Raw genomic sequence first — 60,948 nt, forward strand, 5'->3', positions numbered from 1 at the left:
TTTCAGTAAATCGACGAAAATGAAATAGACGTGAGTGATCTCACGAACTAGCTTTTAAGAACCCTTTTTAATTGCCGTGGCACTAGAAGTTTCCACTAGACATTAATTAAGTTGATTACTTTTACGCACAAGAGAAAGAGAGACTCGTTGGGGTATTTTTATTCAGAAAGTTTCGTTTCTTTCTAAAATGGCTCTAATATAGGAAATTTCTCCTCAGCAGGGCTGGGATGTGGTGATTTTCTTAGTGTGGTTTGAATTTATTGCTTATGTGTCCGCCTACTACAACGTGTGGCTACTACTACACCAACACTCACAATTACACTATCTGATGCGCGTTTCAATAACCAAGTTATCGTCTTCAGAGCCTGAAGGTAAACTATTCACCTGCAGTCTCTATAATACCAGCCCCAAAGTTCAGTTTTTGGTGTTTTAGGTGAAGTTATGTTATTACGGGCAACCTCGACTTAAGTTGGTCGTGGTTCATACGAAGGTCTACTACGATGTGGTGGTGATACTTTTAATATCCCACAATACAGGAACTCGATTTACCAGCTTTTTTCCTTTTATAGATTATTTTTCCGTTGATGCTGGGCAATGGCAGGCAGATGCTGATTCATCTCCTCTTCTCCGTTATCATCTTTGTTTCCAAGTCTTATTTTTCAATAAAAATGACTATATGTGTGTCACCACAGTCTATCGACTTCACTATTTGAAAATGAGATGTATTTAATTGAAATATCTGTTGTTTCACATATTAGCATTAACCTTATTAGTTAAAGGTCGTGATAATCATTCCATAAAGATGGAATTTGTTGAAAATTCCTAGTAAACCAGCCAATATCCTTTTCCTTACGGTACCGCGTATTTAGTTTAATAACACATTGCATGGTGATATCTAGTGATATATTTATCTATTCTGGCATTAGAAGCTGTTAAAATGTGTCAATTTATAAATGGATTGATAAAAATTATGGGATGTCCCAATACGATTCGTATTTAACCCCGTTAGAAAAACGCGCTCGTGCAGTTTTTGTGGAAACCACCTGTTAACAACGATTACACAGATCCATTATAATAACGATTATCAGAGCGCATCAATAAATTTTTTTGATAGCAATTACCTGTGTTTATTTAGAATCTTGAGTATATAAAACAAAAAATATATAGTCACGTAAATAATTCTCTTTAATTCCTTGGATAGATTCGCATTGAGCTTATCTTTATATCGATTTCCACTAAATCTACCAATAAAAGATGAATTAGATAACACATAAATTTAAAAACAATCCCACGTCAATAATGAGTCAGCTGGACAACCACACCTCAGGCTGAGCCCCCTTGCTGGAACAATCATGTTTCTATGATGAATTACGAGAAGGGATAAGAAATGACACGCCACCTGGGGCGCCGCAACGCCAGACATACAAAGGACGGCGTCGAAAACGGTGCCAACGACGATGTTTGTTGCCGCACCGTTGTCGACGCGCGTTGTCTACTAACTAAAGCTATAGCTGAGGTCGCTCATACGGATTATGCTGTCTCGCTTGTACTTCTTTGGTCATGACGGGGTATGTGAATGACGCTTTTACAAAGTTAACGAGTTTTTTTTTTTAGGTTTTAATTGATACAAAAGGAATTTTTTCATGTTGACAACTTTTCAAAGCGTGCCTTCGTATGTGTTTATGTACTAAAAACAGTAATGGAAAGTTACTGTATGAATAATTACGAACTTTTAGATCACAAAACAAAAATTGTGCGGTAAATGAATATTCAGCAGGTACAGAAGAATGTATATTCTGCAAACAATAAACAAATTGAAATAATTCACGTATGAGTAAAATTCATTAAAGTATGTTTACATTTTGAATGGTTCTGTGTAGTCGAGAAAAAAAATGGTGACTTTTGATATCCTTTCAACGTATACTCTTATGTAAAATGTACAAAAATACGATACATAAAAAGAAATAGCGTAAGAAATAGAAAAAATAATATAAAAATTACAATTTTTCAAATTATTTAGAAAGAGTTGCTAAAAAAAGAATTTACTGCCGTTGATGATCATCTAAATGCCATCACAATGTCAGGCGAGATTAAGTAAGGTAGAGTGAAAAAATATATACTTAGCAGAACAAAGTAATGTTTCAAGGACAAACTCAACTGCAAAAACCAATAAAAAAGTCCCTTCGGCTGCCGGGATGTTAAATTATTTGCTTACGGACTGCGCTGGAGCTCAAGGTGTTTGTTCGCCCTTCTATTATAATCTGCTTTCAAAATCCTCATTTGCGTATTAGTTGTTTCAGAACGAATAAATTTGAGCAGTGTATATCTATTTAACCTCGGAACATCTGTTCAAATATAATTAAGAACACCCCTAACGAGGGGTATTTAGAGAGGGGTTTCCTCGCGTCGTACGTAAATAAAAATGTTGTGACAATATGATTTGATTGGTTGCGTAATTGGCGTTGTTAAATATTCATAATATATAAGCCGTGGGGTTTATATTGTGCGCCATAAAAAGGGTGAAATAGGGTTGCCTGTTGTTCTCCGAATATTTTCGAACAAAAGAGAAGGTAACAGAGTTTGATAGTGGTCAAAGAATAAGGATAATAACAGCAACAGGTACGTGAAGATACGAAGTTTATGGGATCATTATCCTTTGAGAGGATAATATTTTTTATTAACATATTTATTCAGATTTTTCAATATATATTAAGAGAAGTATTTATTTGAAAGTTTTAAATACGTATCCAGTGTTGCTTGTTTATTTTACAGCTACTAATGACTTTTTTATTGCCACAATGGAGAAGTATCTAACGAAACTATTATTGATAAAATCTCTAAATGGAATTTCACATAGGAAAGATTATAATAAGGGTTGTCTGAGAAGTTTCCAACCTCAACCTGAAGAGGTTAGCGCAATACTGCCAATATACTCGTAGTTGCGACATATATTTACTCATTTAATCATTTTGGACACTCAGTTTCTGTTTGGCAATCATATAAGTGAGTCGTTTAGAAGATTCCACCATATTCAAAAGAATTGTCACCCGGTGACTTTTTTGTTACTCAACCTGCAAATTTATCTTACAGGAGAAAGATTTTCATCCGACAAAAACGTTATCGCACGCATAAAAGTTAATACAGATGAAGGAGAGACTAAAAGGTATAAAAGACTAGAAAAAAATGAAAGGTTAACAGTGGGAATAAATTGGAAATAAATGAAGAGAAAAGGTTTGAAAAGTGTTAAGTTGAGAGTTTGCTTACCTTAAATGGTAGGAGATAAACACTAACACAGACTTTTCGCTAAAAGTAATAGATTATTTCATAAGAACGAAAACACTATTTGAGTCTCAACATATTCTTATTAGTCAATAAATACATTAACGTCGAAAAGCTAATTAAATGATTTCCGAGCACAAGTCTATCAATCAAGAATATGAAATTTCGTTAATATATCTAATAAATCTAAATAAAAAGGAATTTAGATAAGCGAGATCAACCCCGGAAACTATGTTAGAATACTACTAGTTGGGAAGCCCTACCGACAAGTTCCTATCTATTATTTTCACATTAAACAATTAATAAACAAGTTTAATAATGAAAATTTTTTGCACGTGTTCGTTGGTTTGTCAAAGTCCTATCTTTGACAAAGAGAATCAAATTATTGTAATTTTATACGAATATGCGAGGCCAACCAATTCGTTTAGGCATTAGCTAGGAAAGTAGTTGTTTTCTCCTTTGAAGAACGACAAAATATGAATTTTGAATTCTATGAATTTTTATAAGCATTAACAATATCAAAAATCACCGGAAATCTTAATTAATTGTTTCCCAGACGATGAATACTTAAGTATTCGAAAGCTCGGAAAATATATTAAAGTTAGTTCATTTTGGAGCTTATATATATTTAGTTCCGCAGCTCGAGAAAGATTGAATTTTGTTAGGCAGTATATTGCGAATTCACCCTTTGTCTTTTCCCTTCTAGTAATAAATTAATGTTACATTCTAGTGGCGTATGGGAACGGATATGTTCTCACACAAATATACCAATTTAGCAGTATTTTGCATTAAGTCTTTGACAAAAGCGAACGTAAATCAGATTAGAAGGATTACAGCTGATGTTTTCTCAAGTATATTTAGAGAACTGTATAGGAAGTTTCTAATGATCGTAGTTGCATTATTCCCTGAGCAATTGCAATGTATAATTTCAAGTTTCTCAATTCTAATTGGCATATTTTCATACTTTCTTTCTTATATCTATCTCACTATCGCTTCCTTGGATATTTGTTTCCGATCCTTTCTCTTGTTCTTCTCAAACCATTTAAACATTGGATTTTAAATTGTCCAGACAATTTCTCCAAATTTGCGTGTAACATTCTAATAGGTCTATTTACTAATATACAATTACTTCCGCAAAGACTGTGACTGTAGGGATAATAGTAAACAATACGAGTACTCTTTTCTATGTGGTCAATTATTGTGGCTCAGTATTTCTTCTATTAAATAGTCATTGTCAAAGGAAACACAATTTTTTCCATCCACTACTTAAATTGTAGTACATTTAGGTCGCGAAATTGGGTTTAGCAGTCCAAATGAGAATAATTTCCAACACTTAAAAACACCAAGCAAATAAAGGGAAGCAACTGGAAGCATGAATAGCTGCCACATACAGTAATCCAAAGAAAGACTGTCTAAAAGATACGCCCCTCATATAGAATTGCATCAACTGAAGCAATGCTAGTAATTGCTGCTTACAGCTACCAATAGACCTACAAATAGCAGTGAGAAAGAAGCTGCATACTGCCACAATGCTAGACAAAAACAATCGAACGCAAATGGGTGGACAAGAACAATAATATCAGATATGGACAGATGGACCAGCAGGAAACCTGGAGAGTTCAAACGAATGATGATGAGTGATGTATACATAGATTGTATCGAATTGAAAGAATATACAATTATTATTAAGTACTTCGGTCTTCGTATACAAAATGATAAAACATAACAGCAACAATAATAAAGTAGGTTAAAACTAATTAAATACATATACCTAATTTAAGAAAATAGTGGAAACAGAATAAGCATCAAAGAACCTCAGCTTCAAAATATAGGGAAGATAATTCACAACTTTAGTTAATTTGATGAAGTCGTTGATGTTGAGAATACTTATTAATTGGTCAAATATGCAAGTTACATAGGTAACAAGTTGCAGTCATATCTACTGTGTTTTCATACTTCGATAATATATTTTTAGAGTTTTTGAACTGCACAGTCTAATTTGAGATACCATTCTAATTATATATATATTAGGCAAGATCTGTTCAAATAACTACTCAGACAAATATAAATATTTATGTAACAAAGGATACGAGCAGTTTATTATTTTTTGCTCGTCATCGGCGATCAATTTATTTTTATAAAATTCTAATATGTTATTTAAAAGGTACTTGGAGTCGTTGTGCATAAATTATATTATATAAGTGCTGGTCAACTTGACCCAGAAAATTCTACTTTACACTGTGACTGTTGAGGACTTTTAATCTCAAAAAGTATTGCTAATTAATGATATTCAATTTATTTAACCACAACAATGCTGATTTGAATATTAAAAAGTTTGAGAGTGGAAGGTAGAGACAGCAATCTTTTAAAAATGTTAAACTGAACTTTTTCAAGTAAATCAGCATATCGTAATCTCCAGATTACATTTCCACATGATAGAGAATATAAAATGATAGAATTGTTGAGCTCCATACGAGCATTCCAAAAATGAAGTTTAGACCGACTTATAATATTCATGACACCACCTGTAGATTGAAGATCCTTGGTTACCGTTCCTTCCGTCATATTTATCTAGAAAGAATGACGAAGTTGAATATGAAGCATTTTTCACTATCTCCAAAGGTTCCTTTGGAATTAAGTTTATAGTTGATGTTATATCCACCGTTACTAAATATCATTAGTTTAGTTTTTTATGTGTTTACTTTTAATCTTATCGAGTTGGAATAGAATGATAATTCCAGTAAGCCTAACAGATCTAAAGTAATCTTCAATATCTGACAGAAACAAAGAAAACAGCAAGGAACTCAATGATTCTCCCTGTAGGACTGCTTTGGTTATATCAAACTTCTTGCTGAAGCGACCATTTAGTTTAATAGACATAAATGATTGATGGAATATATTGTTTATGATACGAATTATTTTAAAGCTCACACCTGCTTGATATAAATTATGCCATAATAAATTATGGTTAATTACTATCAAATTGCGTCTACAAAAACAGCAAACACCTTTCTTTTTGGTAACCGAAGGTGAAATTGTAGGACTGAGTTTAGGATAAATATATTAACTTGACATTCCGGTAGAACTCTTGGTGGTGAAGAGCTTAGCGAAGCATTTAATTAGTAAGATAACTCTTCAATGGTTTCGGTTATCAGACTCACCTTTTTTATACAACATAGTTAAGACAGTTTCATGCCAACCAGACGGTATGTTTCTCTCTCATAGATTGTATTGTACCAATTACATATTTATAAGAACTAGTTTTGGAGTATCATGAGGAATTTCATCTTTGCCAGGGGCCTTGCCGTTCTTATACTCTTCAAGAGTTTCATCGTCCGTAAAATATGAATTTTAGATCATAAAATGTGGGGAGATGAGTTTAGTTGTTATAAATTTTCAAAAAAATTCTTCCATTGTTCTACTTCAATACGCTTTTATTCTACTACACAAACTGGGAAGAAGAGAAAGGTCGCCGAAGTGTCAATATCAAACATATGGACGAAAAAATCGTAAGATATATTACAGAAAATTCAAAAAATGTGAATAAGGCAGCAGCGACTATTATAAACATACAAAAAATAGTAAGTAACCTCCACCTGAAGTAATGAAGTGATTCTAGCTGGAATATGAGTTACAAAGAGGAGAAATGAGGGAAAGAGAAGATGAAGTTAACACGAAACACCCCTGCTACCCGAAAATCCTGCGGGGGAGTTTGGAAGCAGATTTCTTCAGCCTCTTTGTAAAAAAAAGTTAGGGGTTAAGCTTCCCGTTCTTCATACTTCATGTTTTCTTTATAACGTTATTGTGGTTATCAAATTTATTTTCATTTCAATTCAAAAATAAATAGAATGAAAAAAAAAATATTGGTAATATTCATTCTTCGATTTATTATGACTTAAAATAGGGTGATTCTACTTACATGTACCGAAAGAATGAGTTAATATATATTGAATATTATTATGATTTCGCCCTATTGATACTACCCCGGATACTTTCATTTTTCTTCACCCGGCGTGTCAAAAGTGGGCAGTGTATGTCGAATCACCGTCTAGTACCAAGCACGTGTTTACCCGCATCCATATATCCAGTTGGCGGGTTCGAGAGGAGGAAATCGGTGGCCGCGTCAGAGTGTGCCACGATGAGATAAAACAATTAAGCATCTAGTGTAGTTGCGTTTTTGTTTCGGTGTATCAACCCTGGAGGACGCGATCGCTCTTCGGAATGTGTTTCGGGATAGCGAGGATATCTCTAGGACATGAAGGTGATTTATCAATGGGGATTTTTTGGTTGTGTTCAGGGATTGTTGTAGATTGAGCGGTTTTTGTTCTTAGATCGCAGAACGTTTTCGAGGGGATTAGTGTGTTTTTTTTGTTTTATTTTCAAGTCGTTATAAGAAAAAGTGCTGTTAAAATTGCGTGTTTCATTTTTTTTTAGTTTTTCGTTATAATCCCCCATAATTTTTATGGATACCACTATTCTAATGAATTTTTATGAACATAACAGACGGTTTTGTGGAAATTCCATATAATATTTGACACAAATTCCACGTGAACTTTTAAAGATTCTCAATTATTACTCAATTCATAAAAACATGTTAACAAAGCTGTCATGTACGGGTTTTACCTTGAAATTGGAGATAATACCGCGTATGTACCTTCGTTTTAGCATTCGAAAAGTTCTTTCAAAAGTCTCATTGAATCTTTTGTCCCTATCGTAAGTCATTTGAGGTTAATGTTCTCTAAGATTTGTAATAAATGCAGTTTTCGTGATAAATGACGGAAAGAACGTAGCCCTGCAATATTTTTTGTAATATCTGTGTATAATAATCGAATTATTGAAATATTAACAATTAGTATGACACCTTCAATAACTTACGACACTGACAACGAGAACTCTTAGAATGCCAATTATATTAGTTTCTTTACTTTTTGCATTTTTCCTTTGTTTATAAGTGAATCCGCTTTATCAGGAAAGAATGTTGATTTGGATTTTGAGGTAGTCAAACAAGTTTTATCATTTGCTAACTTCAAATACTTACTCAAGATATGAATATTTTTGTTAGTGACATTTCATTTCAGCTCACTGAAGCCATAATAATTAATAGAGATGAGCAAGACTTTCACATTTGACACATCTAGAGATATATAAGTTTAGGATTATATATTTAAATACCTTTCATTTCTACTAAATTCAGTTGATTTAATTGCTTCTATTCCGACTATGAGAAAAATTTTTAGGCGATTTTTATTGTCAGAAGCAATACGAAATAGTTAGGGGAGGTTTTACCGAAACCAGATTCTTAAACCGGGAAATTCGTCTACTTTCTGGACCTCTTTCTCCTAATATTTTGCCTTGGAACAATATATACCTGAATTCGTTTCGAAATATGTGGTCGAAATACATATAAGATTCTTGTTGACAAAAATGTTGTCAGTTTTCCAATCAATTTCAGTATTCTTGTGTCGTTTTTGAATCCAAATCATCGATAACATTCAATACAATCCGGTTGTTTCTAAAAAGTTTAGTTGATCACTTATAAACGTAAAAGTGAAGTTCTCTAACTTAGTTATCATGTAGACAAATATTTACTTCATAGTATATTCAACAAGTAGATGTAAATATTCACGTAGATTAGTGAAAATTAATTAAAATCACGCGATTATTATTCGATAATTGAATTTGGATACGATTAATTCAATGAGTACTAGTAGTTGCGTTTATACTATAATTATAATTATTCAATTCAATTATACATAATCATCAATACATTTTCTTACAATTTATGAACCGAATTTGATCTATTCTACTGATGAATCAAAGGAAATAATGTTGAAAATTATTAGACATAATTAGAAACAATTATTGAAATTATATAAGGAGTTATAATTATTCTATTGTTTTTGTTCATAAATTATCTACTTCTCAATTAGATATACAAAAGATTCACACAATAGACTAACTTATATAATGATAACTTGTGTGGTAAGAGCCGGCGCTTGCTATTAATTCACAAACCTCTTACATTTAATTAATAATCAGAACTATTTCACACTCCAGAGGAAATTAATGACAACTTTACACGGAGTTCCAGTAAACCAAAATTTGATCATTGAAATAGAATTCAATTGGTTTCTTGCTTTTAATTGAATCCTTATATCTTCGGAACTGATTCTACTATGTTACAGTTAATAATAGGTTATCTAAAAATTGTTTTCAGATATTCACAGTAGATGGTGTTGAAGGTGTTATCTCAAAAGCCACTAGTCTCACAGGTGGCATTTGAGATTACACTTTTATTAAGAGAGTTTTGCTAATACTTGTTCCTATTATAAGTTATAAGCGTTCAAAAATAGTCGGAATTTACGAAGAAATACGCTTTAGAATGATTTTTCAGATATAGTATTTTGAAATATGCAGGGAAAGTGTTTACGGCGGTACCTAATTGGTTTGAACGTGTTCGTGGTGGTGGTGCTGCACTAGACATTAACATTAAGCAGTTTAAAATCATTTAAAAAGGCGGGATAATACAAAACAACTCGATATTTGAGCGTCGCATGACGAAATTAAGAACAAGTGAAATATGAGAAGGTTAAATGTTAGTAACTGTTGTTGAAATGACACAAATGAAATTCGCTACTATAGTGTCAACCGCTGAAAATGCGAAAAATGCGCTCGGACCTGTTAAATAGATCCATATATCCACTACCAATACTTGACTTAGATAGATTGGGAGGTTTTAAATCAGCAATCGTATAGTTTGGATATTACACTATCTGACTAGTTCGGTATTTGGACAACTCTGTAAAGTAAAAAATTAGATAACATAGAAGATAACGAGAATCATTTTCGGCACATAGGTACTTGAATAACTCATATTTAAGTAGAGGAAAGTTTCACTAAAAATTAAGTAAACATCGCGTCTGTTCTTGCAAAACCACTGTGTTATCTATTTAACCTCCCATTAAAATCTGGTAAATTTCCAGTGATATGGATAACTGGACGAAATGGTCCCATTATAAAAATTTTTAAAATTCTGCTATATGAAGTTGTTTTCTACCACGCGAAACAATCAATGACCCGAACAACATGGTTTTTCTCCTGGTAGAACTACGGTCTTCAATTTAATCGCTTGGATCATGGCATTTTTTTCACGAAGCTATCCAACGTTGGTTCAACCGATTCAGTCACCACCTTACGGTTACTTACCATGGTCTTAACCCCATTGATATCAACGCAACTTCTGGAGTGCCCCAGGGCTCAGTTTTGGGGCCGTTATTATTTTTAATATTCACAAACTCGAGATTAAATTATAATTTTCTCATTTATGCAGACGATTTGATATCACACACTGGTGATTGTCACTCCAATCTGATCTAGATATAATTTGTGAGTAGTACAATAAATATGCAGTTTCTCACTTTCTCTAAACATTTCAAAATGTAATACCTCATCTTTCACTAGAAAAATTAACCACATTCATTTTGATTAACGCATTTCTATTAATGTGCTTGAAAGGTCTATAACATTCAAAGATCTTGTTGTTACAGTTGAAAGTAAACTTTGTTGAGCATATTACCTTTGGTGGAGCCTTTAGAAACCTTGATTAAGTACTCAAAAAGTCTTCAGCATAAAAATCCAGCATTTGCCCTCTCTTGATATTCCGACACAAAATTGTGATGAATAAAATCGACTGTCCAGAATTGTTAGGTCTTCTAAAAATACATATTCTATTATACGACTTTACTTTGTTTTATTTTCTATAGAGGCCAAAATATCGAATGTAGTACGTTTTCAATTTGATTTTATAACGCAGTATATTCCCAAAAACTGGATTAGTCGAATCCTCTGACACAATTGATTAGTTTCTTGGGCACATTTTCAGCTTCTTTTATACATTCTCCTTTCTTTCTTTCCACTTTCTGTTCGACTTTTTCATTACTAAATTCTTTGCTCAATCCCTCCTCACATGAAGTTTTGAATTTAAGCATCTAATTATCTTTGCTTTAATCTCGGTTATGTTATATTGCCTACTTTGTATCAGTATTTCTTATTTTGTCAATTCCAATCGAATAACATTTTCCACATTTTTTCAATGGTATCTCTTAATATCATCTTTTGCTAGTTTTTTCTCTATAAAAATCCATTTTTCCCATGGTTCATAGCTTTTATCATTCTCATGTTATATTCCCTACTTCTTAGTCTTTCTTGTTATGCCTATTCCAATCGTTTATACAATTTTTGTGGGTACATTTTTCTAACAGTATCTTTTTTTGTCCTCTGTTGATAATACCGACTATAAATTTGTTATATCATATGGAGCCTCTACACAACTATCTTTACAAGACATTTTAACAACTAATTATGTTTAATAATAAAATTAGAGTTGTATAAATATAACAAAAGTTTCACCCTTGTAATCAAACCACCTTCATTCTTATTAATAACCTCTTGAATGAATACATTACAGTTGAAAGTGAGTCAATAACGATGAAACAGCATTTAATTTTCCATAATGTGCTCGAACCCTCAGAACATCGTTTCCCTCTATAATAAACGGTATTGTAAACGATGTGTGGCCCAATAAAGGCGAAATCCAGTCCATATTCTCGGCGAACAACTATTTACACACACCTACAAAATGGAACTCTGAACTGTGACGGAGCTCGTAATTCGGCCAATTTCCGATAATAATACGTTTTACTTGTGCTGTAGTGCAAATGATCAGAAACTTTTGTGATTTAACATGTTGACAGACGTGTAATAATAATATGGACAGTGAATTAAATTTGTAACTATGAGTGATCGTAAATTGACTTTACGTTTGTTCAAGCAGTTTTATGTGTTGATATTGATGTTAGGATTTGCACCAATTATGTCAGGTATGTGCTTCTTTTTCTCTTTAATAGTATGACATATCTTAGACTAGGAAAAAGAGAGAATAGGTAACCTTCAGATCTAGCTTTTCACCATTTGGAACAAACCGAATACCGCGCAGTGGCGTATCACGGCGTTACAAATAGAAATAAAAATATTACTAGTCAATTATGTTTTTGATTTTGTAGAAAATGTTTCCATTATAAGTAGGATCTGCAAATTAAGGTCATTATAGTTGAGTTACATTGAGTATTTAATTAATAATTTTATTGGGAGTAAAAAAGTGGCAAGTCATTTTATGCTGTGCATCTTGTTGTTGGGATTCAATTTTAGTTACATTTACCGCAGAACTTGCTCAGACACTTCACATATTCTGATGTAATAATGATTTTTCTGCTATTAATGGATGTAAAAATTTTTCACAATTACCTCTTGAACTATCAAGAGAGAGTTCACACTTGATTTCATACTTTTTGGCAGGGATCTTGAAACAAACTCTGATTTCTTACATCACCCCTTATGAGTCGTCTTTTATATGCCCCTATGAATTGAAGAGTAGTGGGGTTATTATTCCACCCACCTTTTGATTTGAAAGAAAATATCTATGTCTTAATTTGTATAAATTTTTTTTTTTTGGACATTTATCATACAAACATAAACTACTTTTAAGACTAGTTATTCAACAAACAATCCCAGTTCTGTTCTATAAAGGTAAAATTAGTGCCGTACTGTGAAATTTCAAAATGGATAAATTTGCCATAGTATCGTTAATAACATCAGTTATTGTTTCAATATATTTTTCAAATGCAGTCTAAAGATCTACTATCTAAATGTCATAAATTTGATTTAAACATTCAATAAAACGGACAGTTTCCTTACACTGCTTGCACTATTTTAATTTTAAAACTCTTTCATATTATTCGAGTGAATCTGCGACTTGTAATTCATTTTCTGTAACTAATTGTGTGCATCACACAATTTATTTCCAAGATGCAAACCTTTTCTGCAATTCATGTAAAGCCTCCAAATACTCCCATAGAATTTCGTAGCAATTTCAACATATGAGAGGGGTGAAAAAAATTTTTATTTCTATTGTCAGGACCATTAAATAATGTGTTTATATGAAGAAACTGAAATTCCTCACAGTTTTATTAGCTGCTTGCCCATCACAAGTGCACATGTATCCTTCATCCTAAGACAAAAACATCTTTAGGTAATTCGATTAAATCATCATTGATTTCCACTCCAAAATTGACATGCCCAAAAAACTCTTTACCATCTCATTCAAGATGTTTACGAATGAACATTTCGTTTACTACTAGGGCAAGCAAAATATCTGGAAACTTGAAAAAGTAACTGATTATTGATTAAAATAGACATGCAATTTCCAAGGCAAATATTCAAAGAGGTTCACAGAAGAATAAGAATTGAAGGCCACGGAAATGTCGATAATGGTAAATTGATCATAGGGATACTTTTTCGTTCAAATTATGTAATTAAGTAAGTGAAATATTGTATTTTTTAAAATATTCATGGCTCATTGGACTACAAATAAACTATTAAATTTTCCAATAACTATTCGCAATGACTATATGCTTTGAAGCGTGTTAGCGAATGGCGTCAAAAGTTATTAAATATGTATCGATATTAAGGTTGATGAATTTCCGCGACACGTGCATTGAATTTAAATTCCTGCTCTGTTTCATACCATTGAGCTACAAGAAAACTTTTCAGTGAACTTGTATTTAATTGACAAAAAAGGAAAACGTACAGTTAACTTTATAATTCAGCAATAGCGTATGCGATATTTGATGATATATTAATTTGATGGAAATTAATATTAAATTTAAACGCAAGTTGTTAAGGTATTTTTTATCGTGGAAAAAAGATTGTGTGTTGAAGCACTGATGATCAAATTTCTCGAGTAATGTTGAGATATTTATCGAAAAAATTTAGTATCTTATTCGTGTTATATTTATAGTGAAATTTGTGCCATTGAGGTAGAAAATTATTTATAGGGATATTTTTGTTTTCGTGCATTTGCCGTACACTATTTGCCAAATTTATAATTTCATAATTTTCATCGAATCTGTGCGTTTTAACGAAGTTTCGGTAGTAACCAAAACATTATATCTGAAAATCCAATCCTGATTAACGAACAAATACGTAAATGAAGAGGAAATATAGGGTTTATATTGCACAACGTTGTTGCAGAAATTGCAGAGTGGATTAGGTGAAAGCTACTATATTGTATGAGGTAAATGAAATTCTCATTGAAACGTCTAATGGAAATACAATTTTATAAACTGATACATAGCAATAATTCTTTTATTATCCATATTTTCTAAACAAATTAGATAGGTACAAAACTATAACGTTCAGAAAATTATTGACTTATCGGAAACAATATTTATATTATAGATGGGACGTTTTCCAATCAATTTGATAGAAATTATTATCTCACAATCTTACTGTTATTATGGTAATCAAAATAAAGTTTCAATCATTAGTTGACACTTTCTAATTTCTTTTCTCTAGACAGAAATTGAAACAGTTTTGTTCTGTAATTGAGAATCTCACTCAATAATAGCACCGTACATAGGGCAGCAACAAGCCGGTCAAATAATAAACAAATGCTTTGATGGTTCTAAACTCTTATCGATCAACTATTTACTATTTATAAGTATTTTATCGTATCCCCTCCTCAATATCTAATAATTCACTGATTGTACTAGGGTGTTGACCAGAAACTGGATATTGTTTTATATGCTGCTTAGTAGATATCAAGAAATTATATGGTACTGCGAAATCCATAGCGATTGCATTATATCGAATTTGAACCATGTCAAAGAAACTTAAGCTTAAGTTATATAGAAAAGCATCAGATTATTCTAAATTTAAAAAAGAAGCATGTGTATGTTTTTTATTATTATATTATTATACTTTTATTATTACTAACTAACTAACTAACCTGAATTAATTAACTAAACTAAGATATAATCATTAGTATACTTATGTTGCTGATGGGGTTAAACTATACTATGTTATCGTCTGCTTTCAACATTTCACTTACTCAAACGGTTTGATCTCTTAAGTGTTCTCTATATTGATGTGTTTTCTAGTTGCAGGATTACTCCGAAATTCACATGTTGATAAGGCATTATTTGGCTAATAGCTTGTTCAATAGTTTCCATCTCTATGAAAATCACTATTACCAATATACCAGAGACTATCCTTTATTTTGGAACGTTACCATTGGTGCAACCCCATATTTTTTTTACCATAAATCTTTACTGGCTTTGATATTTGCTTGTATAGCGAAAACTACAAAAACGTTTCATTACAAAACGTAAGAATTTGCTTCCAATGCGTTTCATTTCCTATTTCCAAAGGCTTAGGTACTATATGTTTATAGTTATCCTAAAAATTATATCGGGTATAAGGACTATATTGAACATTCTAATTGGCTGTACGATGCTTGACGAAGAAATTCCAAGGCGTGTTCTAACGATCGAAAATTATACTATATTAATGGAAATTTATCTGTTTAGATAATAAGTATAATCAAAATTCGAACTACGTTGAAGAACGCGCGCCTCTGTTTTTCAAACTTTCACGTTGTTGTGCTTTTCAGAACAAGACAAGCAGTCAAGGAGTGTAACCGTAACACCCTAGGGAAAACTAATTTAATGACAAAACTTTCAGCCAATTGTGACGTTTCCTTCCTCTTCGTTGTTGTCTATTCTATGCTATTCTTTCTGTGCTTCTGTTGAAATGTTTTTTTCAGCTCCTTAAGTTTCTCATCTGTCAACGACGAAAACTAATGATGCTAATTTCGAACAAATTAATTTATAATGGTATTTTTTTTCAGCGGGAGATTTATCCCTTATCTTTTATTCTGGATTGTCTGGATTGCGGAGCGTTTGAATGGGATTTTCATTAGTTTTTCCACTGCCTAATTATAAATCTCGCCACGTCTAAGGGTAAATTGCACTAAGATTTCTCCAAGCAGAATGGTATATGTACAGTACGTTCTATATAAACTCGTTCAATCACTCGGGTAGCGAAGATGAGACGCTTCACGTTACTCAATATTCTCCAATGAATAACAAACAAAAATCACACGATTAAAACAAATATAAAATAAAAGTTAACATCTTTTCATCATTAGACCTTTTTAGAAAAATGAGATTTTAGCTGAAATCACAGACAAGTAGAAGACGCTTCTCAATCACTATTTTTGTGGCTTCTTGATTCCTCTCCCTTTCACTGCAATTTTAAACCTTACGTTGTGGTGTGCTTCATAGTTATTTTTTATGTTTGAAGTGGATATGCTATTGCTCTGTCAAATATATAATCTATTATAAATTATAGACCCTTTGCAAGACTACTCCTGTAAGATTCTACCATTTTTTTAGAAACAGAGCATCAACCTTCGGTTGATATTCGTGTTTGAAAATCCGTAGACAAATTTTCAAAAACAGCTTTTAGTTATTCTCATCTCAAACCACAGTTTTTGAAAATCTACCTACTTCTAATATGGTATAATTCAGTCATTTATAGAGGCGACAACGTGAAGTGTTTATAATAGTGATTGTGGCTCTAGAACCTCACCAAAATGTTATTTTTGATACATGATCTGTGAATCACTTTGTTAGGGGTGAAGTCTTAATCGTTAGAGATTGCATTTCAATGTATGCTGATGGTACTGTTTTCATGTACTGTCTTTATAGGATAAGATGTCTCCACGGCAAAAATATAAATCTAATAATTGTCGTTATAAAAATATATAACGTACAATATGTTTCTCTCGTAGTTTATAAGACACCTTTACTCGATGGCGTGTTTGTTAATACAGAAAATGTATCTGACTAAATTCGTTTTAAATTTATTCCAATACCATAGCTAATATTATCGATGAATTTACTGAAAATGAAGTATTTTTTTGTAGCTCCCAAATACAAATAAAACGGAAAAACATAAAACGTTTCATATTGATATTTTGGTAAAAACACAGAAAGTATTCCCCTAGGCGATCGAAAGAAATTCGCAGGTTTTCAGAAGGTTTTCCAAAGTGAACCCCCGAGCTAACTTTTTCTGTTTGGTTGATTTATTACTATCATTAGATGTTCGCATTCCATTAGAATGTGGCAAGAATAAAGTTTTTCCAGAATATCGCGAATATCCAATTGATTAGACGTTTAGAATACTAGAATTTTACTTTTAGACTTTTACAATTGAAAAAGTTGGTATTAATGCTTCGGCTGCCTCTAGGCTTCATACTAGAAACAAAAATATGGATAATTGATAGCAATAAATATTCAGGGAATATACAGGGCAACTCGTGAATGAACATTTATAAATTAAAATGGATTAAGAGTAGCTTTTAGTTCAAATATAATTCAATTTTGCACTTTAGTACATATCGATAGTCATTCTCAAAATACTTAGGTACATAATCTCTTCACTCCTCTAGAGTCAGTTTGAATCCCTTGACAATCTCATTAAAAGAAATGTGACTGGGGATAGGAGAGTAGCTTAGAAAACCGTTTACCGTAATATAAAAAAAATGAAAATAAAAATGTGTCAAGCAAGGTGGACGAATGAATCAAACATCATTTGACCTCAAAAATATATGTACATGTGCCAAAGAGGACCACCTGAGAAATGAGATTATCTTATCTATCTCTAAACATGATGTTTACCAGATTTAGCACCATTGTAGGTATCTGGGAAGATACTAAAGAATTGCACTCCCTTTCCTAAATTCAAATATACTACTTAGAAAAGTATTCATTCAATATGTTTATTTTATTCGTTTTAATGGAATATTTCACTGTATTTTTTAATCGCCCACCCCGTATTAGTAAGATGAAAGTAAAGTATCCATATTTTTGACAATAGGCAATCATCTACTTATACTTTGCTAAGTTCTCTTCCCAAAAAAAATAATACCACTAGAAAAATTTCATTTAATATAGTCTTTTGTGTGTACTAGGGGTCTGGAACGATTTTTGAACGAATCACTTCGAAGATTTTAGTACACATCTTGATATTTCAATACTTACGAGGGTCTTACGATAGCGCACAAAAAAAGGATGACAGCTATCTTTTTTTCAGTACAGTTCGATAAACCTTCTTTTACCTATCTGAAAAATACTCTGCTCTTTTTTCATTTTCCTATGAAAATCCGATTCGTCTGAAAATTGTTGGCTTACGAGAATATATTTGATCTTGAGGTAGTGGCGCTAATGGACAGTGAGGATAATTGCATATCCGACAGCCCTCATAATCTAGAATATAATGAACTAATATATACTTCTTAGTGACTGTTGGGAACGCACCTCGTATATATGTATATTTCTTTCATGTTATTAATCTGTTCGCCGCATATACTGAATTTTGTTACCGTGGCAACAAGCTGTATTGTGGTTTTTATTTTTAGACCTTTTTTTGCTTGTCTAGTCGTTTAACGCTGGGCCGTAAGATAAACAGAAAAAGAAATGTAACACTTGCTTTTTGGCTTAGGTAGCGTGTGTGTGATTATTGGCGCGCTACTATCGTATAATATATTTATATATTTTGTATTTTGGTTTATGTCAATTAGCAAGAGTGGATAAATGTTTTAGTTTCAATGTACAATTTAGTTAAATAGTAAATACAGTCCACTACTTATTGGTTTATGGTTTAATGATGTAGTAAAGGTGAATAAGAAGAAAGTTTAGTGTTTTATTTGCCATTACAAATGAACTAAAAAATAACGTAATCAGGAATCTTCTGTACAGTGACATTCATTTTAATTCTGAGTCCAGCTCTGTTAACTCGATATTTTTATCCCAACAAATATTTATTTGAATATATATACACGTGTCTTTGATGATTGTATATAAAGACCTTTTAAAAAATGTATTTTCTCTCGATAATAGAAACCTGTTATAATTTTTCATAAAAAACACATTTTCACGACCTGAGGTAGATAACTGAGTTTTATGAAAATTTATAGATACTGCTTTCAATGAAGATATTTTTCAGAATATTTCTAGAACAATACAGAGATCTCCTAATTTCTTAGACTTTAGTACACCAGAGGTAAACAACCACCTGTCTAATCAGTTACCCCCTGTACTGTCTAGAACATGTACTTTTGGAGTTTTAGCTCAGACTACAGAGAGCTATGGCAATACCAATAATCAACTTTATATTAGTCCCATACTAGCCAAATTATCAGCTAATAATTTATAATCTTATGTTACCTAATTAGAATTTACTCCCAACATAACTATTGTAGAATTTAAACCGTTAACAAATGTTGAACTTTTGTGAGAAGACTTGAAATTGAAGACACATGCTACAGTTGTCTTTTAATGAATATAATTCACTTTTTCTAATTGTGCCCTAAAAAACTATTTAAAAAAACGTCTGTGGGTGTTCTTTCTCTTTTCAATTGAAAACACAAGTCGAAAGGAATTCTGTTAATTTATATACATTTAGTACTGAGTTCAGATGTAATATATATATAAATTATTTTTTTCCATTGTCTCGGGTTACAAGAATGATTGTTGTATCAGTAGTAAACTATTGAACCTATTTGATTTAATTAATAAAAAAACATGAAGATAGGGAATATTGACTTTAAGTTATGTTCTTAAAATGTTTGGCTGTCTTTTAGTTTAGACGAAAATATATTTTTTCAATGAAATTTCCAGGGCTTTTAATTGTGTTGATCATAATATTTCAATCAATAAATTGCAATACTACGGTTCTGGGGGACCACCTTTCGCATGGTTTAAGTCATACCTTACCAACAGAAATCAGCTTGTAAGGGTTGAAACAACGGTGTCTTCTTGCAAGCTAATAGAATGTGGAGTGCCCCAAGGCTCAGTACTAGGCCCCTATTTTGTTTCTGTTTATAAACGACATCATATATCTAGACACGAGTGGTAAAATATGTCTATTTGCAACCCTGATCTTACGGCACTTCATAGGACTATATGTGGTGACCTAATCACCTTTAAATTATGGTGGAATTCTAATCTTCTGTGTCTCAACTTTTCTAAAACTAAAGTCTCATCATATAAAAATGCATAACTGCCTTTTTTGTTAATTGTTGACAATTCCTTGAAATGGAAGTTATATATTGTCGTCTTATTTGGAAAATTAAGTTTCTTCTGTTTTGCGTTGAGATCAGTTTCCAAAGAACTAAACTTATCCATCGATTTAACAGTTTTTTATGCCCTTATAGAGTCGCATTTCCGATATGCCCTTCCCTTCTGGGGTGGTGCGACTCAATTTGAGGGAATCTTCGAATTACAAAAGAGAGCGACTTCTTCAAAAGATTAAAAATTCTGTCTCTTCCTTCATTATTCATATTTGAATCCGTTTTCTTAATTCGTAAGCACGCTTCTCCAATTTCAGAAATATCGTTGCACTGCTATCCAGAGCACGACCTTCACCTACGTACTCCTTGTTCAGAATTAGTTCAGTGCTCAATATTTTACTATACAAAAAATGCACAATCACTTATCAATTGGAATCAAATCGATGTCATATTTTCACGCATTCAATTCTTTCTCGCGCATATTCTTTGAAATATTTATAAAAATGATAAATTTATAAAATGAGGTATGTACGCCTAAGGTCTATGATCAAACAAAATTGTCTGCAAGATTTTTTTTAATCTATAATTGATATTGGAAGAACTATACTACTATTCACGCTAAGCGACAATATGTACAACAATTCTTCACTTACGTTTGATTTGATTATAAAATCTTCTATCAATGATTACAAGTAATTTCAGGATGATACTGTTTTCATTGTAGTAAATCCAACCACATATTTGCTAATTCATCGAATCTATTCCAATACAATGAAAATTACGTTAATATTAGATCCCTACGAATATTCTCTTGAATTTTTTTCTATCCTAAACAAACATTGAAATCTAAAAGTGTCGATGGCCGTGCCGGCCAAAGATTACATAGTTCCATCCAAATTTTAATATGCTGCAAATGGTGGCTGAATACTTTCATAGTGTTGTTTTATGAAAATTGAACATGTTTGTTTTGGAATAGAGATGTTGGAAAACAGCAGCGTAAAATAGAAAGCAAAACAAAGACTTTTATTTCAAGGGTAAACGAGAATCACTTAAGCTAATTTAGCTCAAATTTTATTTTCTAATGAACTCTGTTTTACGAAGAAAATGATATATGTCATATATATTTATGTTTCTAAATGTTCTTGATTTTAGGTCTCGTCTGTTTCAAAATTAGTCTTATTTTAAATTTTGAAAAGATAGATAAAAATTGACGTTTCGACTTTTTTTTAAGCCTTTTTCAAATATATATGAGCCAATTCCGTAAATCTTTTTTCAACCATTTAGTTGCTGGAAATTTTTATATTTTTTTATAAGTCTTATGTGATAACTTGCATTATTATTATTATTATACACATTGAGAAAGAAGATCTATCATGTTCGAGCCATTCTTTGAAGACATCAGCATTCGTTTCTTCATGATAGTCACCAGTGCGAGTAGATTCATAAGTCAATAAACCGTTGATTATTAGTAAAAAAAAAAAATAAAACGATGGTTTCAGTCACTTATGAATATTATTAAGCTGTAAAAAATTATTATACTCCATAGTTTAGAAGAGTTGTTTGCATAGAGAGGTAGTAATATTGGATATCAAATTAGTTGGTTTCACAAGAGACATTATGGAATGTATTAACTTCACAGCATCAAATCCTTTACCGATTCCATCACACCTGAATTATTATATTAGTAATTCATAAATTTTTCACAATTATAAATGTGAATTGAATCTGAAATAAAAAATTCCCATTACGAATAATTTAGCATTATTATATAATTGGATGACTTTGTACTTTTTCTAATCTAATTTTCACGATAGAATCTTTTCTATGATATCGATTTCTATGAAAAATGTCGCGTGCTTGAGTAATTCAACCAATCTATTTTTTTGTCGTTTCCATTTTTACGACCTCATCAAAGTGAGAAATAATCCAATCGTATAGCATCCGGCGTGACACGAAAAAAATCAGCCATTAAAATGAGAAAATATAGCTAATCACGAAATTTCTATGGTAAATGTGCCACTGAGTCATTGTTATTGCTACATTTAATACGAAAATAACTTCTAGAAAACAATAACTATTCTTAAATCAGTTACAAAACATGTATTTTCATTGAAAATAGATTGGACGAACTTATTTGTCACATAATCATACTTTTTATTTGGTAAAATATTATTTTTGCATTGGTACTAAAGCATATATATTTATGTTTATCTGACTGTTGTTATAAGCTGGATACATCGAATATTTTATGAGATTTGTGTTTATTTGAATGTATCATTACTACAGACATTTTAATGGATTTTATTTACAAATTTCACATATTTTTTGTTGAGAAAATATTGATAAGTAAGGACACATCTTAATCTTCTCAATTAATTAAAATTGAAAATATCTGACATTTGTTTCTTGCTGTAGTACAATTCAATCTCATTTTGAGTTTTCTACTCGCTAAAAACTGCCCTTGATATTCATCATAACATCTATTCAGAAATTTATATGAACCTGCAAGTTTTCCAAAAAGTTAGTCCTAACATCGCTGATCGAAAAAAGCCAAGACTTTCACATCGAACGAGCTGAATAAACACCATATTATTCATTTAATCTAAGTTACTCGAATTTCATGAAAATTTTAGAAAGAAAATATCTTTCACTGCGGCCACTTGTATTTCACTTCAATCTCTTATTACCAGAACAGTCAATGCACCATACGAAAAGTTAATACATGTTGACTACTATAGGCAAAGAGTCTTGAGTTACTTGAACTGAATGTTCCTGAACTTTGCATGCATCATTCATTCCGTGAACTTTTGGCAACTTTTTGTATGAGCAGTGGTAAAAGATGGTAAAAATCAACTGTAGTTGCCAAAGCATAAATAAAAGCTACAACGGGAAAGAAGATTAACAAGAATAGCTATACCATAAAAAGTATAACAACCGTAGAAAGTACTACTTATAATATGAAGAAAATACCCCTGTACCTTTTCCTAAAATCTTAAATTTGTGCGTGACAATTTGATTATAGTGGTTCAATATTTACTGAATCTTGACAAACTATATACATAAATCTTCCACATGAATTATTCTATCTTTTGTAAGATCCGCATAAATATCCAGAAGTGGTTGTTCAGTTTAACAAGGACAGACAAGGAGACATACAAACACGACGTTTTATGATATGACATATCAACTCTATATATTTTTAATATCTTTTCATAAATATAATATAAATATAAACCAAGATTTAAGAAAATTTTTTTCAGTCGGTAGTTTAATTTATTAGAAGTTGAAGAAACCGAATTTTTGGTTATTCGGAAATAATAGTTACTTGGGACTTTATTAGGAAGCGAAGAAACCCTTCCTTAGAATTTACAAAACTTTATATTTGCAGTGCTTTAAATTATAAAACGAATTATTTTTATTTGCTCCGTGCTATCAGTTTTTCTCCCCACACACAATTAAGATGGATCTTTCATTGTTAAAAACGTGACCATCTAACTATCAGCCAGTTAAGCTTAAAAAATTCTAATTAACCATAGCAATATTGATTTTTATTTTGAAAATTCTAATGCAGGGTACACACCATGCCGGGGTAGGCCGGGCGCGGCTTTGCCGGGTTAGAAAATGCCGGCCCGGGCCCGAACCCGCATAAAGTAGGTAGAGATCAATGGAAGCCGAGCCGAGCCGAACAAAAATATAGAATGGGGCCCCGAGCGGCTTCAGTTACAATTAAACCTCCGACCGAACTAGACGAATTATTTCATTTTCGACTCATTTTGTTTAAGTAGGGTTTTTTATTGTTCATTTTAAGTGATGGAGTGGAATGACGAACAAGTTTTAGTGTTAATAGACTTACGTCGTCTTCTATGGGATAGTTCAGATTCCCAACATAAATTGAAAAACCAAAGACACGACAGTCTCACATAGATTGCTGTGTCTTTTGGAGTGGATAAAAATGAAATTGAGCGCAAATGAAAAAATTTAACCATCAAATGTTGAAACTATAATGTAGGTAGAAATAACCCGGTCGGCTTCGTTTTCGGTGTGGACATCGGCCCGAACTACCGCGGTATAGTGTGGACCCTGCTTAATACATCTTTATAATTATGCCCTTGTATGTTGATGCAAACATTGGCAAACTAGAATTTTTATATTGTGCTACAATCTATTGTCGTATCGACATGACGTGAACTCCGTTAAATCAATTTAATTTGCGATAAACTATACTTGATGCTTTTTAGATAACTTGGATAACTTCATTAAACTTATTCAATTTCAACTACTACCATTTCCTAAACAGTAAAACCGATACGTATAAGTAAATACAATTATCAAGAATTAATGAGTCGTACACTTATTATTATTGCCGGGCTTCTAAACCGCTAATTGTGAAAGTTTCAGTCACTATTAACTATGTAGATATGTTTTAGATATAGTACATTTCATAAATTAGTAATGAGTCTTTATCACTTGAATGAATCGGAATATCAATCGAATGCTGTCTCTAACGGGTTGGAATATGTCGATGAATGGTGTGTTCTGTATTAATATCATTAACGCTTCCTGAAATTCCCACTTATATAAGGAGGCAGACACACAGTTTTGGTCATCGATGATTAATTATTTCTTGAAACCTAGCCTACGCTTGAAATGTATTTCATTCACAGATATTCATTGTATCGATGTAGTTTTTTATAATTTCGAGATTAGTTCTAGAAACAATAAAATGGCATGTCATGTAAAGTATATTTTAATGTAAATTTTAAATTAATTTCTAAAAACTGTGCAAATTGGAATGACCACCATTCTCCGAAGAACCTCTATAAAGTTTTTTATTCTCATCTAAAGTACATGTTATTTATTTTCATGAATTGTATTCTAATAAGCCTGGAGATGTATCCTGGATAACATTCTAGAAGAGTTTACGAAACAATCGGAACTAATGATAATAATAAATTATTCCAATCATATATTGAAGAAAAAAAATCAGGATTGTCAAGAAATTAATCAGTTTTTGTACTAATACCCCTATATAAATTTTCTAGATGGCCAGTAATAGTGATATATGTCCTCCCTAATTTCTTTTTTCTTGAAATTCGGTTTAATTAACACAAGTGATGGATGATGAAATGATAAAAGCGGTAAATAAGTTGGAGCAAAAATGGATAGTAAGGCTATTTTAGACGCGGAAAATTGATCGACACAATCAATTTCTTGATATAGACATTTGAAAAAATCGCGAAATATTAATCAAAAACCTCATAGACGAAAATGTTGGAAGAATTGTTGATTTTAATTCCAAACTATACACTAAAACCATGATCCTTAAAATGAGACATCACAAAAATTACCACAAAGATTAAACACTTGAATATTAAAACTGGTGAAGATCCAAAGAATTATGTTCATTTCTTTTCAGTGTTATTAATCATTTGAGTCACGTTTAGAAGCGGGAGTTTCAGTATATTCTCAAGGTGTGCTACGGATATGGATGATATTTGATACGAACATTAATAACTGTGACTGGAACTAAGATCAAGAAACAGTCTGCAAACCAGACCTCTGCAGCACTTATTACCTCCTCATTAGAAGAAAATTCACAACCTTGTAAACTATTTTCAGTTGAGGAAAGAGATGATAGTCGGACGGAGCCAAATCTGGTGAATAAGGGGGGTGTTCTAGTAATTCAAACCCTAAATCACGAATTTTTTGCATAGCAACTTGAGATTCGTGTGTAGGATTCGTTGTCCTGCAAAAACAAAACACCTTTGGATAGCTTTCCGCGCCTTTTCTCTTCAATTTTTCCCGTAGAGTGATCAGTAATGTCGAATAGTAATCTCCCGTTATTTTTCTACCCTTATCCAAAAAATCAATCATGATTACTCCATGGCAATCCCAAAAAACTGAAGCAAGAACTTTTCGGTTCGGTTTTTATATCAATACAAGCCACAAAAATCTTAACTTGTTTAGCGCCTCAATGAGCAAGGTCACCCTGAAAATATAGGAAATAGGGAGAAGTAATAGGGACATACGATTTTTTACTGGAAAAGTGGTTGAATTAAAGATTAGTGAGTATTAAAAAGTCGCACTGGCTTAATCGCTAGGAGCAGAATAGCTTTGTTAGAAACGATTTAGTTGTCAATTCGAGATGTTGTTGTACCAATGGTACAAAAACAATTGATTAGGTTAATCCTCGAATGGGAAACGTCCCCTTAGTTCTGTGTAAGGAAGTAGCGCTAAAAGTAAGTATGTCGATTTTATCTGTAACGTGCTAGAAGGTATATTGAAGAGGATAAGGTTAATTGCAAGTGTAAAGGTTGTGAAAAAAGCAATTTGGAGTTTTAAAAAATTCTCTCGGTTAGGCGTCGGTTAGTCGAATTGTGAAGGAATATAATTGTAGCCACATACTTGCAATGTTCACATTTGATGTACGCATACCATGGATGATCTCAAACTTTTTCTATGACTTGTTGGAGCACACTATAATCATTCATTTTCCAATGAAAATAAACATTGATTCTCAAATTTGCAACAACTATAATAATTAGAATAGTAGTATAAATTCAGTTTAGAGAAACTCTCTCCATGATGCTTCATTATTGCTTCCGATCAGTTGTTTTGCTACGACCACTAAACAAAAGGATCATACTCGTATGTTTTCAAATAAAAATTTGAATTATATCTAGGAAAACTGTATCGATTGTTATTGTATGACATTTGGTAGGTTCATTTTGGTTATTATTCGTTTCTATACAAGTAACTGAGGACAGTATCGTTACCAAAGTAATTGAAAAAAGTTAATAGAGTTGGCTCCCTTGTGATTTGGAACGTTCCCCAAATTTCTCATCAAATAATTTCAACTGTTTTTTAAATAAACTACCAAACCTTCTGATATTTCTAATAACAGCTGAAAGATTATAAATATCTTCTTCATAAGACTATCTACACTATCACGTGAATGAATTAAACAGTTAAAGTATCCCAAATTGCTTTTAAAAGTTTCTATTTCGACACTTATTTTGAAAGCTGATGTTCGTCAGTTTAATATCTCAATTGATGGCTATCTATTTCGGGATTTAAAAAGAAAGTAACACAATTCGTAACATGCCAAACAATTTCAAAATAGGTGTACCTGCATTTAAAATAGAAATACAATTTGTGACTATTTATAAAACTCATCCCATTAGAATAGTAGCCATTGTTTTCTACATCTGTTCAAACGTGTTATGTTTGCATACACCAGTGAGGGAACAAAAAGGGAAATTTGAAATTCCTCGAATAACGATATATAAATATAGGTACATGTTTTTATTACGCCTAAGTTCACAAATTGTCTTTTTCATTTCATCAGCAACAACAACAACAATATAAAGTACCAAAAGAATTTGAAAGTCGTTTCATTCACCTCATTGTAGGCAGATATAAATGGAAATACCTATCGCCACAGGGAAGCGCTGTTCTCAAGACGAAGTCCTATTACCCCTCTTGTGGTCACTGGTAGTGGACAAAATTCTAACAAGACATAGTAGCACTGGATTCGGAGCATTAGGCTACGCCGATGATATGGTACTGGTAGGAAGGGACATGCATGAAGGCATAGTTTCTGTTGGGATACAAACTGCTCCTAAATACAACCATAAAGTGGGGTCATGCAGAGAAACTCTCAATCAACCCCAAAAAACAACACTAGTCCCAATTACAAAAAGAAGAATGGGGACTATCTACCTATGATGATTCTTTTCAATTATCTAGGAGTCAACCGGGATAAAGCAATGGACCAATTATTTCGACAAATTAATCTCTAAACACATGAGGCTAAGCCTAAGATGCTATATTGAGTATATGTTTAGTCGGCGCAAACGGAACAAAATTCAAAGGCTGCTTTGTTTGGGTATCAAAGGGGTCAGGTCTAGTTGATCCACTACAATCTTAGAGGCAGTGCTAATCCTTGCTAACTGTCATCTTATACTGAAATAAAAGGCATTTAGCGGCACTCACTATATACCAGGCAACGAAGAAGCAAACAACGTAACCAACAAAAAAGCAACGGATTCATATTTGAACCAGAATTCTACTGTGGTTTCAAAAGATGTCATAGTGAAGGAACTCCAAGCTTGAAATAATAGTTAAGACTCCTAGCATTTCGGCTAAGAAATCTGAGGAACTTCTCAAGATATTAAAGTGATGGTCGGTCATCTGATAGGTCACTTTACCTTAAGACAGAAGGCATAATAGAGGACACCAACTGAAAATTTTTTGAACTAGTCAAAGAAACATTGGAGAATCTACTCTAAAAATGTCCTGCCCTTTTCGGCAAGATGCTTGAATAAGTAGTGATTAGAGAGAGATATATATTTTCAGAAAAATTTTCGTCTTCGAGGAGAGTGTACGGGCGCAAAGTTAAAATTAGTGTGGATGATAGAGGGACGTAGTTTACTTGGTTTTTTCTTTGCTTCAAGGTATATAGGTTGATTGACTGCCGTGAGGAAATTAAGCAGATAGAAGTATTCTCTGAGAAAGGTGACTTGAAATTTTCCGTCGGTAGTCGAGTGGTGAAAAAATATTTATTTATTGACATAGTTGCGTGGGGAGACAGACATGGATAAAAAATGTCGTGAATTGAAGTGTACCTCTATTATGTATATCATTTAGGTATAGATACAGAGCGGTATAGATGACTCCCCAGTCTACATTCTACCTTATAATGTGGAAGTTATATGTATTCATTAGCTCATTTACTTTCATCAAAAATTCAATGATACAACTATCATTTTATTTGGATGATGCCGGAATCAGGACTAAGGGTACATGAAATGAAATTTTTTTATTTGATCTTACTTAGTTAGGATACAGAATCGAAATTTCCTTCAGCGGTTTTCATGAAACTCCTGCATTTCATTTTATTTCCTTCAATTTCTTTATACATTCAAAAAAACTCAACGCCGGGAAAATACTTGTTGAATATATTGAGCATGCCACTGTAAATATATTATTTGATGTATTACGCGCGGCCACGTTTATCGGTTTGTTGATAGTTTGAGTTATTATTATTTCAACAAATAACGATTCGTTTATACGTTTTGTTGACATTTTAATATTTATTTACGAGACCTTAAGTTTGCCTTTTAAACAACCTCAGAAGCATAAACAAGACATGTATATATTCGTATTGTTGTTATATGTTCAATTTAAAAATAGTTTTATATGTTATTGGTAGTGTGGGTATAATAAGCACCTAACCGGAAAGTGTTTACGATTTGTTGATGTATCAGTCAGTGATTTGGAATGGCAGCCATGAAATTTTTGTTGGGTTTTTATTGTAACGCGATCGGTTTCGGTTCTAAATTTATTACGTTCGTCAGAAAAAATATTTCTTCATCTCAAAAGTTTTTGTTGGAAGGTATGTGTGGGTTGTTTGTCACACTCTTTACCGATAGATATTGGTATCTCTTTTCTATTTTATATCCTCTTTAAAAATATTAAAAAATTATTTGGTACATTTAGTAATCTCAATATTTTTCTGATAAATACTGTTAAGTGGATTGAATTGAATATTTCTTTCTCAATCAATATACCGTATATTATAGAAAGTGTGTTAACAAAGTTATCTAGCCTAACCAATATGCTTCCTTTTAAAAGGTCTGTTGTTCGGACTTTCTTCTAGTTTTATCGTAATTTAGCAAGAGACTCAATAACGATAACCTAAACTCACGATTAATTTGAAATTTTGATAAAGTCGATTCCGAATTTTGTTTTTTGTATTTTAAATTTCGTATTCTTCAATACAAAGTTTAGTTTATGAAACAAATTATACTTTATACGTAAAGAAGTTGTAATAATAAAAGAACGACTATCAAATGAACACTTTTTTTTACTCGGTTCACATCTTCATCTGGTTCACTAGCGAGAACCCAATGGGGTTCAAAGTTCTATCCAATACCGCTTCGGTTGGAAACAACTCAGACTCATATGTATCAGAAATAAGAAATGGAAGCTATCTAGAGAAACCTGGAATGGTGGCAGCCTTCAGTTGTGGTCAAGGTTTTAGTGATACTTCAGTCTGGCAGCTGTAAAACTGCGGAGAAATGAAATGAAGAAGAAAACGGCAATACGGAAACTACTAACAAGGGAAGGAGTGGGTGGAATGGATAAAAAAGGAGCTTATCCTCTAAAATTTACAAAATCGAGATACATATTTTTAAAATATAAACATACAGAAATCAGTACCATTATATTCGTATCAGAGTCTTGGGATTGAGGATGGCGAAGAGGTAAAACAATAATCAAAGTTATAGTAACCACTGATATCTCATATATTGATGAAATACAATTCGAATTTCTATAAGGAAAAGGCCACCATGAAACAAGGAAACATATCTTGACACCAGTCTGGACCTAGGGGATTCATCTATGGGAACGCTCCAGCAGAAGCAACGCCCAAATATTCCAAAATATTGTTCTAAGGAGCAACCTTGATGCACCCTGGTACCTTCGAAATCGCGATCCCCGTCTGGACCTGGAGAGAGACACTGTAAGGCAGGTAATCACTAAATTTGCCAAGAGTCACACACAACATCTCTCTAGACACGTGAACATCGATATAACCCGAGTCCTCAACAACATCAATCTAGATAAAAAACTGAAAAAGACGAAACGTTTTTAGTTAGTTACCTAAGTATTTAGTGTGGAAGCATAATAGCAAAGTGCGAAATCTTACATATTATCGTTGATGTTAATTGTTATAATTGAAATACAATTCCTTCTGAGTAAGACCCTCAGTTTCAAGACATTAATAATAATTTAGGATAGAGCAAAATCGTCCATTGATCGGCCGCGCTGATGATCGGATTAGGACAACAATCAATGTTTTTTTTTAAATAAAATATAATTTCTCCATTATGACCGATCAACCATATTATGAAAAGCAGTTTTATCTTTTCAATACTTCCAAGTTAACTTGAATATAATTGTACATTCTCTTGTCTGTCATATAATCTATTCTTATCCGAGGTTTCTACTGGCGTTATTCCATAAATGCAGGTCTAGATATGTAAATCGGTTAATAAAAATGTCCTCAAAATATTACGAGCTGAGAACAAAAGTTTTATCTAACGAGCGTAGAAGTGGCATGTGGCATTTTACTTTGCGCCGTAATACCACACATAAAATTTCTCATATTTATGATAATACTCATGTATATTGTGAGTTTAGGCATCGTAAGGATTTCGCTGTTATACAGTGACGGCTTTAACATAAATTGAAAATTTAATCGGTTATTCAGAGGCTTTATGAAAAAATTATTTCTATTTTTCATCTGGCACTAGATACATCGAATTCGTTGTAATGATCCTTTTGCTTAGTGGTCGTAGCAAAACAACTGAATGAAAACGATAATAAAGGGTCATGGAGCGGCTTTCTCTAAACTGAACATATACCACTATTTTACTAATTATATTGATGTATCGATACATCTCTTCGAGTTGTTACAAATTTTAGAATAGTGTGTTCCAACCACTCATAGAAAACGTTAGAGATCATCCAAGGTATGTGTACCTCAAATATGAACATTGCGATAAGTATGTGGCTGTACCATGTGAACTCCGCCAAAAATGATACGATATCTTCATTCATACTTACATCCCTCTTACTTTTGGTGCTGAAACGTGCTTCCTTACATAAAACTTGGGGGACGTTTTCGATCCGAGGGTTAACCTAATAAATTGTTCTTGCGACAGTGTACGACAACATCTCGAATTGACTACTAACTCGTCTCTAGCCGAACTACGCTACTTCTAGCGATTAGGCCAGTGCGACTTTTTAATACTCACTTATCTTTAATTCAACCACTTCTCCAGTAAAAAATCGTTATTTCCTATATTGTCAGGGTGACCTTGCTCATTTAAGAGCTAAACAAGTTATGATTTTTGAAAAGTTAAGACGAATGTATCATAGTTTTTTATAGTACGTAAATTATTCTCATTATCTTTTCCAAAATTCGTAGAAAATTCTGCTTATATATTCAAATGTATTATTTTTTTTTATTTGGTTATTTTCCCATAAATAGATGTACGCCATTGAACGAAAGTATCTACTAATACTTCCATATTAAATTCCTTGCTTTGTTTGAAGGATCATAATACATTTTCCTTAGCATTTCAGAATATTAAATTTTAATTCTACAGCTATAAGATGACTGCTAAAAGTCTTCTCGAGTAGGGACTAATTGGCAGAAACTCCATTTTTATGATAATCCAGCATAATTTGAAGGGATTATCCTCCTTTTTGAATTTGCAATAACACAAAAAAAATATAATTTCGTTTCAACTCTAATATCTTTGGGTACCCAATAGATGGAAAATGGAAATTTATGTTCCAATTACGAAAAATTTATTGATAGATATAATAATCTAGTTGGACCCCTCATTAATGTGTATTGAATCAAAAATTTTTTACTGCGAAGAAATTGGAGCTGTAAACTGAACGCTAAGAAAAAAAAAACAATCTACTGATTTTTTGCATAATTTCAAATCAATCTTTTGTGCTTTACTTTCATTTTCTTCGTTCCTTATCAATTTCTGATACTTTTCAGTTTTCGTTACTGAAATTCATGGATCGCTTTATAAGCTTCAGTATAGTAGCATATGTGTTAAGGAGTACTGTATATTTTTTTTAGTCTTTTGCAACCATCCCATCTTCCCTAAAGTTAACGAATAGGTAATACTTTCTGAAGGCTAAATCTGATGATGATGCGGAACAAAGTTTGAACAGTTTTTGTATCTAACAAGAAAATGTTTGAATTTTTGAAAAAACACTTTACGCCTTTCTTGGCGTATGGAATTATTTCTTAGAAATTTGCTGTACAGTTGAGTCATACCATACCTTTCTCGACCTATTTTGTTATACAAGTTATACAACAGCTTATTTATTCAAAGCATATACTTTATCAGCGCTCTAGCTATGAACAGATTCGTAAGAGATAAAATAGTCTCGTTTGTTTTATATCGACGTTTGTTTTCGATTTAAAAGAAACGTTTTTCGTAATTCTCGTGAGTACGGTAACCATATCTCATTAAATAAAAACATTAGACCGTTATATATATAATTCACGTAGAGGTTCAGTTGGTAAAACTTATTCATGTTTGTCAGTTGACTTTGGAAATATTATTTGAATTTGATAGTTTAATTAAAAAATATTCATCCTGTAAGCGGAATGTCGAGTAAAGAACTTTAGGAAGTGACATTCATTTTAAGGTTAGGTCTTTCCAAGAAAATTCTTCGCAGTAGAATTGTATGTGTTGTCCATATTTTATGACTACATTCACTTTGTCTGAAAACTCATTATAATTTATTGTAAATAATAACTCAAAATTGAAATAAGCTCACACCACCCTCACACACGATCGAATAATGCATCGTCCAGTCAGCTGTCAAAATGTTATTCAGGGACACCAACCCACTTCAGAAAATTACCAAAAATCGTTTGAGAATGGAGTCCATTTTTACAGGAAAATTGTATTTGAAACAAATGTTACCAAACTAAAGAATTGTCTCTGGTCGCGTACTACTGGCGAGCTACCAACTATTTTAATTGTGCCAGTGCGTTATTGTATAGTCGACGTTGTCCTGTTGTAACAGACGACGCGACGGTCGTCGTCACGACGTTGCTTACTGTATACCAACACTTGATTACCACTTGATTTAATAGATACGTTTGCCGTTACATGGCAGAGGAGGAGCTACCAATTTTAAATATCTGTAATTTGTAGTTGTGTCTGTAAATTCTATTTATTTTGTTGTTAAACAGAAAAGGAATGAACTATTATTATAAATTTTCAGAATAGACACAAAGTTGTATATAATTTGTTATAACTCACGATATACCTAATATGAAAAAAGTTGTTCCTCATGAAAAGTTCTGCATGGTATGAAAACTAAAAATCAACCAACATATTCTAAAACTTTTCAGTCGTATACGAGGTATGATAAAAATATGAATTTTACTCAAAATTACCTTACTTTTTATAACATCGAAAATTTATTCAAAATTGTAAACTATATGAATAAAAAAATTTTAGGAAGCGAGATTTGGTATATTCTCCTATTGTCTGTGATTACATTTTTTTTGTTGTGTTGGTTATTGTCAGAAGAAGGTTTTTATGAAAGAAAAAATTTGAAAAATGACGCGGACAATTAGAAAATTTAAGAATACTTTTTTAAGAATACTAACTTCTAATCTAACCTTAGCGCTTTGGACAATATAAACTTTTTCAATGTGATATTATGAAATTGACATAGTTTTGATAGAATATGAGCTACAAATATCATCAAACAGTTAAAAGTTCAATTTAATATGGAGTTTTGTCAACTTTGGATAGACTAACATGAACGTTATTATCATAACATAAGTGATGTACTCGGTTATAAAGACGAATACAATAGTTTTCTTCAATTTACAGTTGAATTAGACAGCAATTAGACGTACAAATTTAAGTCGTAGAACTCGCAATGCTTGGAGTTAAAGATATACAAGAGAAAGTCAAACTGAAGAGCAACGCGAAGCGCGAAATGATGTTTAACGGAATCGGCAGAATCGAAATCAACAACATAGAAATGTTGCGTTTAACCCCTATCGAGCTGTATTCAATTATAATGTAGAAATCGAGTACAGTTCGCAGAAAATCGTTGCTATTGAACCAATGAACGTTGTATACCAACATTGCAAGGCATTAAACTCATGGATTGTGTTGCGCTAGCGGTCAAGTCAAATTGACGCCATTGGTACCGCCACCAGAACCATTACATTCATTGCTTTCCGGAAATGGACCAGATTCTAAACATTTTTTTCAGCAAAACAATAATTGTTTGTTTTCAAATTTTCAAATTTAGTGCAACAAAAGTTTTTTAAGAAAATTATGTGCCAACTTTGAAAATTCATAGTCAAATAATGACTACAAATTCTTGCAAATTTATTTTATGGGCGATTCAGGAAGACAACACAATAATTCGGTAAAAATACCAATTGTGAAACAACTCCAAACGTTTGCTGATAAGACGCCAGCAGGAGAACACATTGACGAAGTCGCTATTGTCGTCGTAGGTAAAAATTTAGAAAACCGAGATGTTGTTTTACATCGGCCTAGCAATCAACTGTAGCATGTGTCCGAAACACATCGATCATATGATACGCTACAATATACTATCTTATTTTGGCGAGGTGAATATGGATATCACTTTAAATGAAGATGATAAATCCAGTTACAGGTAAACTAATAAAAAAGTTACTTAAATAAATTATTATTCATACAGACTGATTGTTCGGGAAAATGGGGACAATCATATCTTAAAATCTCGGCGTCTCGACCACCAATATGCTGTGTGATATGTACGTGAAAGTTGAAACTGTGCGATTGACATTTATCAGGTTTAACCAGACAAAACTGCGTTCTGAAGAATACATTCATCTACGGAATGCCATCAATGCTAATGGAAATGAAGAGAATGTAGGTAGAACAACTATTCTTCCAGCAACATAAGTAAGTCCGAGATATATGCATGAATACGCTCAGTTTGCTCATTATGGCACACCAAGATTTGTTTTTAATAAAAGGGCTTGACTAAAATTAGATTTTTAATATAATTTGGACCGATTCGAACCGGTAGATTTTGAGAAATTTAAAAAAAATACGAAAAAAAAATTATTTTATGTGGTATTTTTGGAATGACTTCCAAAGGGCTTTACCGATCGATTCCAAAACCAATTCGAACTCAATATTCATCTTTAAGACAGGACAACGTCTGTCGAGTCAGCTAGTAAATAATATAAATAAATGATTAAGTGCGTATTGAAACATTTTTAATCAAGCTCCCATGATAGTTGCATATCAGACATCAAGGAAACAATACAACAGTAATGAGAATTATGGAAAAATTCAAAATAAACGGAATTTTTAGAAATAAATTCGATGAGAAACGTGAAAAACTGTAACTGTGAGGGAATACGTTTCACACATATAAACTGGAATTTATTAATATATGAAAGCCTAGAGACTTTGATAAAAGATCAGAATTTTGATCTCTTATTCCAGAAAAAATTGAGGACGATCGTTTTATGGTTGGAAAAATAATGGTTTCAGACGAAGTTACATTTAAATTAAAATGAAACTGTGATTTTTCAAAATTGTCGAACTCTTAACTTCACGATTAAGACACGCGATAAATATTCATTGAAAACAAATGCTTGGTGTGGCATTTACAAAGATGAATTAATCGTGCCTTTTTTGTTCGGGAATCCATGACATGAATCTGTAAAATGCTTTTAATAGTAATATACAAATCTTCAGAGATTTTTTGGCCATTTGGGTGACCAGATTTAACCCCGTTAGATTATTTCTTTTAGTTTACTTGAAAGAGAATATATACAAACAAAGGTCGTTGTCCAACATTCGGAAATGGTTATTACGGAAATCATTCGAACTATAACTCTCAACATGGTTAGAAATGTGTTGAGAGAATTTTGTCGTAGAACGGAAACGTGTATTGAAACGGGCAATAATGGTTTAGTAGAAGAAATGCCATTATTATTTTTCTCATCATACATTGTTTACGACTTAAAAATTCTAAGGTATGTTGGTTGTATTTTAGTTTTTAAACCATGCGGAACTTCTTACGAACTTTAATTTTTAATGTTATATACATTATGTCCACTTAAGTTATATAAAACTCTTCGTCAATTTCCCAACAAAAATAAGGTTCAACATTATATAAGTATAGTTTAAAAGAAAACCAAAAACATATGCTTTTAGCAATAATCAAACTACGAAGTGAATAATAATTCTTGGCATGAGAATTAAATAAGGGATGAGGAAATCAATGTCAACATTATTATTAGTAGTGTTCACATTTGGCTCGTTCATATAGTCTTTATAATAATATTCATATTTCAATTGTAATCTTGCATGCGGATGAAGAAATTTCTCCATTCATTTCCTACATTTGGGTTGTTTGAATCCTAACCATTTGGATTGAGATTCACAATCATCACATAATGCATTTAAGTAACAGCTCTTAACAAATCAATATCTGCTATTAGAACATCAATATATAATGTGGATTCCACTTTCCTAAATGTAATATAAGCAATCGAGCACTAGTACCACCTTGTTTCAGGATATACGCTTTTGTTGGGATCCTATATGAGAAAAATAGTTATAAATGTATTAACGCTGAATGAAAATCCGCAAAATTCGACTCGAAATGTTGTAAATCAGTTAATGTCAGATAAAGAAACCGAATACCTCCTTTTGAAGTCAGTATTTATAAATCTTCAAAAACTTCAAGCCCAACATCAACCACTTATTTTAACAGTGTCAATTAGTCAGGATCCCTTTTAAAAAGGCCGCCAAGTTTAAAAATAGTGTAAAAAATATAAAACATTTACAAGCGCCGCGCTATTCTGCGGCATCTAACTTAAAAATAGAAAAACAAAAGGATACTACTAGGGAACTTGGTTTTTCAAATATTTAGACATTGTTGTCGTTTTCCTCTTTTGTATGTTATTTCTACTCGTCTTTATTTTTTTTTTTGTCTATTATTTAAAATATGTGAGTGTCTTTTACTGTGTTCTGCAACGTGAAATTTATTTGTTCCATTTGTTGTGTTAACATCCGTCTGAGAAAGTGGTAAGTAAAAAGTAACTTGATGGAGTAGAGCGTAGAATGCTTATTCCAAAAGTACAGGGTGTCGAACATAAGGTGACCCATATACTTTTCTCAAAACCTGTAAGACTTATCAAAAAACTCCAATTACAAAGTTTCTTTGTAATTAGAGAAATTTCTAGATTATTGACTTTTGGATTATACAGGGTGTCCCAATTCTTCACTATGGACATCGACTAAACGGAACACCTTATATTTTATCGCGTTTTTTGATTTAGTGGTAAAAACAAAGGTAACTTTCATAAGACCGACCGACCGAAAGATTCAAATACACTTTGGTGGTGTTCTATGAATACTATTGCTTTTTCCCTATCAGTTTTTGCACAGACCCTATCTTTAATTTTAATGGGATGATCCGTTTTAAATTTTTTGTTGCTTTTCACAGTGATTAGTCAATTGTTTCGGTCAGTATTAACTGTTCTAAATAGTTTTGAACTTGGTCCTGATTTTTTTTTAACCACAAATAACGATCGTACTTTAGATGTACTTAACCTTATTAGAATCATACCATCTAATATCAATGTAGAATCATTTGTTTTCGAGCCAATTTTTTCCACACAGACGCGTATGCAACAAACAATTTGTTAAATGTCTGTTACGTTTTTTCGTTAAATCTCTGTTCTGTTTAATTAATTATTATGTCTCCATAGTGATTCCTAAAGTCACTTTTAACACTAAAAGAAATTAATTCATCCATTTTCCACTTCGAATCGAATCTATTTAGGCTGCGAAATTTTCTTTTTCTCTACCACCTCCTAGAGATAGATTGGTGTAATAAATTGTTCTGCGTAATTTTTCCTCATACTTGTTGGTGAGTTAATTTTACCAATAAGTACTTTTGCAGCTTTTTAAGAGTGATATTTACACACCTACTGTTTGTAGAATATGATAATGACTTTTAAAAATATTTATTTTGAAATAAAAAATCCAGATTTTTATGTGTTACAGCATAGAATCCTTCAACTAGTTTGATTCTTAACTTTTTTCGTTAATCTCGTTTAACTCAATTCGATGGATTTTGATTTTTTCAGCAATATAATATATAAATTATAGGGTTGTAATGAAGTTTTGTAAAATGTGATATGTAAATCAACTGAACAGTCCATTAAACCATAGTTATTTCTTCCAAAATATGGTCAAAATGGTATTTTTACTATCTGACAGACCAAGACGATGAAAGACCTGATTTACAAAGTTTTCGATGATTTGCAGACTTATATGTGTCATCCAGAAATGTTCGAACATAAAAATCATAATGTAGTGGTCCACTATCTTGTTGGAACTATATCGGGATCTAGGTTTTCCTTATTATTTTTACTCAGAAATATCGCAATTAGGGCTAAAAGCGTTGCTATATGAAAATTTTCCAAATACTGCTTAGCTGTTAGATTTTGTGCATCACTTCATTATAAATCATATAAGAATAGAGAAGAATAACCACAGAGGATAATGGCAGAGATTTGAAAATAAAAAAGACATATAAAATCCTAGAGTATACAATATTTTAAGAAAATAAACGGTGGAAATTATACAAATATGGTAATGATATTACTAGAAAGTGTTCATTTATGATTTGTAATATACAGATACAAATTGACTTAACGGAACATTAAGAACCACGTTTCCAAGACGTCTCAAAATTGAATTTATTTATAAATTACGAAACTTCCAACTTCCACGATTCCAAACAATGACATACCCAGTTTTCGGTAGTTGCAGCAATCATGAAAATGCCTGCCCAAATAATCGTATTTCAAATGATATATATATATTACCTTTATTGACCTAAAAAGGTCAGTTTGAGTGATCCAGTATTAAAATTCTGTTAATTAGCCATTATTGAGGTTTTTGAAATAGACGTAACTATAAATTTTTCCACATAGTAAAATTACTTTCTCCAGAATCTAATAATATAAATGTATTGCGGCAGGATCATTAAATCCTTTGGCACCTCTGCATTACGAAACTTCTTAAAACTCAATTAAGAGATTCAGTTTGTTCGGAAGTTACATTACATGATAAAATCGGATTAGAGCCTAGACTTTAAACCTCAGATAGAAATGAAGCGCATTTTAGAGAACAACAGTTAACAAGCAGATTATTCACCGCTTTGTTATGCTCTATTTTCTGATGGAGAGCCTTATTATACAGGACGTTTAATTACTATTATCGAGCATATTTTCATAACCTGTTTTAAAATATCTTAGTTCATAGAACTACGATAATAAGTTCGTAAGTCTGTAGTGGTTTTAATATCCTGGCTCCTAAGTGCAAGGGTTTTGGGTGGTTCAAATTTTGATTTAGGAAACTTTTTACCACGTTTGCTCACAATCGACCACAAACGGAATTATGTGACAACTTCGTGAGGATGTTTAACGTTAATTCAACAGTAATATGAATAAGTTTTTGCGAAAAAAAAAAATTAATCAACATATGAGCAATTTTGATAGCTAAAATTCATGAATTATGCTCACTCAAACGCTCTATTACCCGGATTTCGCAACGAGTGACTATTTCTTGTTTCCAAACCTAGATATATGATGAGTGAAAATTTCATTCCAATGATGAAATTACCTTGTATTTGAATCAAAATTTCAGACCTCAAATTAAAAGATTTTTAATCTCGTAATCTTTACTCATTGAATTGATTTTTCCTAATGCTAATTGGTATCAGATAATATAACCTAATTAATTTTTCGATTACTCACTTCTTTGATGTTTTTATCTGTTTTCCTGATAAATCGTCTTAATTTTAGATCCCTTTTAGTTGAAAGTTGACATATTGTAATGTTTTTCTTGTTTATTTACACCATTCCTATCGGTGGGTTAAATTTATAAACACTGTCTCTTACGTTCCCAATTTATTTAAATACTTTACATTACACTTAACAAACTCATAATAATGCACCTCACCAACACTTAACTAACTTATATAATTCATTTGAATTTTTATGTTACTTTCTATTTTGTTCTGTTCACTATGACTATTTATTACAAATTAACTAACTGCGCTAAACAAAGTCGTTTATATAACCAGAACAAAGTTTTGAAACAAAACAAGTAAACAAATAGACCTTTCTAGAAATTACTTTAAGAAACAATGTAAGCAAACCGCCTGCTATGATAAAAAAATTTATAAAAACAAACATCAATCAAATTCCAAGATATATCAAACGTGCTGTGCCTTCGACAAATATTAGAATTTCATCATAAACGGACAGGACTGGCTTCATGTCGTTTCATTGTTCGTAACAATATAAAAATCTTAACGTTTTCATCTATCATGTATCAAAATAATGAATATAAAGACACAAATAAGTTGTTGACTACAAGTCAAGAACGGCCGAACCAATATGGCTGAAAATTGGTAGGGAGGTAGCATTTTATCCTGTTTCCGAAGGACGTGACGTAAAACGTGGTATAACTAAAAGCAATAAACAGAAAAACGAAGAATGTTTTAGAGTTGACTGGTTGTGTTTGTTTCGTTTTTACCGAGTCTTAATTATCACTAACAATGCCGCGAACAAGACGACGTAACTTTCATCGACAAAGACGTAATGCTACTAGAATTCTAAACATTGTGACTGAAAGGACTTGAAGAAGAACAAGAAATTGAACGCGAAGAGCGCCGCGTTAGTATTGCTCGATATCGTACTTCTCAATCATAAGAGCAAAGCAAGGCAGCCAGCGAAACGGCTCTGTTGACAATGCGAAATCATCGAACCATCTTCAAACATCTACAGCTAGATAATGTTCGACGCACAAGAAGAAATTTATGAAATACGTATTTGAAACGAGCAGCGCTTCGATACGATTGCAGCATACTTAATTTTTTAATTTATTTTTACTATCCTAACAAAAATTGAACTCATTTATTGCTTCTAAGACGGAACAAAACTCGTCGAATTAGTTAATAGTTGAAGACAACAATCGTTATCTTTTTCCAAAATCATGGATATTTTCTGGGAATATTTCCATTCATTGGAATAATTTTCAAGTTATTCAAGTTATTCAAGGTTAAGCTATATCCTGTGCAGTAAAACTGTTTCATTAGTTTAATTTCAATTGAATTTTTGCTGAAATAATGTTGATATGCATTCAATTTGGAACAAGAACAAAACTTTATTTAATATTTCCATAGAAATTCAATGATAGGTATATTGTCAACGAGTTTTATTAATTGGACTGCAAAACGATTCCTTTTAAAACAAACATTATAGCAGTTTTACATTCCAGTACATTTCATATTGTTACCATATCGATCTACTTCGAAATTAATATTTGAACCCATTTGTAAGTTTGTTTTTCTTTCCAGGATTCAACTGGGAAGAGGACTCCAATAACAATACTAACTATATACTTTCACCTGCCTTTGATGATATATTTACGAGAGAAATCCACGCAACTGTAGGTCAGACACTTCTTCTTCCTTGTACAGTTAGGAATCTAGGGAATAAAGTGGTAAGTTTCTAGATACGAGGTATATCCAAAATGTAAGTTCGGTTCTCATTTCTATCAGCCGCATCGCTGGGATAGTCCCAGAATGCGCGACACTTACTTTGACTCAAGCAGAAGAAACGTACGCCATTTTCAGATCCTTCTTCCGACGTGTTCTTTGTATTTCTTTCTCATGCTGTTAGCCTCAATTGAAGAAACTTTTGAAATCAGATTTGTGATTCGTTATCTAAATGCAAATATAGTTGAACCAAGTGAAGTTTATTGACAAATCTGCGAGGTTTTTGAACAAAACGCGATGAGTGAATCAATTATTAGAAAATGGGTCAGACAGTTCAATGAAAGACGTGAATAAGAGCACGATAAAGAACAAAGTGGACACATGTCCCTTGTTACTGCTGAACTGTTTGAAGCATTTGAAGAAAAACCGTGAGTTTACAATGAATAATCGTGTTATGGGATTTCCGCAAATATCACGATCAATAATTTATCAAATTCTTAATGGAAAATTGAGATTTCTTAAACTTTGCTCACTTTGGAGAGCAAAACAAAGGATAGTCAGGAGAAGGATTGAACTTGGGTGGGTTACGACACCTCACAAACCAATCAACAATGAATGGAATTGAGGAACATTTCTTCCCCAACGAAATGTGATCCTAAGCAAAACTTGACACCTAGAAAACTCATGTTCATCGTTTGTTAGGAGAGAAAATGCATTATGCTGATCGATTTCTCACCACGTGGCCAAACAATTAGCGCACGTGTTTACCTCAACAAGAAATTGGTTGATTATTCTCTGTAAAGACCGGACATCGCTCCTAGCAACTATCATTTCTTGTTAGAGCTTATATCTTTACTTGGTCGTCAACACTTCAACGATTACGACTAGCTGAAAGAATTTGTTATCACTGGGTTGAAAGTACAGGCGGCAACCTTCTATGAATAATCCATACAAAAACATGTGACACGCTATGACATGTGTCTACAGAAATACGGATGCTGTGTAGAAAGTTAGTTTGATCAGTTTTTGTACAGTACATTTTTTTTTGTGTCTGTACGTTTTTTTATATAACCAAACATATCTAATTTTGTGGATATACTTCTCATTTGAATTTGTTTTTACCATACCATCTGTTTTTGATGTTGTTTTCTTTATAAGATACATATTACTGAAGATAATGTACTACTTCAATGTATGTAATTGTCTTTTTTGTAAAACTTTTTGAAGTTTCTCTCAATCTAGATTATTCCCGGACTAATATTCTCTTCTCGAATCAAATATATTCGACGTAGTCCTGCCAATGTACATACTCTGTATAATGCCTAAATGCAGTGGTTTGTAGAAATTAATTCAACTTTTATTACACTTTCCCTTTTTCGTTTATCATTGAGAATATTTTGACGTGAATCTTATATTTCAATTTTGTCTCATGTGATTGTTGTTTTCGGTTCTATTATTCCCACCCTGTAATTTCGTAGTGAACAACAGTTTCATTTACATATTTCAAACTTCTTCATTAAACTTTTATCTGTTCACATCTTTTTAATTTCATTCTCCATTTATCTCCAGCATATTCACGTTTTTATTTCATAAACAAGAAACTTGGCAACAAATTTCTTATCCAGGACACCTGCGGAACACAATCAATATTCAAACCGACACTTCGGTTTTTCATACAACAAAAATGTATGATGGAGGTTTAGAATATGGAGTTTCTCTGTCGTTGGGGATTTTGTAAAGTTGATAAGGTCGATAGTCGACTCTCGGATTTCAACTGTATATATCTGCTGGTGGTAAACATGCTAATGCTCTATTCGATGAATGATAAACATATTCGGATATAAAATTATGACAATAGAGGGATCGTTACGAAAATATTATGGACCGTACTTAATCCCTTCGTGGATAACAGAAATTAGCATCCACAAAATCTGCTTTTCCTTATGTTCTATTTTTATCCAAATTACGAAACATTGTTCTAAATTAGTAGGCAATTATTTATAATTATAACATATACACTGAAGTGAGTTGTTTTCTCACGAAATTTTTGCTTGCACATCTATTTCTAATAGATTTTTCATTTATTTTTGTTCAAAATTTGATACAATTCCAAACAGCTGATTAAACTAGAAAAATATATTTAGTGTTTGCCATTCATATTTCAATTTGTTTTACCAGTGTATTGAATTTGAGCTTCAACTTATAAATTTTAATCCACGAGGTGTTTTGAACAAATATTTTCAAAAGCACTGATTAGAATAAAAGCATTTCTGGAAGGCCTATCATCTCACCGTTTTGATCCTCTCTTATTTATGAAATACTTAGGGCCCAAAATAAAACTGTCTCCCTTCTCAATAATTTAAGTTTTCGAATTTAAGATCTTTTGAACCAAGTCATAAATAATAAATATTATACCAACACAAATATTGAATTGGATAATACTACTAGAACTAGAAAAACCGTTAGAAAAAATTATTAGGACTAAAATTGAATATGAAAGTAACATTTCCGCATATCAGAATGTTTTTAATATTCATAATAATTTTATTAAAAGCGTACATTGCTTGTACATTTTCAATAAAATATTCATTCGTATAATAACACGTAAACTATCGAAAAAACTGAAAGGATAAAAATGAACTTGAAAAGTGAAGCTTATCAATTTTAAATGGAACTGAACAAACAAAAGTCGAGCTTACAACGGTAAGGTGTAATATCCTTCTAGGGAATGTGGTGGTTAAAACAGAAAAACATCAATCCACAGAGATAATCTTTAGAACAATAGCTAACGAATTCAAAAATAGTAATGAAATGTCAAGAAGCACTCTCCTGGATTCGTTAAACTAAAATAAGCCTCTGCTGGACGATACGGAAAAAAACCTTAGTTGCCAAAAGTTATTTCTACTGATGGAATCGTTGAAAGTTTTTATTGACAAAGGAATCAGAGTCAAAAGTCAGAATAAATGGTGAAACAAACTTGCTGATACAGGAATAAATTAGGAGAAAACAAAAAATATAAAAAAAATCACGACAAACGATCCAGAATGCGTTTGGAGCGATCAATGGACTTGTATTATTGGAACAAGACTTCATAAGGAAGGAAATCGGACAACTATTTGAAGAAAAGACGATTGAACATCTGATCTGCAGCTACATCACCGTGACAAAAGAACAACGTTAAATTTTGGGGGATAAATCAGCAAATTGTCCAAAAAAAAAATAGCAGAATTAGGAATGATGAAGCTAAAAATCCTTATTTTGGGTTAGAAGCTGGGAAAAAGATGGACTTGGCTAGTCAACTGAATTTCCAGATTGTGGAAAATAAAGGGTAAAACAATAGATATTAGGTCTTCCAGTGAACCACAATATTTTCACATTAGTGACTTAAATGTGTTAGTTCTAAGGGCAAAGACAATGGATTACGAACAATTTGAATAATATATTATAATGTAGGAGGTTGTGTTGCATCTAAAAATTCTAACCGGTTGAAGATAAAGAAATCTATTATTTTCTTTAAGTTTACTTAGAGAGAGACAGAGGGAGAGAACTTACTGACTGAATTTCACAAAATTCACTTAAAAAGTATTGGTAAAATGTTTTCACCACCCCATAACCCATTGATTAAACGTTAGAATAATACATTTTAAGATATTTCATATTGTCAACCGAAGTTCGAAAGAAAAATATAATAGCGACCGTACGTTTCATTATTTCTACAGTTGATAATAACAGAGAGAAAGAGAAAAATGCTTTATTGTCAAAAAATTATTATATTTTGGAGACAAACGCTTGGAAAAACGGAAAAACTTATGTAAAATTAACTAAATAAAGATAAAACAAATAAAATGAAATTTCAATATACAGAAGAAAACCACAATAAATTACAAAATTATAGGTAATAGTAGTTGATAATAATTAGTATATAAGTTATTAGAATAGAAGCCGTTTACAGAGTAGAAGGTAAATATGTCAAATTGTTGCAGAATGCGGACAAAGATGATATCGATTTGATTTGAATTGGCAAGTGATTGTGCATTTTTTAGCATTGTAAAATATTGAGCTCTAAACTAATTCTGAACGTGGAGTAGGTAGGTAAAGGTCGTGCACCGCGTTCCTAAGTGGATAGCTGTGCAACGACCTTTCTGAAGAAGCGTGCTTACGAATTAGGCAAACGGATTCAAAGATGAATAAGGAAGAGTCAGCATTTTTAATCTTTTAAAGTCCCTGTAGTGAGCCCTACTGTTTAGTCCAAGTAAATATTTAACAAATTGGGAGAAGTTGACCTTTTTGAAAGGGGGACAGTGAAGAAATCTCTTTAAAGACGTCAAAAGAAAATTAAGATGTCAGATGAAGAAGAAAAATTACACGTATTAAGAGAGGAGAGAGAATTTTGTGAAGTCTTTGGGGGAAGTTTTTGGGTCAAGAATAAGAGTATTTGTACGCAGTTCGAAGGAAGAACGAATGTTTGATCCATGTGTTGTGTAAAAATTGAAAGAATTTTGAAACAAAAGGTATTACAATAATCCCAAGCATTCTTTGAAACTGTGCAAAGTTTACTTGAAAAAATTTGAAAGAAAGTATATTCTGAAAGTAATGATTTGGCCTTACAATCGTCCGAACGTCAACCCATTGAGTTATTGTGGGACAAACTGGACAGAGAAGTCAAAAAGCAGTATCTTACTGCCACTTTACACCTTTGGAATATCTTGACAATCGGATAACAGAGAATGCCAGAGACACCCAATCAGCAATTTGATATCACGTAAATTATAAAGTTTGGAAAAATTTTTAATCAGTATTGTATATTACTTTGAAGTGCGGTCCTGTTCATTGTTCTTTTGTAGATTTCAGAATATCATTGTGACATTTCCGAGGGTTTAAATGATTTTCTATTCTTGTTAAACTTTTTTATCATCTGTGCTGAGTTCTTAATCAATTACACATTAAAAATCCAACGATTAATAGAAATTACTCGAGATATTTTTATATTTTTAGAGGGCAAGACATGTCACGTGTAACTTTCAAATGTTATTTCTTTGTTTCAGGTGTCATGGATAAGAAGTAGGGATTTGCATATTCTCACGTCTAGTCGACATACTTTCTCCAGCGACCGGCGATTCGAGTCAGTGCACACTGACAGCTCCGGGGATTTTTGGGGTTTGAGGATACGTGGTGCACATGTCGCAGATACGGGACAATACGAGTGCCAAGTTAATACTGAACCAAAAATGAGTTTGGCTATATTTCTTACTGTATCACAAAGTAAGGAAGAAATGCATTTTAATATTTATGTTTTACAACAATTTCTAAAAATTATTTCGTTGGATATCTACAATCTTACAATAAATTTATTCAATTAAATTAAATTATGAACAGAATCAATCGAGGAGTAATTTTCAATTTTGATACATCCACCTAGAATACATACAAGGGTATAAAAATTCGCATAGAGCTAAAAACTGGTTTGAATGTTGTTTGCGTTTATCAGCAAAACTATAAGAATCATCAAAGCCACACAGAAATTATAGATCATATAATCATTTACAAATAATGTCTCCGTACTCAATAATATAATATTTACACGTTTTCACGCAATTTGTGAGGTAGTGTACATATTTCAACGTATTTCCATTACGAACCTGCTTAAAATATTGATGAAAAAATATTGATTGAGTCTAATGAAAGCGTGATATATGAAAAATATAGTATGAAAAAATTAAAAAACACATTTCTATAATCCTATTATTTTTCTTTGATTATTGATTTAATTTGATTTTATAAAGTATTTCAAACTTTTCAGTTTAATATGCATTGAAAGTTCGTTTTCAATTTTCTTAAACTATTTACATTTTCCTTTTTAGTATTTCACTTGATATAATGGCTTCGCTATTTATATACCTACGTCTCGTCGAAACTTGTGTCGAGCTTCACGGTGCAATTGGTAAGGTTGTCTGTGCTTAATACAAACACGGATATCGGAGGTTCTAACCCTCTGTAGAACATCCTTGCCCCTAGTCCAAAGGATAATTACAAACAATCTCACAAACAAATAAAAAAAATACAAATAGGTGTAGTTAATATAAGCATGAAAAATACCTTCTGCTTCTCTGTCTTCTTGTTCTGGATGCAAGTGAATCTTCTTATTAACACACCTTTCCGTTTGTATCAGACAAATCTTTTCCTGTTAAGATTGGAGAATGTCTAGTTTTATCTTTTAGTACATGCACGAAAACGAAACATGTTTACATACATATTTAACAATATATTTACTTAAAAAATGCAAAAAATTGCCTTGAAGATTTTGATGAGCATAAGTGGTGGCAAAAGAATCTTGTTTTTGATAGCTTTTTATGCAGTAGAGGTTTTGCATATTATGAACTACCAATTTACTAAATAAATATCAACAACTAAGAATAAATCCTGCAATGGTTTTGGATATTTTTATCAATGTGCTAGTACTGGAAAACTTTGAGGATGTTTTGCTCCTCTCAATGGGCATATATGTGATAGAAGTACTGCTGCTATTTATTCACAAAATTGGATTTCTCTACCAAAAATCGGTTTTAAAAATTAAGTTCATTGTATCGTGTAAACTATTTGCAATGTGGAGAAATACTCTAATTTTGTGTGCCGGGAATTTGATTCAAAAGTCAATAATTATTTTGCAGATATTTAAAAAAACTATTCAAATATCTTTTAGTCATCGATACATTATCTACCATTACATCCTTTTTCATGCAATTCGCCAAATTCTTTCTATGACTAGTTTTATCTAAATTCTTATTCAACAGATAACAGATAACAGTTAACCCTTGACGTTAATGAAAACCAACAAACCTTAATATGATACTCCTTGGTGTAAACCTTCATAGACATATGAATTCTGATTTCATTCTTCAACAAGAATGCATATATTGGGTGAGAGAATTTCTATAAACATGGGAGAAACCGGAAGTTTTATAGCTGTGAATTTTCGTTTATATTTATTCTGTTGGTGCATTTCAGGTAGAAACGATTTTTAGTACGTGTAAAACGAAATAGAATGAGGATGATTTTAGATGAACATCAAAAAAAGTGATGAAGTAAAAGTTTGCTTAGGATATTTTGATGATATCTCACAATTCTACAGGGTGTCTCAATATATATTGAATTGTCAGCTTCTTTATTACCAATTTTAGTAAAAAAATGATACATATTTCTGCATAATCTTCAACCCATAGTACAACCATTAAATATTACGTTTTCAGTCTTATATGGGGTCAAATTATTCCAAAACATCGTAATGGTTTTTAACTATTTATTCCAACCTGAGGAAAGTTTCGGTGTATATCAATTTAGTACGTAACAATTGGAAATAACCATCTGTGTACAAACTTTTTCGGTATGTGATCCTGTGGTAGTTTCCAGAATTGATTACTTTCTAAAATAGGTTTCGGATCAACCTTCATGACAAAATTATTAATAGATAACTAAACAAATAACGTACTCATTTTTCAACCAAGCTGTAACCCAATCGGTACTATGACTCATGACTGAAATAATAACGAAGTAGCTAAAAATGATAGTTAACATATTGACCATCAATACGCCCCCCCTCCCAAAAAAAATATAGTAAAATTCATTTTTTGTGATTTTTTACTTTTTTTTGCAAATTAGCTCATAAGGCCAGAGGTTCTAAATAAGGCTGTTTGTTTTATTTTACCTGTATTTTGAAATTAAAACAATATAATTTTGAATCGTGTAAAAAGAAAAACATTTAAAAATTTAGAATTATTTAAGTGTAACCTTTGTGAAAATTTCATCTTGTGTATAAAGTACATTTGGCAAGTCCTACGCATTCTTCGTGAACTAGTCCTCGTTACAAATAAAACAGCACCAATTTCTATAAACGACGTATTTACCTTAGATTTGGCGTATTCAAAGGTAATAGTTGGTAAAGGTTCCATATCTTTGTCGTCTGATAAGCTTATGACATGAACCGAGTAATCTGAAGAGTCATCGCTTTCAGAGCTAAAATGTTGGTTTTTGGAGAACGTTTAGGAGGAAACGTTTTGATCCTTTTAGCTGAAGAATGAGTAATCGGTTCAGCAGAAGAACTTTTTTCACTTTTTGTAGATTTTTTTTTGATTTCAGGAAGTGGTTGAGTCTTGTTCATTTTCATCATTTAGGTTTTCAAGCTCGGTTAGGCATGAAGGTGCAAAAGCACACTCTAGAATCATTAATGGATTGTATGGGTATATTCCCGTAGCTTTGAACCCTGACATAATATTTCCAGGTATCATTGTCTTAGCCCATACTTCAGAAAATATTTTCCCAAAGACTGTACGTCTTATCGAGCGTTCAGGATTGTTCATTCAATAACGAAGAATCTTGTCATCACAAAAAGATTTGAAAACCGACTTGTCCATAGACTAAAGCTCATGAGTTGTGTTACTTGGCAAACAAAACAAAGTAATGTCGTACTTTTCAGCAGCTCAAACAATGTTCGCATCCAAATTAGATTTGACACCATCAAAAATCAATAACGCATTTTTACCTCCTACTCGAAACTGTTGAAAATGTTCGATCCACTTCACAAAAACATCGTGTCGTAACAACCTTGGTTCCAGGAGGAAGATACTATATGCACTCTGTTGGTCCCTTTCTTGGCAAAAATTTCCTGTTGGTGGTGCAGTGTCAAATGGCAGCCTTTTTCACCTTGTATATTGTAAATGTTCTATGCTTTACCAGCAACATCCAATTCATCCACGACTGTTTTAAATTTATCGAAGAAATCGGTGACAATCACTTTATTATTAAGTTTGTGTTTACGCCTACCCACATCAGAGTCGCAACTCAAAAAAGTCTCAACCACTTACGTCCAGCTTTTTGTTTCTTTGGATTAAAAGTATGAGGAATATATTTCTTAATAATTATCTTGCTTGTAATAGGCATTCCAACATCAGCTAACCGAAAGATTCTTGAGCAAAGTTCAGTTTCTTGATCAGATGATAAAATTGGATTTCTTCCTAATTTTTTACTTTATATACTTGTCGCCAAATGGTTCTCCTTGGTATCCGAAATTCCCTTGAAGCCTGATTGACAGATATTCCGTTTCCAACAGCATTCAAAGCCTGCTCCATTTGTTCTTCATTCCATTCGGCCCGCTTTTTCTCAACCGCATTTGATTCCATCTCGTCTGAAACATAGGAACAAAAATCGTTAGTTCAATGCAACTCAACATACTAATAGGCTTATATTTATAAATTGTGTCTACGGAATCATAGCAGCATAGCAGCAGAATCAAAGCGCAGCCAAAAAGGTTAAAACATGTATTAAATCACTTCCCCAATTAGGCCAGGTGCTTATTGGGGCACCCCTGTTTACCAATAGAATTTGCTTCAGTTACTTCAGTTTTTTTAAAAAAACGCTTACCATGATCTTATGATACAGTTCGCGCTGAACTCATAAATATATCGCACTTAGGAGTTTTGATGGATAAATTCATGTTAATGCGACTTACCTGAAATTATAACCTCCAGTGTTGTTCAGATGCAATGTGTAACTAACAGTGGTACGTCTGGCGTACGAACTTGAAACTACAAGGACATCATCATCACCGATAACCCACTCACAGGTGGTGCGCTCATGTGCCTAGTGTGAGTACATTTATAAACAAAAGCTATTGGCCTTATTAGGGCCACGGCCTTATTTGGGTCACCTACGTTATCTATTACTGATAAATGTGAAGAAAATCAATTTGGGTGTAAATATTAATGTACTAGGAGAACAATTTCTTATTTCCATCCTTAGTACTTTATAATAGCTTTGACGGTATGTGCTACTTCTATATTAAAGCTTTTTCCTACTGATTGAATAAAAACTATTAGTCCGTTAGTTTTTTTAAACATAAAAACAATTTGATTTATTAGTTTATTCGAAATTAAAATTATCGCGTGATAATTTAAAGTCATGAACTTAATATTTGTCACTATTTTTAACGAACAACGTCCAAAGAAAAATTCGTACTTTACCTCCACTGAGATAATTAAAGTCTCTTCGGAATTACTCAAACAGGTCTCTGGAGTCTGACTTGCTAACATCAAATGAATTATTCAATTGGGTTGTCTAAACTGCTGAAATTCCGTTGTTTATTTTAATAATCAGGTTATTTAACTTACTTGAGTAAACTTCACGGTTTTAAAAATGGGAAAATACCACGAAAATTATCTACTAGTCCAATGGAAATTAAACTGTTGATTTATGTCCGTCATTTAAGTGATTATGTAAAAATGTCTTATGAATCCAGTTCACATTTGTTTTTAAATTTGTCACAACGATAACATTTCCAAACGCTATTTTACACATACAATAATAACGTGTCCCAATTTAGGAATATTCTACTACTATTCAACATTTTTAGTATGGTCCTCAAAACTTCTCAAGTACTCATATGTAAAAAAGTTCAAAGGCGAAATAGCTAGGTGCATCAATTTGTTGAAACTATTTTTTTTGTCAGAAATCCAAATATCATACATAGTTGTTAGTTAGAACTTCCAATCTTGTAGGAGTTCCGACATGTCAGACCTAATCTAAAGCTTTCTAGAAGTCCATGTTATCGATCGAGTTACGATAGTATGAATAATGTTGATGGCGCTGAGTGTTCGGGCCTGAATTCGAATTAGAAATTGTACTGTGTCTCCGATGTAGTCCTACATCCAAGCTTAAGTTACTTTAACCAGGACGTTGTTGTTTGATATGGTGCAGTAATTTTCAGGCTTCGTAGGGTTTGAAATTGAGAATCATTTCGGCTGATTTCCAACATCGTGGAAAGTATGAGAATGAGAGTTTGCAAGAGAAAGGGACTGGTTGGGTTATTTTTATTTGGGAAGTAGGATTAATTTAGTGTTGAATATGGATTGTAACTGAAAAGGGACTAATGCATAGAAAATTTTCCTCTGCAGGGCTGAGTCTGTGATTCTTTTCAGGGAAGGTTCCTTTTGGTGTTATGTGTGCCCGTCTACCAATTCTTAGCACTATACATAGTTTTTTCATAGGTCAATTCTCTGAATAAATATCATTGTATTCAAATCAAGGAGAATCTAAACAAACTGTTACTCAACCGAATACTTTTTACAATTTTTGTGCTGTGATTTATTTACGCAGTCACAGCAATACACAATGTTAAATAGAATCTGTATGTAAATACGGGTCATGTACGATGAAATTCGACAAGGACTTAATTATTAGTCAAATTATGAACAAGCTACGATTTGACTAGAGTAATGATTATGTTGCAGATTTGACTCGAACGAGGATTATTACAAATTGAATTAATTTTCAGAATAATATGTTGGTATGCTTAATGAGAGAATTTGTTTGTTATGAGAAAACTAATATGTATATTCGAATTTGTGTTAATTAATCTTAACAACAAGTGAAGAAATTGATAACGGTTTACCGATAAAATGAAATCAGAAGTAAAATTATCGAATTTCGTCGTATAATATCTCAAATGAAACCACATTCTATAGAAACATATTTGTGAAAATATGAAACAAAATTATTATCATTTTTAATAGTGTTTCTGTCTCTTTAATCACATAGTTCATAAAATAAAATAACGATTCTCTTCCACGAAGTGATTAATTGAACTTCGTGAAAATTTCCTTAGTAAGAATAAACCAGTGACGTTTCAGAATTCCAGAGATTCATTGTCTCGTTTTAAGAAAAAGGACTAATGATGATTTTTTCTACAGTTCTCCAGCAAGAAGTGGCATATCAAACGAGTAAACAAAAAAAAATTAAAAGCCGCACGCAATAATATATCAGTGTCAAAGAAAGGGCGTTCAAGTGGAAAATAATATTTGTACGTAATATTCATCAGAGTTTTTTTTTTGTTTGGATTTTATTGCGCGTTTTCACGAGGTATTTTTAGATTACTTCCATTGTGTTTTACATAAAAGAGGTGGTTGTTAATTAGTCCCTTAATATTTTCCTTGTATACAAAGCGAAATTTATTTTTAATAAACCTTCTAATCGAGGATTTCCAAAATCTCGGAGTCACGAAATAGGTTTATATTAAACTGGTTAACATGGGCTTTGATTTTGGATATATTAATAGTCACAATTTGAGCATAAAAAACATGAAATAAGTGACGGATATTTTTGCTTTGATTGAAAAAATTAGGACATAACTGAATAGAGAAGAGAGTGCTGAAACATATGCTGTATTTCAATAAAACGCTTTTATTTCACAATTTTTCATGAAGCAATCTTTTTCCGGCAGTCACCAACTATCATCTGAAGATTCTATCGACTCTTAAATCTCTTAAACTCCCATTGTTCCACACTATAATTTCCTAAATTTCACAGGGTGTTCTACGACTTGTTGCAAAAAAATTCGAGAATGAGTAAATGACATGAAAATAATGCAGTGACATACTCATACGACGAGTTATAGGCCTTTAAAGTTGCGAAATCAGTACTTAAATTTAAGTATATTTTCTAAATACTCTTTTTTCAACGTGATAAAATTTATGGATGTCGAACATCGTGTTACTTACATAAGTAAAAAATTGAAATGTAGAATAATTTAGTTGGTTTGCCTAATTATCAGATAAAATAAAAAAAAAAACTAAAACGTATGTTCCAAATGGGCATCTTGCACTTCTACACAATTCCGGAGTATACGGAGGATATTTCTTTGAACTTGGAAGACATTTTTTTATGTCACTACATTTTTTCCACTAATCATATTTCCATCTACTCACTCCCAAATATTTTGCAGATATAGTATACATTCATGTTCTACAATTTCTTCCTAATTCGATGTCACTTACTCAACAGTCATCACTCTGATAAAAACTTGATATTTAGTGGTAGAAATATGATTTTATCTTTTCGTACAAACGGCTCTCTAATTACATTGGTTGAATAATTACTTACATATTACAAAACTAATATAACTTGTCTAAACTCTTCTTGGATTTTATGCAAAGTTATTTACATATTGCTCAGACGCACTTTAAACTTCTTTTACAACGGTCAATTAAAAGGTGGGTTGTATTTTTCGAATCCACATATATATATATATATATATATATATATATATATATATATATATATATATATGCAATCATTTTGACTAAAGCATCGTTGTGAATTTATCGCGTTTTGTATATTGTAATTGTTACCTTCGGCGTTTGTGTTTTCCAATTCGTAAAACACCATAGTTCTAATCCTTATTTGGATAAATTGAGATTGCGTATTAAATTACTGAGTTTCTTTTGAGAAAATTACATGTAGCACTCACATATTCACTTTTATTGCTAGATTGTACTGATTCCTGTGAATTTGGCACTCTAACTATTTCTTAGGCCGTGTAAATTACTTTTGAAACTTACTAGGTCGAGGTGAATTTTCAATGTGTAGAATAGGACATTGCCTAGTCTGTGAATTGGGATATTTTCACGTTTGATTTCGTTTAAAATGTTCTGCATCTACCAAACGAAATGAATTACAGGACGTTCTCGTTATTTCCACAACAATTTTAATGGACAGCGAATAATAATTTTGATTCGTATGGCATTTCTTAACAAAATAAAAATTTGTTCTGTCCAAGATCTTATCTTATCTTCTTTGTTATAAGAATTCAAATGATTTTTTTCTATAATTGTAATCAGTAATAAATATAATGCGATAAGCAAAATGATGAATACATATATACTTTTTACAACATGTAAACTAGGCTCCAAGACCGAAGGGTCATTTTAATCCTGTGTATTTTGTGCGCTAACCGACTGAAGTACATGATTTATGAAATACAGTTATTTATTAAATCACCGACATTTGTAATAAGATATATTTTTATATTTTTAGATTTTCCTATAAGAGAAATGACCTATTTTCACTTAAGGTCTGAAAAAATTTACCGTTAGAGGGGGCTACTTTGCACTTTTTTTAAATGAAAAATCTGCCCTTAATAAAGTTTCCTCACAACATTTTTGTAACACTCTACAGAATAAAGTAAATTTTATATTTCTTTATATTTTTATTTAGTACTTAAGTACATATTACATATAAAATAAGAGATTTACATAAACTAACCTAACCTAACCTAACCTAACATAACCTACTTAAAAATCTATCAACTTTCCCTCTATTGGGTTAATTTATGACTCGACCTACCTGCACTTCTTAGCGCCGAAAATACATGTCGGATTATCTACCCTTCTTGGTCAGACAGGTAAAGAAGGATGGTTAGCGCCCAAATTACACCCGCGAAAATTTGAATTTACTAGCAATAGATCACAAAAATTCTCAAAACACATTGGAACAAATTGTAAGGGAAGTTTAAAAGTAATTGACATCTTTAAATACTGAGGAACAATGATAAGCCATGAAAATGATACAAAGAATAGTAGCATAGTAAGAGAATAGGTCAAATAACTGTATTAAAAGATTACGATTGTATGGACACATTAAAATAATGAATAAACGACGGGGGATAAAGAAACTTGCAGAACGAGAAAAGAATACCAGAAAATCATATTGTATGCATGCAAAGTCTAGTAGTGGTACGTGACTGGAACAAACAGATGCAGAACAAAAAGAAAAAGAGAACAATAGTTGAATTGAATTCTTAGGTATTATAGAAGGCGGTTTATTATAGTATTTATTTTAAATAATTTCAAGGAAAGTCTATTCATTTATTCCTTGTGGTTTTTTTTGTTCTAGAACTTCGTAGAATTCTATATTTGGTATATAAATAACTTTATTTAGTACAGTAAGTTAGTTTTAAATAAATAGTCGTAGTGAAAAGAACGAATTAGTAAAAGTAATTGCAAGAATTGTTTAAGCGATATTTATAAGTAAATTATTGAGTAAAGTGTATTGTATAATGTGCAAATAAATTAATAATATAAGAGATAGTGTTTATTAATTCGCCTCACGAATAGAAAGAGTGTAAACAAATACGAAAAACGTTACAATATTTTTATTATTGGTATATTATAATGACATTTCCATTAGACCATACCTGCTCTCAAAATTCTTTCGTTTCAGACATATTCTATATAATCGATATTGCCCTTTTGTTTTTTATTCTGTTTTCAATCTGTTATTTGGATGGTGTATCTATATAACATAATTTATATAAATATTTGTTAAAGGTACATTTTCGTTTTAATAATATCTCGTGAAATATAAGATTAAAAATGTTAGAAGATGAAAATTCATTCATTTCATTTTCAAATTCATATAGTTGCACAATTTCAATCTTCTCATTGTACAAACCTACTATGCAAATCGAATGAACACTTTCTAATTTCACCTCATTTCTCAGTTTTTGTCTCTATTTCCAAATTCATCACGATTTATTCTCTTTCAGATGCAGATGATCACAATTCTCTTGAAGAAGAGACCAGTTCCAGTTCCAAATGGATCAGCCAAGCTTTGATAAAAGGTCCCAGTATAGTATATGTACAAATTGGTTCTCCGGTTACATTACAATGTGAAATATCTCCTTTATCTCTTCAGTCTGGTATACACAGATTATTTTTCACAAGTAATATGAAACCTGTAGTACGATGGTTGCATAACGGTGAAGAACTCTCGTTTGAGGTAAATCATATGTCTATATTTCTGTTTTTATATTGCAACTGTTGAATCTGCTCAATTTTCATAGTCGTTTAAATTATCAACTTTGCCAAAAAGCAGATTAGTACTAAGGATAGTGGAAGGAAATGAGCAGTTTTGGATACTTTGGTATCAGCAGTGTAGCATTGCCATATTATCCGTTTTAGGCCGAAAGAAATTGGTAATAACCTATCGCCGTTGACTGAGGTGGATTGGCCAACGACATTTTTATAGAAATGTGAATAATACCGCCAATTCCAAACCCACACAAAATATTCACTTAAGAGCATTGAGAACTTTTGGATCTAACGTGGATTTGTACAATTCCAATTTTGTTTTCCAGTTTGTTAATATGCCCATTTATCCACAAATAGCTCTACACGCTAGGGAAAATTATTGGCTTCATCCAATCGCTCCGGAAACCGTTGGATTAAGCCAACGACCATCTTCAGCTCCTAAGTGAGTTGAATTTTTTACAGCTGCAGTCTGAAGTAACAGCTCAAAATTCACAATGTTGTGGTATGCTCTTGTGAGATCGCTAAATCACTCTTGTTGACAGCGACGATGGATTTAGCGTTTTATTGATCTTCAGGTGTAGTTTTATCATCTATTTAACCAGTAAGCTCGGATGTATCTATTACATTACGATTAATTAGGTGAAACGAACGTTACTTGAAGAGAATACTTATTTTACTGAGATTATTATTGTTTGAATATTATTGATCGCTATATCCATCCACGGGTCAATAGATGAGTGCCAATTAACTAAATCTAGCTACAAAACCCGGCTGTTATCAACTATCCAATAGTAGGAGTCCCTATTCCAAAATCTTTTTATTGAAAAATAACATAAAATCTGAATCTGTTCACGATCTGTTTTGAAGTTTGTTCGGAGACACTGATTCAAAGTATTATAATGTAGTGCAATTTTTTGAAATTCAATAAAATAGAGTTTTATGGACCTCTGATAATAAAATCTACGTATATTGCCGTTTTGATATCAATCCAAATTTCAAGGATATGCTTGTGGATGACATGAGTAAACTTTCAACTGGACTTATTCTGAAATACAGCTGAAGAAACTTGTACACATCACCTATGAAGGCAATATCTTTTAACAACTTTCATATCAAATCAACTAATAAAATATTTGTTTGGATCTAGAGATCTATTGCATAATTTTAATGAATTTTATCGCAAATCAATATATCTTGAACAAAGATTTTATTAGAATAATTAATTATCACGAAATATTTAATACAAGTCTTCCGTATTCCTTTTTATGCATAAAGCTTCAATACAACTTGGACTCACTTATCAGGATTCCAAAGGGAATAATACATCTAGTTTTCAAAGTGAACTACTCAGATTATCCATGCCGCAGATTATTTCATGCAATATGCACTTGCTTCTAGATATATTTATATTTCTGATCCAATTTAGTTTTTCATTTGAGGATTATAATTTCACCTACAAAAGTAATCCTCTATTCCACAGATATACCTTTAATCTAAACTAATAGATTCAGAGAAATACGAATTTTATACGAGGGAATTTGTAAACCATCTTTATTCTTGACGTAACAAATTACATGAATTGTATTTCGATTCAAACATACAAATTGTACCTAATATTCGCTCAAAATATTGATAGTAAATGACAGCAAATTTGTTATCATAATAAAATAGAGCTGACACAACATTACGACATAAATCAAAGTAAATATGTTTAATGAAATGAACGATATAAATATCCATTCCTATAATATAACATAAAATTATAACGTACTAATTATATGACCCTCGTAAATTCAGTTTTCAGTAATTTTTTTAAATTCGATTTCGTTTGCTTCTATTTTTAGTTCACAAAGGATAATATTACAGTCGAGACTGAATATAGGGATAAAGATCAAAGAATATTCAGCAGAATCCGTATTTCTTCGGTGTCATTGGGAGATGGCGGACAATATACGTGTATGCAACCATCTGTAAAACCAGACAGTGTAAAGCTGATTGTGGTGGAAGGTAAAGTATAAAATTATATATTACGTGAAGGTTTCAAATATTCACAAGAATATTACTGTGATTGACAGGAAAGATATTTTTGAAACTTTGTCTTCCATTTATATATTCGTCATATGAATTTTTTTTCAGCTGAACATTCCGAAGCAATGCAAAGAGATTCTCCATCCTACTCATCTGGTATTCCATTGAGGAATCGGAAATACTTCGTGCTTTATTTATTATTTCTTTTTACATTTGTCTAATTTAGGAAAATCTGCTAATAAATATATTTTTCCATATGAGACGTCTTTTATTTAGTACGAGGGCCACCCTTGACTCAATTCTAACAACAGTTATTTGATGTGCAACAGCATCTGAGAAGCGTGATTACAACAGAAGATCGAATTCGAGTAACATCTGAATATCAAAATGGATCATGTCGAGTAATGCGGGGTGACAGAATATTTGCTTTTGAAAGAGTAAACCTCCATACAAGTTCGTCGCCAAGGGGATCAGGGGGGCAGTTGCCTTCCCTAGAGATCATATATAGCTGGTTGCCAAGCTATATATGATATATAGCTAAGTTAAGGCCGTGCGAACAATTGACTTCCTTACCTATTAATAAATTGCCCAGTTTTATGATTCACCGAACATAATGAACGAAATCGAACTGTGGCAGCAATTGTGGCACGATAGGCTTAATCTAAAAAATCTAACAGTTGTTGATGTCCTAAAAAAACAAATTCCTCATTTCCCGAATCGGAAAAAGCATTAAAAATTTTGATCGCTTTACTATGCACGACCTGTACAGTAGAGCGATCCTTTAGCAGCCTCAAAAGACTAAAAACATAACTAAGAAGCACCATGGCAGAAGATAGCTTTAATGATCTGGCTATCATGTGTGTACAC

General features: G+C 32.0%; 1 protein-coding gene across 5 annotated transcripts; it reads left to right on the forward strand.

Moving 5' to 3' along the window:
* Positions 1-7,374: 7,374 nt before the first annotated feature.
* Positions 7,375-60,341, forward strand: LOC130896224 (uncharacterized). 5 transcript variants are annotated; one of them, XM_057804165.1, is made up of 7 exons: positions 7,375-7,540; positions 11,747-12,158; positions 42,278-42,423; positions 47,464-47,680; positions 57,789-58,021; positions 59,898-60,060; positions 60,190-60,341. In XM_057804165.1, the coding sequence occupies exons 2-7, from the start codon at positions 12,074-12,076 to the stop codon at positions 60,300-60,302; spliced, it is 957 nt and encodes a 318-aa protein (XP_057660148.1). In that variant the 5' UTR covers positions 7,375-7,540; positions 11,747-12,073; the 3' UTR covers positions 60,303-60,341. The 5 variants fall into 5 exon arrangements, with proteins under 5 accessions (XP_057660148.1, XP_057660152.1, XP_057660149.1 ...); XM_057804166.1 differs by having other exon boundaries at positions 7,442-7,925; XM_057804168.1 differs by having other exon boundaries at positions 7,493-7,540; positions 11,810-12,158.
* The last annotated feature ends 607 nt before the right edge of the window (positions 60,342-60,948 follow it).

The sequence above is a fragment of the Diorhabda carinulata genome, chromosome 7 (assembly GCF_026250575.1).
Source record: "Diorhabda carinulata isolate Delta chromosome 7, icDioCari1.1, whole genome shotgun sequence".
NCBI classification, from domain to species: domain Eukaryota; kingdom Metazoa; phylum Arthropoda; class Insecta; order Coleoptera; family Chrysomelidae; genus Diorhabda; species Diorhabda carinulata.

Bases quoted from the DNA above. Each gene is read 5' to 3' on its own strand.
- LOC130896224 (XM_057804164.1), top strand. From the start codon at position 29,534: ATGGCAGCCATGAAATTTTTGTTGGGTTTTTATTGTAACGCGATCGGT. The intron at 42,424-47,463 runs GTAAGTTTCTAG...TCTTTGTTTCAG, and splicing joins GGAATCTAGGGAATAAAGTG to GTGTCATGGATAAGAAGTAG. The intron at 47,681-57,788 runs GTAAGGAAGAAA...ATTCTCTTTCAG, and splicing joins ATTTCTTACTGTATCACAAA to ATGCAGATGATCACAATTCT.